Source organism: Xenopus tropicalis, chromosome 1 (assembly GCF_000004195.4).
Source record: "Xenopus tropicalis strain Nigerian chromosome 1, UCB_Xtro_10.0, whole genome shotgun sequence".
Taxonomy (NCBI): domain Eukaryota; kingdom Metazoa; phylum Chordata; class Amphibia; order Anura; family Pipidae; genus Xenopus; species Xenopus tropicalis.
The window spans coordinates 152,552,949-152,621,077 of record NC_030677.2 but is presented as its reverse complement, the minus strand read 5'-3'; the positions used below and the strand labels follow the sequence as shown (position 1 = coordinate 152,621,077).

General features: G+C 41.0%; 4 protein-coding genes across 9 annotated transcripts in view; 1 reads left to right on the top strand and 3 right to left on the bottom strand.

Annotated features, from left to right (window-relative positions):
- Positions 1 to 9,111: 9,111 nt before the first annotated feature.
- Positions 9,112 to 15,190, bottom strand: snrpd3 (small nuclear ribonucleoprotein D3 polypeptide). Of its 4 annotated transcripts, none has more exons than XM_012963290.2 (4): positions 15,052 to 15,190; positions 14,276 to 14,424; positions 11,642 to 11,834; positions 9,112 to 9,284 (listed from the first exon to the last, which is right to left on the bottom strand). In XM_012963290.2, exons 2-4 carry the CDS (start codon positions 14,399 to 14,401, stop codon positions 9,223 to 9,225), a joined length of 381 nt encoding a protein of 126 aa, XP_012818744.1. In that variant the 5' UTR covers positions 14,402 to 14,424; positions 15,052 to 15,190; the 3' UTR covers positions 9,112 to 9,222.
- Positions 15,191 to 17,063: 1,873 nt separating this feature from the next.
- On the top strand, positions 17,064 to 23,034 carry gucd1 (guanylyl cyclase domain containing 1). Of its 2 annotated transcripts, NM_001016459.2 has the most exon segments (6): positions 17,197 to 17,321; positions 18,112 to 18,196; positions 20,067 to 20,232; positions 21,134 to 21,225; positions 21,697 to 21,938; positions 22,168 to 23,034. In NM_001016459.2, coding segments are annotated over 6 exon segments (756 nt in total). In that variant the 5' UTR covers positions 17,197 to 17,242; the 3' UTR covers positions 22,260 to 23,034.
- A 1,283-nt stretch (positions 23,035 to 24,317) lies between these two features.
- On the bottom strand, positions 24,318 to 36,004 carry upb1 (ureidopropionase, beta). Its single transcript, NM_001126792.1, is given in 10 exon segments — positions 24,318 to 24,590; positions 25,420 to 25,574; positions 26,029 to 26,071; positions 26,146 to 26,227; positions 26,328 to 26,497; positions 27,867 to 28,028; positions 28,774 to 28,868; positions 31,395 to 31,482; positions 34,646 to 34,817; positions 35,901 to 36,004. Coding segments are annotated over 10 exon segments (1,152 nt in total). The 5' UTR covers positions 36,002 to 36,004; the 3' UTR covers positions 24,318 to 24,506.
- A 26,721-nt stretch (positions 36,005 to 62,725) lies between these two features.
- Positions 62,726 to 68,129, bottom strand: part of adora2a (adenosine A2a receptor) — an 8,368-nt gene continuing 2,964 nt past the window's right edge. For both annotated transcript variants that reach the window (XM_012969075.3, NM_001112927.1), the window contains exons 2-3: positions 67,762 to 68,129; positions 62,726 to 63,921 (exon numbers count right to left, since the gene is read on the bottom strand). The exon at positions 67,762 to 68,129 is cut by the window's right edge. In XM_012969075.3, the coding sequence (XP_012824529.1) occupies positions 63,093 to 63,921; positions 67,762 to 68,111 (1,179 nt within the window). In that variant the 5' untranslated portion in view covers positions 68,112 to 68,129 and the 3' untranslated portion in view covers positions 62,726 to 63,092. The remainder of the gene's footprint in view (positions 63,922 to 67,761) is intronic.

Below are 68,129 nucleotides of genomic sequence, written 5' to 3'. Positions count from 1 at the left end.
CCATTCATTTCAGGCATTGGCTTTGGGTTTACTATCAGTCCTTTGTAGGCCATGATATGGTAAGGAAAAAGGGTAACCATGCAAATATTACACAAAGAAGTCCTTGAGCAAATGTCTGCTAACCTATGGATTTTGTACATGATTTCTTCTTTATGGCTGCCAGCAGGCTCAGTCACATAAAGTAACATTCCTGGTTATGAAGGGATAATATTGGTGTTACTGTTGCAACCACCAAGGTGCATCAGATCTGCAGAAATGATAATATGCTGTGCAACATTCCTGCAATAGTTTTTCTGCTGGAGAGCAGTAAGTGTGAACTTTTCTTGAGGTGCAATAAGATTCTGTATCAACAGCTGCTTGCTTCATTCAGTTTGTATCCAGAGATGGAAAGGATACAGGTTATTTACCAAAAGCCTGATTGTTAACACCAATATTTAAACATAATATATAAACTTGTTACTCCCCTATATCCTGAAGTATTTGCCTTAATACATGCAAAATAGAAATTGGCAGAATGGTTAGAAATGATAGACCTGCCTCTAAAGTGCCATTTGGGTAAGCAACTGAGTTCAATCTTCTGGGGGCTAATAAATAAACCTACACAGCAGTGCAGAAAGTGACTGTTGGACAACTAAAGTTACTAGAGAAATCAAGTACCTTGGATAGGCTTTACTGTACCAGCTCAGTGGCAGTAATCGTCTCCAGAAAGCAGTCACCTTAATCTTGGCCAGTCAATTACCCATTGGTTGTTGGTGGTGATGGTAGAGAATACCTTAATAAGCAGGAAGGTATTTGTGTCTCACTCATTCTAAGTACTTTAACTTGCTGTTTAACAATCATAAATCTACATTACAAGCTAGAACCAATGGTACCATCACCTGCCTGGTAGTGAAGCAAACCAACAGAATGTTATAGATTTTGTGGTTTTAAGGGAATATGCTTAGCTGTAGGGGAATGGCTGCTCAAGAAAAGATGATGAGCTGTAGGGTCAGATACAGACTTATGGATTGTTAAAAAAGTAGGTATCTTACACACTAAGGGCTGCAACTAGGGGTAGTTCGAAGAGGCACATGTAACTGTGGTAGGGCACTAGACATCTACCTCTTCTGTCTGCCTATCCCTTGTCTGGGTTCTGAGATAGGGTCTTGTTCCTGGAACCTGCTCGTCACTGTGTGGGATGGGAGCAGAATTCCAGCTGGCTTTGCCTAGGGTGCGCTTCCACTGTGGCCTGACATTTTTTATCTGTATCTGATACTTTTGAGACGCCGGTTTTCATTTATGTGTATTTGCACTTTATGATCAAAAGACAATAGAATATAGGGTTGCATTTAGAACTCACAAAAATGCTGAATGCTGCTGCCCCAAGACACGTGAATAACTCCCATGAAGACAGGTTAAAATGAGTGTGATGCAGGTACCTGCTTGTCAGTCAGCATTTTATGTATAGTGGGACTGTTCATCAGCAGGTTTCCAGGTATTGGCTGCTGCTATATTTTCACCATGCCACCCAGGGCATACTTCCGGTTCAGATTAACAGGGTACAAAGGACTAGCCCTGAGTTGCAATATTTTTCTTCTACGCTGGCTGGCAATGAGTTAATATGACCAAGCTCAGTATAAACAGAAAGGAACTCAGTGGAAGCATTCTAGTTTGGCAGGAACTGCCTGAGATTTGGCAAAGCACCATGTTAACCTCTAATCTTATTAGCAGTGAAGCGAACACAGAACTGGCCTTTCTGCAATGAAGAAAATGTATTGTTACTATGGTCACATCTCCCTTACTGCTAATCCCTGTGGGGCATTGCTCAATTCTAACCCCACAGAGACCTATAAAGCAAGCAGCAGTGTGAAACCACAAGGTACAGAGAAACCTTGCCAGGCTTTCACAAGCAATGGCTACCTGACACAATGGGGCACGGTACAGAGACAAAGGCAGCCACTTTAAGCAGATGATTTACTACTAAACCTTTCACATGTCTCATGGTCTCAGAAATACTGTATTTAAGAGCTGACATTCTCCTGCCTAAAGATTTAAAGACACGCCTTTACAGTGCTGGTAACCTGACCAAAGCATCAGAATATTTAACTTCTTAAGGGCTGGGTAACATCTGCACAGTGTAAATAAGGGCTAACTTAAATAACTGTATAGGCAGCCATAGTGACCATGAATTTGAAATAAAGTCTACGTTAGGATAGTAATAACCTCAGGTTTGTCAGCCCTGCATTATAAACAAGGAAAGAGCCACACATGATGTAGTGCAGCAGGCCCTAGCATTAAAGGAGAAGGAAAGGTAAAAACTAAGTAAGCTTTATCAGAAAGGTCTATGTAAATACAGCCATAAGCACTCACAGAAACGCTGCACTGAGTCCTCTATCAAAAGAAACAGGATTTCTTGTCTCCTTTTTTTAAACATGTTGTTTGGGTGTCTGACTTCCTCTCTCAGAAAAATCCTTAATTCCCTGTGCCAGAGTCTGAGCAGTTCTCTCATCTCTCCCCTCTCCCATTAGAATGCTAAGAACTCCCTCCCCCTGGCAGCTGCTGTCTTAGGCAAACAGAGAAAGCTTCTAGAGCTGTTTACTCAGGTATGGTAATGGTTTCTGCAGAATAAATATATTGTTCTAGGTGGCACTAATGTGGTGAATCTATTGGCAGTAAAATGCCAAAATGACTTTCCTTCTCCTTTAATAAGGACTGCCCTGGTTGTTACTATTATTCATGGTTTCCTCTATGGCAGTGCTGTCCAACTTCCTCCTACATGGCGGAGGGCCGATAATGGAAGCCAGTTTTGACCAATCCCCCTTTTTAAACCGCATACACTTCAAACCACACCCATGTTATGGCTTTTAAGACTATATCCACATTAATGGAGGTAGCACAGCAAAAACCCAATGGTTGGTGCTCACTATAGGGATATCACCCTTCATTCATATGTGAAAGAATTATATAATGTCATATTACGACACAGCCTTAACGCCATATGCCTCAGCAACCCCCAGCACACAATTACACACCTTAGGGACTATATAATGAATATTTCATTTATCACCCAAGATGCTGCCAAAATTCTTATTCACTCTCTTATAATATCTCGCCTGGACTACTGTAACTCCCTATTAATTGGCCTTCCCCTCCAAAGACTGTCCCCTCTCCAGTCCATAATGAATACTGCTGCCAGGCTTATACACCTCTCCAACTGCTCCTCCTCTGCCATGCCACTCTGCCAATCCCTGCACTGGCTTCCCCTACCATCCAGGATAAAATTCAAACTAATGACTCTAACATTTAAAGCAGTTCATAACTCTGCCCCACCCTACATCTCTGAACTTATCTCTAGGTACCATCCAACCCGCTTGTTACGCTCCTCTACTGACCTGCTCCTCAACTCCTCTCTCATTCCCTCCTCACACGCTCGCATTCAAGACTTTGCAAGGGCTGCCCCCCTTCTCTGGAATTCGCTCCCACAAACTGTCAGACTTTCTCCCAATCTCTCTGCCTTCAAGAAATCTCTAAAAACACATTTATTCAGAGAAGCTTACCCTAATCTAGTTTAGCAATACCCTGTGCCCCACCTCTTACAACTCTGGTCATGCCCATTCCCATACCTTGTGTCTCAACCCTTTCTCCTTGTAGATTGTAAGCTCTTTTGGGCAGGGCCCTCTTCACCTCTTGTATCTGTTATTGATTGCTTTATATGTTACTCTGTATGTCCAATGTATGTAACCCACTTATTGTACAGCGCTGCGGAATATGTTGGCGCTTTATAAATAAATGTTAATGTAATGTAATGTAATTTCCAAATGCTAACAAACTTCCAGAACAAACCTCTGCCAGGTTCACCTCCCACAGACAGCATATGGCACACACAGGCAGGATAGGGCAGGCAGATTATGGCACACAATGGCAGCATAGGGCAGGCAGAGTATGGCAAACACACAGGAATATTTATCACATCCCCCTCAATGTCAGATCTGCACTTTACATTTAGATGTCCTACCCTGCCTGTGTGTGCCATACTCTGCCTTTCCTACCCTGCCTGTGTGTGCCATACTCTGCCTTTCCTACCCATATAATACACAAGGCTGACACTGCTCCCACAGTCTGTACAATAACTATTAAAAAAAAACTTTAATTGCAGCACCACCTCAGTATATGTTCTTTTTATAGTGTGCAGGGTTTATGTGTGGGTTTCTACTGCTCCTACAGTCTGAGCCTGAGGTGTGAACAATGCAAGGATTAAAAAGTGCGAACAGTACAGGGGATTACATTTTTAAACAGTACAGGTGTTTTCAGCCAGAATCTGAGGTGTGAACCATGCAGGGGGGCAGTAAATCTCAGTACTGATACTATTTAATGCTTACACAAAGGTCACAGCAGGCAGACAGGTGGAGGGCCACAGGCCGGATGCAGCCCGCACTACTCTATAGTATAGCCCTGCATAACATACTACTGTTTTTTCTGGTTTGTCAGTTGAAAGTATAATTAGATCCTCTTTCAGTGTTTATTCAGTGTATTCCCTGTAAACAGTAATACAATAATATAGCAAGAAGCTATTGGTGTACCATAGTGACAGATCCACCTTCATCTCTTATTCAGTAGTAGTTGCCATACTTTTCTCCAGAATGGCACAAGAAGCAATTGACCATGGCTCCCTTACCTTGGGAAAAGCAGGAAACTGCAGCAGTGAGTTGCTGGCAGAGGGCCTTGTAGCCCTATATGACCAAAGTGCTCATCATGCAACTGCACTGGGCCTCTGCTTTTGCAAATATTTCCCCATTGTATTGAGTGGTATGATATCTTGCCTTGGAATGTTGTTTTGGAGGTTGATGTGGCCTCAAATGGAAGGATTTGAGCAGGTTTGTGGTCAGTGCACAGACCTACTGCAAGGTGCCACTATCTAGCTCTCCCTCAGGGGCACACCCCCAGCTATTGGTGTATTAATGCACAAATAACTTCAAGCCTTTTATTGGGTAACCTGTCACTTGTTCTGCCATCCAGCAGCTGAAGGACGATTGCTTTTGCTCAAACTACTTACATTTTACAACGTGCTACCTATAAATTTTTAATAGGGACAAAATTCACCTGCAACTTGCTTGCTTTTAAGGTTTAAACTCCCAAATGTTTGCCCTTTTTACTGCCAATACACATTTACCAGCACACCCTGGCTTTTCCACGTATGTTCCACCTGGCGCACAATATTTAGTGGGGCTTCAGCACCCTCCACTGTGTTCCAAAATGCACCAAAATACTGGCACGACAGCACTTATTTAAGCATGATAAATCCGGCTATTTTATTAGCTGCAAACCGTTTAACATTTTGGGGCACACCTCATTGTCAGATGGCCACCGCTGGCATCACCTCCAGACCCGTGTCTGATTTGGAAAAGCAAAGCTGGCCAGACAAACCAATAAAATAGTACATAATTAGGTGTTGTACAACTTTCTTACATGGATGTTGGGTGGATAATAACCATTGATATCTCCGTTATATTGTTACTATCAGATTTAAAATGCATGTAACAATATAAAAAAATTATATCAAAGCTTAATATGTATTTTAGCTGGCATTATAGTAGCTGTAGAGAGAGAGAAAATGTAGGTGTTTATTCAAATCAACATCTACATTTTCTGTAAGACCTGTGAGTGCGGACTCTCTCTACAGCTACTCCATGTATTATTTTGGGACTGCACCCAGGCTCCCTTGGACCTACTTATACGTGAGTGTCTGTCTTCTTGCAACATATTATTAATATATATATATTATTAATAATTATATATATATATATATATATATATATATATATAGGAAGTAGATAGATAGAAAGCACTCACGGCATATAGAGATAAAAACAAAAGTTTTTGTTTTATTAGCTCATCGCATCAACGCGTTTCGATCCCAATAGGATCGTCATCAGGATGGGGAAGGGAAGTGAGGTGCAGCCATAAATACAGCAAACAGCCAATCAGTGCTCAAAGATAATTTACATAGTTAATTACAATGTGAACAAAGGTCAAATCTATAAATAGATCATATGTGCATAATATAAATAGACTAATATCCACTTAAATAAAATCTCACTATTCATAAAACCCAATTCATAAAAAACATGAATCACACCACTAGTATAAATTAATGTATCATGTCATCATCTCATAGCCCTCGACTATATCTTAATATGCATTAATATACAAAGGCTAGCCAGGGGAAAATATGGCTCTATAGTGAAATGTGATAAGTGTAATATCATGCCTATAACAATGTGATAAATAGTGTAAAATATATCATATAGTGAACCTGGTGTAGTAATAACATATGTCCTCAATAGAGATCATATCGACAAAATAAATAGTGTAAAGTATATGAAGTTAAAAGCATAAAAAAGCTTCCGCTTAATCCAGAGATATCAAACATCACTATAATGTCAAGAGTCTCAAATAAGAAAAAATGCATGTCTCAATATCAGCAAAGAAAATAAACATAGTCAGAATATAACGCATAAATTACCCAATATCTATAATATGCTGAGAAGGTTCATAAAAAACATGAAAGTGAGAACATTTCATTGAGACCACGGGGAGCAATAGTGTCCAATCTTCGGATCCACTGGGCCTCCCTTTGTGATAATAATTTAGAACGATCCCCACCGCGTTGCGGAGGAGGGATGTGGTCAATCAAGATAGCTCTCAATGTAGGCAATGAGTGTTTTTGTTGTGCAAAGTGTCTTGCTATGGGGATATCAGACTTCCCAGAAGCCAGAGCGGCCCGGATCACAGATCTATGGTTGTTCATTCGTATCCGGAATGATGTGACACATTTGCCTATGTAGTATAAACCACACGGGCACATAATACAGTAAATAACATAATCCGAGATACAGGTCAGTCTGTGTTTGATCAAGTACTTTTTCCCAGTGTGGGGATGAGCAAAAGTGTTACCAGTGATTAAACAACCACAGGTTATACATCCACCACACTTAAAGCATCCTGGTTTACCAGGTTTCAGCCATGTTCCACATGATTCGTGTTTTAAGTCGGTCACCATTAGAATATCTCTAAGTGAACGGCCCCGGCGATATGCACACATTGGAGGAGACATCTGAGTAAATGGTAAGCCAGAGTCCAACTGTAAAATGGGCCAATGTTTTTTAAGAAAATCGTTTATATCATGACTCACCGGTGTATAGTCAGTGACAAACACCATCCGATCACCATCCGATTGTGTCTTGTTTGGCAAAGTTATAGATGAACCCTTGTGTATCATCCTAATCGCCTTATCCATTTCACTGTAAAGAAAATCAGCTGTATATCCCCTTGCAATGAAACGATTACACATCTCCAAGGCTTGTTGTGATGCAGTTGCAAAGTCTGTATTAATCCTAAACACTCTTAAAAATTGTGTATAAGGAATTGATTTAATCACTGATGGGGGGTGAAAACTGTGAGCATGAAGCAATGTATTGCGATCAGTTTCTTTACGATACAGAGTGGTGCCTACACCCATGGGAGTACGGAAGATTCTGACATCCAAAAAATCAATAGTGTCTTTAGCATAGTTTAAAGTAAATTTAACAGGAGTAGAAAGGGCATTAAGACTGGCAACAAACGACTCGACTCCAATGTGGTCCCCACGCCACAAAATAAAAATATCGTCAATATAGCGACAATATAACAATAATTGATTCGTGTAAATCGGATAAATAAATTCAAGCTCAAAAGAATTCATGTATAAATTGGCATAGGAAGGGGCCACATTGGAGCCCATCGCCGTGCCAGTCTTTTGTAGGTAAAATGTCCGTTCAAATCTAAAATAGTTGCAAGTGAGCACTAGTCGCAATAAAGAGCACAAGAATTCAATCGGTGGAATCCCTCTATAACCCTCAGTGAGTGCTTCTTTGCAAGCAGTAAGGCCCTCATTTAGGGGTATAATAGTATATAAGTTACAAACGTCAAGTGTAACAAAGAGCGTATTCTCTGGCAAAGGACCAATTTGTCTCAAAATCTCTAGTAAGGATGCGGTGTCAGCCACATATGATCGCATCCGAGTACACAAAGGTTGTAGAAAAGTATCCAAAAATATGGCCACATTGGAAAATAAAGAGCCTCTAGCTGATATAATGGGACGACCAGGAGGGGCCGATGTATTCTTATGGATCTTGGGAAGAGTGTATATGATAGGGCACCTGGGGAATTTAGTAACTAAAAAGTTATAACAATCCTGGCTGATCCAATTAGCTGATAAAGCCAGTTTCAATTCAGTATCCAGTCTTTGTTTAAATTTATGAGTTGGATCCCCAGGTAGTCTGTCATACACATTGATATCAGAGAGTTGTTGTAACAACTCCTGTCTATAATATGTCAAATCTAGTAATACTACTGCGCCCCCTTTGTCAGCAGGGCGCACTATCAGTTGTTTATCATTACGTAATGAGGTGATCGCATCCCTCTCCAGTTTCGTCAAATTGGAAAAAAACTTTTTTGGTGTTTTCAATATATCATTACAGTCTCTCTGTACAATCTGGGAAAAAGTCTTAATAGAGGTTGCAGTATTTGGGGGTTCAAAAGTGCTAACAGGGCGAAATTTTTCACTAGGCCTGTCCTGTGAATCTTTAAAGTGATCTCTTAATTTTAGTTTCCGTTGAAATCTAAACAGATCAACCTCAAAATCAAAAGAGTCTTTCTTATTAACAGGTACAAAGGACAGACCACGTGAAAGAAGGGAAACTTCACCTGTAGTAAGCACATGTTGACTCAAATTAAAAATTACTGTATCGGCTTTTTGGGAGGTCTGCCTCTGCGGTTTACCACCACCCCCCCGGCGGGTGTGTTTTCTTTTCTTGTGTCGATCCCTAAAAAATGATTCTGACTGTGGATAACCGGTACTTCCCCTTCCTGTGTGACACATGATGTAATGGGGTGATTAAATTCAGAGTCTGATGAAGGAGAGTCACCAGAGCTGTCAATAGCTGACACGTTCTTACCGCGTCTATAATGGCGCCGCGTTCTCCTAGGTGCCTCCCCCCGGCCGGTCAACCAACCATATACCATATATATATATATATATATATATATTAATAAATAAATGTATAAAGATCACGATTAATCAGCATCGACTTATTCAGTTCATGAACAGTTTTATTAATCAAAAGGAAAAAAAAAACTAAACAAAAATGGAAACATTCAGGAACATATCAAAACACCACATTAAAAATACAAAACCAATTCTGGTTATCGCCGTTTTTGGAAGATATTCCCACGTCCCATCCCGCGGCCTCTTCCTCTCGCTGCCACTGGAAAAGAAAGTAGTTGTTAGATGGAAAGCAGATCATCACCAAGTGGCATGCACTATAAAGTTACAGCACGGTCAGTAAGAAATGGAAAAGGCTGCACAGGATAGCCTGCGCCTCTGCGTTATAACAGCCTAGCAAAGCATTTCGGATAATGAAGCAGTCCATTGTTTGTAGGACTTAAAGCTTCACGTACTGCCAAGGAATCATCTAAAAGAGAACCTTGAACTCACGTTAGAATTAATATTTAAACCTGTACAAAATGAAAAAGCTGAATAGTACGAACAGAATGAATAGAACATGGTTGCTGGTTAACAGGAAGAAACATTAAGTGCTATGTAGTTAAATGTCTAACTACCTTACTCTTCGATGTATAGTGTAAGTATATCTGTAACTGCTGGTACAAATTCAGTTCACTTTAATGTTAACTATCCTGCTGAGTAGCTAAACTAGTGTGAGATACTGGTTTAAACTAGCTTTGTTCATCCACTGCCAGCATTTAGAAAACTTTACTCTGCTTATCTTTTAATGTGTGGGCTAAATATGCAGCTGTAAGAAATGGTCAAATATCAAAATACAAAACTTGTGTGGGGTATCATTCATCCAGAAATATAATAGCACTGTTCAGTGTAAAAATGAAACTGGGCAAAATTAATATTTGTAATATAGCTAGGCAAAAATGTAATCTATAAAGGCTGGAGTGAGCAGATGTTTAACATAAAAGCCAGAACACTACTTTCTCCTTTACAGCTGTTTGCAGTCAGTAACCAATCAGTGCCTTGAGGGAGGGCCATGTGGGGCATAACTGTTCAGTTAGTTTGCATTTGAATCTGACCCGTCTGCTCACAAACAAACTGAACATTTATGTCCCATATGCCCCCCCTAAAGTCACTGACTAACTAAGAGGTTAGAGAGCTGAAAGCAGGAAGTAGAGTTCTGGCTATTATGTTAAGACATCTGCTCACTCCAGTCTTTATAGATTACATTTTTGTCTAGCTATATTACAAATATTTTTTCATTTTTACAGTCTATTTCACCCAGTTTCATTTTTACACTGAACTGTTCCTTTAAAGCCAAACTATATCAGTCCCCAGTGGTGAGACTGTAAAGGCTGTGGGTAACAGGACTGATGTTAATATAAACTTTGCGAAAGGCATCTGAGGTGCAATCATATTGCTATTTGTCATCTTTAATACCTGTTCAATGTCAGATCATTTTAACAAAACCGGTTTATTAACTCATTATACACTGGTATAACTGGGATATGAATATGTACCCAGGTACTTTGTCTGCCTGCTACCTCTATACATTTGACTGATTACTAAGACTACTATTATATGCCTGCAGTTCCCCATATTTTGCAGGTTTTAATGGAAAATTGTCTTTTTAAATTTTGTATCCAATATTGATGTACTTGGGATTATAAAACGCTGAGACGCGCTCTTTTTATGGGGGTTCACCCTGCTGTGTGTGTGCTGCCACAGCAGTAGTTCTGTCCACATTTTAGATACAGCAATTCTCAAGTGTTGCCAATCTCTTCATATGTAACAATTTCTTATACATTTTGGGCTTTATGTATCCTTGCACTTCCCCCTCCCTCTCTCCTCTGGCCACTTCTAGTACTGTGTCCTTGCTGTTGTTTATTATTTACTTTGATATTGGCTCTGCCACCTGATTACATCACTTCCTGGTCCCAAGAGGAAGCAGCTGTTTCTGTTGTAACAGTCATTTTGCCAGGGCTGGTGAAATCAGTACCCACACTCATCTCTAAGCAAGCCTATCCAAGCATCGTTGGTATGTTTGCATTCTGTTTAATGCCTGCTTATTATAAGCTGTGTATTTTGCTGTTATGTGCATTCTGGTTATAGTTGTGATTCACTATTTCTCCCTTAGCAGCCAACTGTTAGGCCCCACTAGGACTGTATAATGCATATAAGATGTTTATATTTGCTCCTGTTGTATATATCTGTATTTTACATACCCAGAATGTATTCTGATACCATTGTACTGTTTGTACCTACAGTTCTACCTTCTTTTGATCATCATCATTAAACAAGTTCAAAACTTATACAGTGTGGTGATTGAAGGGCGAGTAAACTGCCTGTTGATTCACTTCTCACAGTGATGGGAGCAGGACAGTGTGACTTTTTGGTATAGAGTAAATATATTCTCTCATATTTCTCTATGCCTTTTGTTTTTCCCTTCCTATTCTCCTTGGACAAACAATTCCTTCCAATAACAAAATAAACTAATTTAACAATTAGTAACTTAAACCAAGGGAACGGAGGGCTTTTAATGATGATCATGGAATTTTACAGACATCACCCTGTTAACCCTGCCCCTACACAAATAAAACTTACCTTGGGCCTTGAGAATAGCTGCTTTTCCTCTGCCGGCACCAGAACCCTGGTTTTTATTCTTCATACTCTTTAACATGGGAGCATTTTTCAACATGTCTGGGAGGATGAGAAAACGAATTTTGCTGCCTCTGATGTAGACCTGTTCTAGTTGTGCCACTCTGCCATCCCTGTACGTTACAGTGATGTTTGACATCTGAAAGTCAAAGTACAATTTAAGCATCCATGGAGGGAAGAAAAAAGGACACAGGCTTAACATACAGCACTATGTGAGGAATTCTATTACAATGTTTTATATTTATAAAGCTTTAACGGGATCGTGTTTGACTTCACACTCATGTCTCCCCCTTGTTTAGCTCAAAGAATAGCCAAAACCATGTTCTTTTCCTGGGAGACAGCACCAAGAACATTCATACACAGTAGAAGAATGTTTAGAAGACCAGTCTTTGCAGTTTTAAATTTCCTTTAATGTATATCCAAGTTGCGTAGAATTAAATTTTTTCATTACAAAAACAGTTTTTGGCTGGAGGACCCTTTTAATTAAAATAGCCAAAAACAACCTATTTATTGTACAAGGTAATATACAGCTGCGTTAAAATGCTTTAGAAACACTGCTATAGTCTATACCAGTAATGCCCAACCAGTGGCTCCCAGTGGACTTTAAGCAGGTGCTTATTTTTTGTAATTTCTGGTAAGGAGGCAAGTTTCTGTTGCATAAAAACCAGCTGTATTGCCAGCACAATCCTGTAGGCTTCCAGTCCCCATAAGGGCTACCAAATAGCCAATAACAGCCCTTATTTGGCAACCCAAAAGAATTTTTTATGCTTCATTTGCTCCCAAACTCTTTTTACATTTAAATGTGGCTCACAGGTACAAAAGGTTGGGAAACCCTGGTCTATAGAAATAAAGCTGCATGGGGGCAGCTATTCAAACAAAGAGGGCTGAATGGCACAGGTGACAAAAAGATAAGCTCTGTAAAATACAATACAGCTTATGTAACCAGCACCTTTAGGGCTCTGGCACACGGGGGAGATTAGTCGCCCGCGATTAACTCCCTGTTCGCGGGCGACTAATCTCCCCGAGTTGCCTACCCCTGCCATCCCACCGGCGAACATGTAAGTCGCCGGCGGGATGGCAGACGTGGCGGCGCGATTTCGCGCAAATCGCCGAAAAAGACTCGCAAGTCTTTTTCGGTGATTTCCGGAAATCGCCCCGCCGCGTCTGCCATCCCGCCGGCGACTTACATGTTCGCCGGTGGGATGGCAGGGGTAGGCAACTCGGGGAGATTAGTCGCCCGCGAACAGGGAGTTAATCGCGGGCGACTAATCTCCCCCGTGTGCCAGAGCCCTTACTCAGTTTATCCCAGCTTGGATGGCTGCCCCCACTGATACACAGCAGCTTATTTATATGAACTATAGTAGTATCAGTGGGGGCAGCCATCCAAGCTGCTGTGTGTTACTGAAGCAAACACCAGTTCTACCAGTGCAGGGTAACACTACATCGTATTTTGATTACTTTGAAACACTTACATAGTTTAAAAGAATAGGAACACCAAAATATGTTACCGTTTGGCTTCTGTGGGTAGATAAAGGAGACTTTTCTCCATGTTAAAAGAGAAGTTTATACATGAACAACAGAAGAGTGCTTAGTAAAAAGAGCAAAAGGAAATTGTCACCCTAAATATTTTTTAAATTACACAACAGGAATGCAATACGGGTGTAGCCACACCCCACTAACTAGGCTCCTGTAACTAACAGTTTAAAAGTGCATAGCAACAACAGCATTTACATATTTTACTTCTGCTCCTTATCACTGAGCTTTACTGTGAATATACTGACATCTAGAGACACAGCTAGGAAATTGAAATAGATTAGGATTAAAGGAGACATTGTATAAAAATTAAGAATGTACCAGTAAATTATACTCCTCTAGATATAGAAGGACTGTGGTTTAAAAAAAATTGTTTTTTGGACTGTTTTATTGAGAAATTCCACCAAAACCCTAATAGTCCCGCCCATCTGTTCCACTTCCTGCTGGCTGGATAGGAACCAATCAGCAGCTAGGATGACCTGATAGGGAACTGAAGCCTGTCTCTGCTTGTGTGAGTGCTGGGCTGTGATTGCCTTCCCCCCTCCTACTGTGCTTCTGGCAGGGACCGTTAGGACACGCCCACCCTTCATTTTAAACAGGGACAGAGAACTGATAGGATCTACAGGGAGCTCCAATAAAGAGGCCATATTTACAGATGAGTATTTTTTAGCCCAAATGAAACCCGCAGCATATATTGTTCATAATTGTCTACAAAATTAGGTTTTTTTTTCCCCTATTTTTCCATGTCTCCTTTAAGCTATTTACGCTTCTGACCACAATATAACTGCTTCTTTTGCAATGGATAGGGTAACCGAGGCACTATATAGGGAATAAATAGGTGCCTTTTGGAAAATACTTTGCCCCTAACAATTCACACACACATTTTTAGTTTAACACAGCCTTTACAATTGTTGGTCCATAAGGTCTATCACTAGAGTTTATACTGCAATCACCAACGTACTTACAAACATGGCATAAGGTAAATATTTATAAGTTTAGGTGCACTTGCTATAGATATAATACGAATGACTTGCTTATTTTACTTACTTGGCAGTTCATGTTATCCTCTGCTTCAATCAATTTCCCCCTGTATACCTCTCCGGTGTTAGTTTCACATGTCACAATGTGGCCTTCTGCCTCATGAAGGACTTTAATTGGTACACCGATAGACATATTGAGAGCTAATGGAGATTAACCTGCAATTGGAGAAATAAAAATTAGCAAAAAAACGTGGAGAACATACAAAGCGCAACGCAGGTTACTGCATACAATGCAGCCATGTGCAAACTATAAGGTATATTCAAATAAAAATCCTTATTACATAATGTTTATCCAGCCTAAAGCTTTAATCACTTACAGTCTATAAATTCAGCCATACATATGCACACAAACATGCCCAGCCCTTCAGAAACACATGCACGTTAGGACATCGCAGCAGCACAACCCGCAGAAGCAGAGGAGTAACCCTCAATGAATGAGTTCCCTGGGATACTGGCACTGAGGCCTACACAAACGTTTCAGTGCCCCCGGCCTAAGGCAGGAATATTTATAGAAACGGATAACGGACTGGTAACACAGTGAGATGCGTTGGGCCCGGCACCCTGTATATAACCTCACCATAAGGCAATATTTAGAGGGAAGCCCTGCTCACACTCATACAAAGCTGCCAACCGCACAGACCTAAGGGAAAGCGAACAAGCGCCGAGTAACCGAGACGCACACCCCGCCCAGATATCCGCACGCTGCAACCCCCGGGCCTCTCTGACAATCCTGCAAAGCGCAGACTTTTTACCGAACTTTTGTTTGCTTTGGGTAATACTTACTAGCGTGGCTCTGTTCTGCGTTCTAATGGCGTCCCGCCTGCCCCACAATGCACAGCGAAAGGAAACAGGCTGTCGTATCTCTCTGCCCCCTTTTCCCGGCGACTGCACAAGCAAACAACTTCCGGTGGGAAACAGATATGAGTGACTTAGTTCCGCTCATCAACCCATTTATCTATTCACACCATTTAAGAGCGGCTAGTTGCACTGCAACTTTTCATATTATATATTATGAATTATTATTAAATATCTTGAGCTGAAACCTCCAATTAGACTCAGACGTGCAATCTGTGGATTGTGATAAATGCCAGAAGGGCTGCTGTAAGATGTCACAGACACTATTTATTGGGGTGATAGGGGGCTATTTGGGTATCCGCGTATAATTAAATGCCAAGGCCCCATTTCCAGTCCGCACCTGATCAGACTGTTTCTTTTAGTCTGCGCTTTTAATAGGTGCTGATTCTGACTTTATTAACTGAATTGGCAGACCGCTGGCATATGTATGGGCCCAGAATGATCAGGCTTATTTTGTTTATATATCTGCTGAATGCATTGTTTCTGAACTGCCAGAAAGCACATGCAACATTAAGTAAAATGGACAAAATGGCATCTGTGCACAAAAATGTACCCCTGCTCACTGCTGTAAAATGTAGATTCACCCCCCATTCTACCATGAATGTATGTATGTGCACATACAGGACTGGAATTAACCTGTCACTGCAGCCTGAAACTGCTGTTTGTGCCATTAGCCTAAAATTGCAGGCTGCGCTAGTAAAACCATCACATAATCTTGAGGTAAGGGTAATGGCATACACGGTTTAGTTGCCCATTGGCTTTCCCACAAAAGGACAACAACATTACCCATAGCAGCTATATATAGATAGTGCCATAGGCCACAGTGGAAACACATTGAAGAAAAACAAGATGGCTTATTCTGGTATTGGCACAATAATCCGCATTAGTCCTGTTCTTCTAGCAGCCAGAAATTGGGCATCTGGGTGAGAAGGTCACCAGCGGATCTATAACCAATATGGCCACCTAGTTGTGGCTGACATCAGGCAGATCTGTGAGGGCCAAATGATCATTGTAATAGGCGCCTGTGTAGGCCATCAGGAGAGGACCATATCAAATATCTGATGTAGTCCTCCTCCAGATGAGATTTTTAAACCTGCCCAACATCTGCCTGATATTTCACCAGATTGCTATTGGATAGGCTGTAGGACAAGACCCATAAGGTGGCCATGCATGGTAAGATCGCTCATTTGACCAGATCAAAAAGCGAACAGATATTCTCCCGATATGCCCACCTATGGGCGGGTGATATTAGGAAAATTAGATTGTTTGGCCCTAGAGCCAAAACAATCTAATTTAAAGGCAGGCATAGGCGCCATTGGTTTGAGGACTGCATGAAGGAGCCTATGCCATCCCTGACCCAACGATAAAATCAAACCTGACTAAAGGTCCCCATACACTATACGGGTGGGCGATATCGGGTAGCAATTTGCGTTAAAAAAAAATAATCCGATCATTTGGCCCTGGGGTTCGGGGACCGCATCAACGAGCCGATGCGGTCCCCGATCCGACTGGATTTTCTAACCTGGCCGATCGATATTTGGCCAATTTCAGGCCAGATATTGGTCGGCCAGGCCGCTCGTTTCTGCCCATACACGGGCTGATTAGCTGCCGAATTGGTCCAGGGGACCGATATCGGCAGCTTCTATCGGCCCGTGTATGGGGACCTTAATGGTTGATTTCAGGCCATATGTCGGTCGGGGAGGCCCATCGGAGGTGCCTATACATGGGCAGATAAGCTTCCAAAGGGTCTAAAGGCAGCTGAAATCAGTCTGTATATTGCCACCTATATTCAGGCAGCTAATCTGCAGGCTCAGACTGAACCCGCAGCTAAAGTCTGCCCCTATTTATGTTTCATTTTATAATTGCTTTATCACTGTTCCCATCCTGATTTAAAGGCATTATCATTTTCACTTTCTCACATACTGTACAGCCTTCCCTGCACTAAGCTTAGTCCCACCATAACAAGAGCACTGCAGGTAGAAGAGGCCAAATGCTAATACTGCCCCACCCTGGGAGGCTCCGTGCAGCTTCCGGCTCCACCCCGGACACACAGGGAGCCCCGGCCCGGAGGGGTAGGTATGAGGGAAACTCCAAGTGTTTGGGACACTGTGAGAGCACTATGAAGAATCCAGGACACACCGACCCCGAGGGTAGCAAAGCTGCGACAAGACCGGCCGGTACCTCGGACACAGACAGCAGTGCGTATCTACCCCCGGCCCCTATACAGCGCCCTCTCCTTCCCCTGTCTCCCTGCCGCTGAATGGCAACACCAACCCTAGTTCTGTCTTCTCGGACCCGTATCATCTGTTTCGGGTTCTGCTAATTTGTTCCTTCCCGGCCCTTAATACTTGCCGCAGGCTAACCTCTCCTAGTGTAACCGTGTGCCCTTGTGCCGCAGCCTGCTATGTCTCTGTATGGCAGTAATGTCCGTGTGTCCCTATGTGCTCGGCACGCCTTCCCCCAACTCTGTGTTTCCTGCTGCAGTGCCGCATACATACTTGTATTACTGTGTGTAGCAGGGCACTAGTATTGCCGTGTGTAGCAGGGCACTAGTATTGCCGTGTGTAGCAGGGCACTAGTATTGCCGTGTGTAGCAGGGCACTAGTATTGCCGTGTGTAGCAGGGCACTAGTATTGCCGTGTGTAGCAGGGCACTAGTATTGCCGTGTGTAGCAGGGCACTAGTATTGCCGTGTGTAGCAGGGCACTAGTATTGCCGTGTGTAGCAGGGCACTAGTATTGCTGTGTGTAGCAGGGCACTAGTATTTCTGCCCCTCTCCCTACTCTAAGCACGTTTTATTGTTTCTGTGTATTTCTTGTCCCCTCCCTGTATATTTGGAGCCGAATTCTCTATATTTCCTGGGCCCCACCTGTGATGTCCCCCTATTTGCACCCTGGTTACAATCACTTACCTTACATACGCTGGTGCGCAGGCCCCAGGCTACTCTCTCTCACTATGTACCTATAAGTGCTTCTCACTCCTATTGCAGGTGATCATGTTCAGCTGAAGGTGCCCCTCATCCAGCAGTCCTATCACTGGGATTGTGGCCTGGCGTGTGCCCGCATGGTGCTGCAGTAAGTACTTGTAGGCTCAGGAGAAAGCTTTAAAAGGAAAATGAGTGGCAAATGCCATTTTCCAAACCTCAGATTCCCACGTGTTACTGTATTCCGCCTGCATGTATGTTATAAGCATGCTAGGAGTTGTAGCCCAGCAATGCCTGGATGACCATGTGGGTCGTCATCAAACATTGTATCAGTAAATCTGTATTTTTAATGTATACACTCATTTATTACCCCCTATATAATCGGGGGCATTTCAGGGCTCAGGGATGCCCTGAAGCGGTCAGGTAAATTCTGCCCCCCTCCCCGCAATTAGTTGAGGGGGGGCTGCATCACTAGTGCTGAGATTGCAATACTGCTCTGTGCCATAGAGTTGAATCAGATTTAAAAATCAGGATTTCTTGCTCTTTAACTTATTAGTAGTGGCTATTTGCTGCCCCCGGTATATTGTAGGGCGCTGGCGCTCAAGAAGTGTTTCTTAAAGTAACAGTAACACCAAAAAATGAAAGAGCTTTAAAGTAATAAAAATATAATGTACTGTTGCCCTGCACTGGTAAAACTGGTGTGTTTGCTACAGTAACGCTACTATAATTTATATAATAAGCTGCTGTGTAGCCACGGGGGCAGCCATTCAAGCTGGATAAAAGGAGAAAAGGCACAGGTTACACAGCAGATAACATAAGTTCTGTAGAATACAATAGTGTTTTATCTGCTATGTGCCTGTGCCTTTTCTCCTTTGAATGGCTGCCTCCATGGCTACATAGCAGCTTATTTATATAAATTATAGTAGACTGTCTGAAGTAAACACACAACTTTTACCTGTGCAGGGCAGCAGCACATAATATTTTAGTTACTCTTATACACTTTCATTTTTTGGTGTTACTGTTCCTTTAACTTTTTTTTTTTAACTTGCCTCATGGCAGCAGTAGTTATATGTTAGCGCCTTATAAATACATGTTAATAATATGCAGTGAAGATAGAGATGCCTTCTGTAGTAAGTAACAGGGAACATTAAATCTTTCCAAGATTGAGATTCTTATTCAGACTCATTTGCTGCTTTCATGACACAGTATATTTAGCAAATAGTGTCTTCAGGGTTCACTGTCCCATTAGGATGATGGCACACGGGGCACTCACAATTCATTTTTTTTACTTGTGGCAATTCTTATGATTCCCCATTCCAGTGTGTTTTTGAGATTTCCCATGCCCAGTGTGCCATGACTCTTAAAGGAACTGTAACACAATTTTTTAACATTCAAAATATCCCTTCTATACACTTTGATTATAAAATATATCATACAGAAATTTCAATAGCAGCAGTGGTTTTTAAAAAAAATATTACTTTAGCATTGATTTATAGAGAACAGGCTGCCGTTTACTCCCAAGTCTCGCACCATGCTTCCGTTCAACTTCCCCCTCCACCCCCCCCCCCCTCTCCTAATTCAGGCACACGCAGCGCTACTTCAAACAGCGATGCAGACTTAGCTGGACAGAAGGAACGGTACAGTCTCTGATCCCTCTCCTCTCCCTCTCCATGCCCCAACTGCTAACAGCCCATAAATCACTCACAACAGACTCTGAAGAATGCGGCATTTAACTTCCGGATTAAACCGGAAGTCGCCGTATCGCCTTTCAAGCTCTGCACAGTAAAGCCCTGGTAATGTGATTTATTTTAAAACCCTGTCGAATATTGCATTTTTTTAAACGCTACATATCTTAATAAAATATTTAGAATGGATATGTTGAAAGTTATTTTTTTGTGTTACTGTTCCTTTAAGTTTCTCGGGAAATCACCCACGGCTTTAAATGGAACAAGCATATAAGCAGGTGTTGGCTAAGACACTCATGATGTTTTGGCCCTAAATTCCTTATTACTTCCAATCAGGTATCTGAACCTTCTGCGTGAGAATGAGTTTCAGAATGCTATGCACGAGCTCCAACTCACCAAGAGCATCTGGACAATTGATCTAGCCTATCTTATGCACCATTTTGGGGTCCGGCACCTGTTCTGCACTCAGACTTTAGGGGTCGATAAAGGTTATAAGAACCAGGTTAGTGTGGCTGTTGAGTTACTTACAGGCACAAATAGTTGGGTACTAAGTGGTATAGTAATTTTCAGTGCATGGGTTATTGGCACCTAATATGTAGACTAGAAAGCTGTTGTATTGAATAAGGTAATATTTTCTAACTTAAATATATTGTAGGATAGCTGTTGACAGGAATTATACTGTATATACAGGTACCTGTGTACTATCCAAAATGTATTCATGGAGAAATTATCACTGTAGATGTGGATACAGATCATATTCAGTGCAAACACCTAAAGGCACATATGAGTTTCCCATAGATTTGGGAATAAAATGGCAATTTTGTTTTGCTATATAGATTAGGGTTGTCTTATCCTTTATATCCTATATATATATATATATATATATATATATATATATATATATCTGTAAAATCGTGAGAATTGAGAATTAATCCAGCAATCCTGCCTTGCTTTATGGATTTTAGATATAGATTTAAAATCAGTGCATTTGTCTTAATTTCCCTTTTACCATAAAGGTTAATTATATTTACAACGCAAGTCGACATGTAAAGTGGGCAGTAGAGTGAGGTGTATAGTGCTGGTTTTTCTATACCACGGGATTAGCTGCTGCAACCTCTACATAGAGCCAAAAGTTTCATAGCATTGCTTTCCAATAGTTCTGGTTACAGTGCAATGTGAAAAGTTCTAAAGCAGAAATTATTTCAGACACTTGTATTATAGGTAGTGATATTTCAGATGACTGAGGCCTGAATGTTGACTGTCATAAGCATGTTAGGCCTTATGGAAACATGAAGGAGAATTGTTGCTTCTGTAGAAAGCTTATTCAGAATCCAGAGGGCTTCTCCTAAATTTATGGCATCAGGGATTGACATGCTAGTTCATTGGCTACTCTCTTTTCTTAGTCATTCTACAGAAAACACTTTGATGCAGAGGAAAACAGAGTGAACCAGCTGTTTGCACAAGCCAAATCCTGTGGAGTGAATGTGGAAAAACGGTAAATGTACAGCCTTGATACCCGTTATCTATTTATTCAAAATCTAAAAATTAAAGGTATCAAAAATCTTCGATAAATCATGTGCAGTGACTATAAAATAGAATGAAGTGCAATACTGCAGATAGTCTGCATCGTTACTTAAACACAACTAGTTACCGTAGGGCTGTATCTATGGAGTTCGTTATGATACTGGTTATTTTTAGCAAGTAACATGAGCTAAGACATCAGTTCCTTTCTAGAACTGTATCTAGTTTGCATTGTTTTTTTACTTGTAAAACTGGGCAAATTGTTTGGGTCTCACCCCTGTATCTTGTATCAGTGGATGGTACCCAGTGTCAGGCTTCAGCTATTAATGTTGGTGATATCTGTAAATGGTTCGCATTCATTGCCCCTGTTTTCCTTGCACAAATGCAAACTATATCATTCAGTTTTCTAGCTTGCCTGTATAATATTGGCCCTTCCACTTTGCAGCACAGTGACCATTCAGGAGTTACAGGAGCATCTTTCCCAGGGACATGTGGCCATCGTACTAGTGAATGCAGTGCTATTACTGTGTGACCTGTGCCCCAGACGTGTCAAATACTGCTGTTTTCTTCCAATTGGGCAAAAGTGTTTCTGCAGGAGCAGTGACTACCAGGGCCATTTTATTGTGCTTTGTGGTTACAACAAGAGTTCTGGCAGTTTATTTTACAACAACCCAGGATATGCCGACAGTAAGTCTTACCCATGTGTTCCTAACAATTGCATCCTTCCTGTGTGATTTTTTTTTTTTTTTGCTTTCTAAACTTACAGTAAGCTCTTGTGAGCTGGACCTCCGATTCTGTTTCCTATTCTGTAACCCTTGTTTGTTAAATTATTGCACATTGGTTTGTTTTAAATAATTATTAAATACTGTGTAACTTACAGGCACTCTATAAATAAATGATGATTGTTTGCCCTTAGGGTTGTGTCGGACCAGCATCACTAACTTTGAGGAGTCGCGCAGCAGCTATGGCACAGATGAAGATATTCTGTTTGTTTATGTGAACAGCTGACCCCTGAACTCTGCATCAACTTTTTCTCAGGATCGAGTACAGCACTCAGCAGGAACCTCATTACCCACAGTCAACGCGATATAAAGATATTTATATATATATTCTGCTTAGAAGTTAAAATTAAAGCTCACTCTTGTGGTGGTGGAGTAGTAGTAGTCCGTGGAAAATTGGACCATCATTAATTTATCCCTTGCCACTTGGGAATTAATTTAAACCAAAAATATGGCTAGGATGGCCACTCATAATGGTCTGTTGGGTTCAGTTCAACTATTAGGATGGTAAGCAGGTAGCAGTTTCAGGAGGGAAAAATGTAGAAAGGGAACAGAATTGATCATGCAGCATTTACACTGTAGCCAACTTTGCTTGGGCAACTCTGAAAGCCTCTGTAGATATTCAGTGCTATCCATAGAACTGAACGGGGTTCAGTAGAAAGGATGAATGAATTGCCCATTCTTGCACTGATTGACCACATTTGCTCTGTGTCTAGCTGCACGATAGCCTTGTACGAACAGTGCTGCTATAGGGTCACTTCCACACTCAACCAGTGACCCTGGTTAGGAAATGTGTATGTGGGTACGGTTTTAATTTTTATACTTAGATGCCAGGGAAAGGTGTTGTCCGTATGGGTACTAATAACACTATCAATCTTAATTTATAGGGCTGATCCATTAATGTCTGATGTACTCAATACTATAGGGTGTGAAAACACTTTTCTGATGCAAGAGACCACAAAATGTTAATGTACAGTTTATAATAAAGATGGTTTTATACATACTGCAATGCTTCACTTTAGTTTGTCTACTTTAGTGGTCAGAATCATTTTTTTTTAACCCAAGAATAATTTTGAGATTATCAAGACACAAACACATTTTATAAGGTTTGTTAAGTTACACTGTGTAATATTAGTGTTATTCTGGGTCAATTCTTCAATTGCTGCTATTAATATGTAAGGGCTCTTACGTGTTTGTTTTTTTTAAATTCCTTAAGAAAAATTTGCTAAGAGCACAAAACTGCTTATATTGGATTTAAACACTTTAAAAAAAAAAAAAGTTTAATCGGTGTATTCAATAAGCAAACCACCCTGAATACTGATATACATTGAAGCCCAGTGATATCATATATAAGATTAAAGGGGTGGTTCACCTTCAGGTTAATTTTTTTAGTATGTTATAAAATGGCCTATCAATCTTGGCAATTTTTAACTGGTCTAAGTTTTTTAAATTATTTCCCTTCCTCTTCTGACTATTTTCAACTTTTGAATAGGGGTCACCTAAAAAAAAAACTTGCTCTCTGAGTCAATAAGGTTATTGTTGATTTTTATTACTTTTTCTATTTAGGCCCCTTCTCTATTCATATTCCTGTTTGGTTCCTAGCTTAAACTGGACCCTGGCAACTACTGATGTGCGGGTCAGGCTGATACCTGCGGGTTAACACCTCAGCTCGGGTGACCTAACACTGCCGGATTCCTCTTCCGGCTGTCTAATTTTTATGTAAAAAATGTATGCTGCCCTGCTCCAATAACTACCCTATTCTGCACAAGGTTTATTTTCCAATGCTTTAATTACAATGCCATCCTAAAACTCTGCCTCCTGTCTTTTCAAATAAGGCAATGAGGTGATCTTCGCTCTGCACAATCCAACATGAAATGCTCCACATCTCCTAGCCTTCTGATTTCTGCCAAAACCAGTCAATTGTTGCCTACCTTTTAACAGTTCTCTGTTTTCCTCTAAATTCCTTCAGCTTAGGGTGTGGGACAGCAATACTTCAGTGTTAATTCTTTGGTAATTTACGCATGCAGCTCCTGCAGAAAATAATTACTTTCCAAAGTTGCCTGCAGGAGGAAACTTTGCGTGACTTCGAAACACCAAAGAGATGCAAAGGGATTTCCACTGGTGACTCCTACTGTTGCCTGTGGAAAGGCATTTTGCGATAGCAGAGATCTATCGCAGCCGACTAAACCACTCTGGGACATCAGCTTTATATCATCATTGAACATGCAAATTACACTGGTTTATATGTGGGGGATATCGAAATCAGTTCTCCACCGATGGTTAGGCATTAGGATTAGTAAATATACATTTGTTTATTGCATAATGAAGTCAAATGCTGTAACTGAAATTGCAGTAATAAGTTGTTCAAACTTTCTTAACAGCTTCTTTTCCTTCCATTTATTCACATAAACAGAACAGGCAGCAGGCAACTTCAGATAACACCAAAGTAAGATTCTCCCTTATAGGATATGGTGTGTTACTCTCGTATAATATTAGGCTTGAAGTCTGGCTGTGTGGCTTTAGTCAGCTCTTCAGCATACATCTCATAGCGTCCAGTCATCTGCATACAGATAAATATGTAGGTCACTGCATACTCATTTTTTCAGAGAAATGGGGCAGCGGCATATGACAATAGGTGTTCCATATCTTAGTAGCACACCCTTTAGCTGCAGGTGGGCAGTAGTAGCTGCCCATTTTGGAGATGGGAAAAGGAAATTTTACTTTATCCTGCTGAAAATGGCCCATCATGTGACATTACTTCTGGGTAAGAAAGTTAAGCACCGGCAGTTGAATCAAGCAGGGCGAGCCCTTGGAAATTTATTTGCGAACGTTCAACGCTTCACAGGCAAAAAAGTTAGACACCGGAACTCAAGTTGAATCAAGCAGGGTGAGCCCTTGCAAACTGACATCACTTCTGGGTTACATGACGTGTAAGTCGGAGGTGGGTGTACCAGAATGGGTAAAAGAATAAGGGTACGTGGGTACAGTTGGGTGCGAGTTCTCTACTAGACTTTTCACAATCTGATCAGATGATTTTTAAGAATTGGACTAAACGCAGTAAATGTTATTTCTTGGCTCTTGTGCTTCAGGAAGCTTCCTATTTTTGAGTGGACACAAACACCATACTGTGTATATATAATATATATTAAAGTATTAATGTGTGAAAAATTGTCCACCGCTCTTCATTAAAGAGTAACTCCGAGCCCTCAATTAACTTGTGAAGGATTTTTAGGGGCTTGTCTATATTTTTTTTATATATGTTACATGGCCCTTTTTATTTTCTGAACAAGCAGGTGTGTGCCAACATTATCAGAGTTTGAACAAAGGTTAAACGATTATATAACATAAAGATGCAAACACAACACATAGGCATAAATATCTGAACATACCTTGAAGTTCCATTTATCACTAGTCTGTCGGCACAGATTTAAATCCATCTCAGCCACCAGCAGCCCATCTCTTACTCGGCTGAGCCCAGGAGACCGACTCCCATCTGGGGCAGATACATAGCTAGAGCCATAGAAATGGCCAAAATCATGATGTGCTGTGTAAAAAGAGTGCTATGTTAAATGGTATATTGGTTGCAAAAGTTCGGCAAATGCCAGGGATCATAAGTGCTATATAAACACCTGCAGGTACCCCTGCTGTATCAAATGCCAGCTAAGGTCTTCACTGCTAAAACAACATATCACTGGGACTGCTCACTTCAATGTAAAGTCATCCAGTGGTGTCTAAAGAATAACAATGGCAGAAAAGATAAAGACCATAATGAGTATAGTAAGCTCACCTGAGTAGAACAGTCTACTCACGTAGATCTATGACCTTTGGTAAAAATGAAAAAGTGGTCCCTGAGAACTACAGAAGCTGGGACCAGTGATTGAAATGGAAGTATATTTAGAATTAGAATGGAAGAAAGAATTTTATTGCTTAAATATTGGTGGCAAACCCGACATTGCTTTACAGAATGACTGAATAGTTTGTGTTTTCCCCATAGTTACCTTTCTTGCCATCTCCAGATGTGAACTCATTTTCAAAATGCTCCTGAAAAAGAAAGCCCAGTGAAATAAGTGCATATAGAATGATCAACTGGGCTGTTGACTATGGTTGACACTTACTGTTCCAACACGGTTGATGGAACAAGTAAAACAGTGATTGGCGATTGCAGCATTTCTAGCTTCTATAGGCCACAGGGACTCACTGTAAGGAACCAGACACAAGGAAAAAAATAAGCACATCTGTAATACTTAGGGGGAGCACAGAATATCAGGAGTGCAACCTTTCATGATTCGCCCCTTACCTAAGCTCTCCAATGGTGGCTGAAGGATTGAAAATAATCTCTGCTCCATTCATGCTGTACATGAACCAATTGAGAGGATGGTGCCTGCCATAGCAGATATTCACTGCAATCTTGCCAAATGCTGTCTGAAATACGCGGTGTCCTGTGTTTCCCTCCATGTAGTAAGTGGACTAGGGCACAGGCAGAAATAAGTTAAACAATGTTCAAAAATAACAGAGTTCCAGACTGGCTCATCCATTTAATTTAGATATAAAAGTGCTAGTGCAGGTCTTCAACTTGCTGACTTGTGGGATCAGTTAACAAAGGTTTAATGGCCTACAGTTACAGGTTGTAAAATGCCATCCAACAAAGCTCAAAAGTTGGCCTACTCATCCATACTGGTTTAAAAAATTTAAACAAAAAAGGGGAAAAGTATGTGACAAGTCTATGAATGCTTCTGACTACATTATGCCAAAGTCAAAGGGGTAGTTTCAGATATAGGAAAACATTGGTAAATCAGTAATTTCCCCACAGTTACAAGAATAACCAGGGAAGTTAATAAGCATTCTCCCCAAATGTCATCCTAACAATCCTTAACGTCTGGCCCTCCTCACTGCTCAAAGCCCCTCGTACGGCTCAGCCACATTGTCTGGAAATCACTGAAGTAGATATTGCTATGCTACTAATAAAGACAATTTGCATTTGGCCTTTATTATGTTTATTTGTTGTGTTTTAAGAATACTGGAAAACAAGGATATATATTTCCCGTGTTAAATCTACACTACCATGGACAAGAGAACTGCTGATAATTCCTTCCCCTTGCCTAAGCTTTGGATCACTGCAAGTAAAACACATTACTTGTGGTGATCCAGTTAAACATGGAAAATGTCTTCCTTTGTGCTTTCCTGCAAGTAAAGGAGAAGGAAAGGCATTTTGTTGCCAATTGATTTGCCACAATAGTGCAAGCTACAACACTATATTTATTCTGTAGAAAGCTTTACCATACCTAAGTTAACAGCGCTAGAAGCTCCCTCTGTCATTTTAGCTTAATTTCAGTAACTTTTGTGCTGCAGATCTGTCTGCTGCAAGCTTAGATTACAGCAGAGAGGGAAAGAGATTGGAAGGAGGAGAGAGCTGCTCAGACTCGTGCTGTGCCATAAAGTATTATCCGAGAGGGGAAGTCTGATACCGAAGAACATGTGTAGAAGGAAATCCTATGTTACTTTTGATAGAGAAGTCAGTGCAGCTTTTCTGTGAGTGCTTATGGCTGCATTTACATAGACCTTTCTAATAAAGCTTACTTGGGTTAAACCTTTCCTTCTCCTTTAAGCAGGATCACTGTATGTAAGGGTAAAGATGCACGGAGTTACTTTCTCACAGCTACTAAATGCCAGAAAATACCCTGCCATAGACAATACAGAGATTTTTCTCTGCTAAAACAAATGTAGAGGCAATTATCAGTAAATGATCAGCATTGTCTATTTTTGTAGCTGTGACAAGTAGCTGCTACTAGTAGCTCTATGTGTCTTCACCCTAATTTGTTTTACTGATTTATCTCACCTCATTAAAATCTCCCACCCTTGGAATGTGATTCTTTCGGCTCTTCCCCATAACAGCTCCTGTATTTGATATGATCACAGCTGTGTTCCAAAGTGTGTCTCCGTGCACTGAGTCCCTTTCCAGAATTGGAGACACAATGACCATATTGTGCTTCTTGGCGAGCTGCAAAGTATATATGGGTTAGAAGACTCTACATACTCTGACAAAATTGCACCCTGACATGCTACAGTAATAGATATATTGTGCAGGAAGTTCCCCCTAGTCTAGTAGGTAGGATGGCAGCATGTGTTATCTGGAGGATGACACTGCTGGTAACAATCAGCATGCTCAGGGAGCTCAGGGCAGAGTGCAGTGTTCTACAGAAAGGATCAGTTTTGACTCTTGTGCTTATAAAAGTTCATTCTGATCTTCAAGGATTTGTGGTTTTGGTGTTAATGTTATTCTATAGTTGAGGACTAGGCATTGGCGATGTAAATCATGGAAGGCATGCATGAAAAAAAATCCTGCTCTAAAAGAATTTCTTGACTAGATGTATACAATTCAAATAGTGTATGAGTATATAATTATTGGTTCAACAAAGGGATGATGTTAATGGTGGGTAATTCTCATTTGTTTAAAAAAAAAATCAATACATGCAGTTAAGGAGTGCTGGCTTTTAGTTCTGCAAACTATTTCAGTATGTGGCTAAGGAGAGATAAACCAGAACAAGTTTCTCTTAGAGGTGACACTAAACTGATATCCTGTAGGATATTGTTGCACAGACACCAATGCTGTGCAAAGAAAGATCTCTCAGGTTCTGCATCCTACAAAGTTACAAGTTCAGCTCCTGTACAATCCCTGGAAATGCCTATACAGATAATATGAATAAGCCATATTTACTTCATGTAGGACCAGTAACAGCACTTACCTCCTGGCAAAATTTGGTGGTCATTCCATCCTCAGCAGATTCAGCAAACTCTGTCCAAGGAAGCTTCTCTCTTGTACAGAAAGCAAAGGGCATGGCTGGAAAAATACAGTAGGTATCAATGAAGTGGGGTGGTTGAGTGGTGAAGGAGCAAAAGAAATATAGTGATCACCAAAGTGCATTGTGAGCAGGAGAAGCACACAGTACAGGGATAGGGTCACATATAAGATGAGGGAAGTGCGAGAGCAAGGTCAAAGAAGAAAATGAGAACAAACAAGACCAATGACAATATTCAGTGATTGCAAGTAACCCATTCAATACAAACTTGGAATTTTATACATTAACATCAACACAATCAAGGAGGGAAGGGGGGAAATGTTCCCACTGTGTTTTAGTGGGGTAAAAAGCCTCAAATTACCCTTCATAACCATTAGTGAGAATCACCTAAAAATCTGCTGGGCCACAGCAGTCTGCAGTCAATATTGCCTTGATCGTCCTTAACAGTTTTTTAAAGAAGTTCACTTCAAATGTAACTTTTAGCATGTCTGAGGATTTTCCAGAATCCTTTATTATTCTCTCAATCCCTGGATAAACCAAGTTCTACTCAGTGGTGCTATACATATTCTTATATTACTACATGTGCCATTGGCCTATGTGACAATGTAAACACACTGTGCAATTAACATATTTAGACAAATAAATATAAAAATTGGTCTAATTAACATGTATTGTTAATTTAAACTAAAAAGAAAGAGTGATATATGCCCTTCAGGTAACACATATTATTACATATTTACTAGCTACGAGAGGCCAGTCCCTGAGTTAACTTCTTTCACCTGCTACAGTATAACTGTACGTTACACATTTACCTGCCTACCAAGCATATTATCTGACAGAGCGCTGAACGTCTGGATTCCTGTAGAATATTCACCTATAGGTTTCTTTGCCGCTGAGTATGTTGTGTGCTATGTGTGACTGCAAAAGACTACTGCGTCAAGATATTAAAGGGACAATTCAACTACAGATATTATAATAATTAAGTACTATACTGCAAATAATGACTTTTTACAATTTAGTTCTATTTTTTTTTTTTACCATTTTTCTAAAATCTTGGTTTTACAAATGAATTTGTTTTTCTGCCCTCTTGTAGAAATTCTATAAGCCATGTTGCGACTTTCCAAACTTTTGCTAAATAAAACATTGGTTGATACATTTCTCAGCAGCATCAGAACAATGCCAGCAATAAATGTATTCATTTTAGTTGTAACAATTTATTCAGCAATCTGGTTTATTAAAGGAAGGAGAAGGAAAGGCTTAATCACTAGGGGGTGCCAAATGTTAGGCACCCCCCAGTGACTGTAATTGCTTACCTGAAATCCCCGGCTGGTGCTCCCGTTAAGAGAAAACAGCACCGGGCATGGGTAGATGCAGGCAAGTAATCCTCTTCCTTCTCCTTTAGCAGCGATCCCAGGGCCCGCACATTTGCAGATGAGCGAAAAAGCCAGCCTTTTTGTTAGAGTTCAGCTTCTCACTCTAGCGCGCAAGTGCAAAGACCGAAGGAGGAAGAGTAATGCCTGCTCGCTTACACCCTGGCCGGTGCAGTTTTCTCACAGCAGGAGCACCATCTGTTATGCGATTACAATTATTGGGGGGTACCTAGCATTTTGGATCCCCCCAGTGATTTTAACTTTCCTTCCCCTTTAAGCTAGAACTGGGAAACATCTGAGGGGAGAAGCAACAATAATTCTTTTTTTTTTTTTTTTTAAATAAAATATATATATATATATAATTATAAAAAGTCATTATTTGGGTGTAGTATTCGTAAACTATAAGTCCTATGAACTGCACCTTTAATTACACTGCGCACTGAACAGTATAGAAACAAGTGGCATAACCAGTGACACAAATTTGCACACCGATAACAATAATTGTTCCAAAACTCTTTGGAAAAAATGCAGACCTCAGTACACACAATGCCTTTTTTAAGAAGACAGTGGGAACTTCAGTCATACATTAAAAAATGATTGCAGAGATGACCACAGTAATTTTTTAAGGACACATAAACCACCCCCCACCCCACAAAAACAGTACGTGAACAGCCTCTTTGTTTAAGGAAACAATGGTATGCATTCCTATCCCCCATTTCTCTGACTGGCAATGGGGTAAGTGGTATGCATTCCTATCCCCTATTTCTCTGACTGGCAATGGGGTAAGTGGTATGCATTCCTATCTCCTATTTCTCTGATTGGCAATGGGGTAAGTGGTATGCATTCCTATCCCCCATTTCTCTAACTGGCAATGGGGTAAGTGGTATGCATTCCTATCCCCCATTTCTCTAACTGGCAATGGGGTAAGTGGTATGCATTCCTATCCCCCATTTCTCTAACTGGCAATGGGGCAAGTAGTATGTATTCCTATTCCCCATTTCTCTGACTGGCAATGGGATTTTCTACCAGGGATGCACCAAACCCAGGATTCATTTCGGGGTTGGGCCAAGATTTGGCCTTTTTCAGAAGGATTCATATTCATCTGAATCTATCATACATTTTATAACTTTCAGTAGATCCAAATGTATTGCTGATATCTTTGTATATCAGCCTTTCCAATATTTTTGTGATACTTACACCAAGCTTCTTGGAAACAGACTATATTCACACCACACGTGGCTGCAACCTCAACTATTTCAGCAATGCGTCTGTGGAGAGCAGAGATCTGGAGGTACAAAACAGACGTGATCTTATTCTCTCCTAGGGCAACAACACATACAGTTGCACATATGCAGCCTAACATGGTACCAAATTAGGAACATTGATTAAACAATTCCTTGTGACAAATGAAATGGCAATATGCAGTAGCACATGAAGCACTGACAGGATTTCCGACATATCTCTATGCTCCATGCTGCTGCCATAAATACAGTGAGCAGAGTAATTCTCTCAGTACTAACAACTAATATACAAGTGCCCACTTCATGAGTCTGCTATAGGACTCTATGCTAATTATTTATCAGAACAGGCTGGAGTTTTGTTTCTGCACAGGTGAATATACAACCCTCCCCCACAGTTACTGCCTGCATGGTTTGTTCTCTGAGAGACACTATTCTGGGTATATATATATATATATATATAGTTCCCCACCACCATTCCTAGCAAGCTGGCTACTCCCCCTCACATTCCAATGTTCTGTACTTTAGTCAAGAGGAAATCAGCATTGGAATTTCTCTATGGAAAAATAACCTTAATTTATCAGAGAGCACATGACTAAAGGACAATTCAGAAGTGCAGGGCACATGTTAGACAATCCAGGCTATGATACAAAAAATTACTCTCCAGTGTTTAAAACGGGAGAGGTGTCTTTAATCTCTCTAGGATTCATTCACTAAAGTATTTTGTCTTTGCCCAGTAAAAAGTTACCAGACTTCCCTGGCTGCCAGTGCTTAGAATCAATGTGCTGAATGGATTTCTATAATTAAAAAATAATAGTATTGTTTTCCTATATTATTATAACACCAACATATTCCAAGCTGCTTAGCAAGGTTTATAAATAATGCAGATCAGCCACTTCCACACAAGAGGTTATAGCCTAAGCTCAATATTATATTTACACACACTAATACACTTTTGAGCAGAAGCCTGTTTTTAGGGTTTGGGAGGAAACCCAAACAAGGGTGAACATACAAGCTACTTGCAGATAGTGGCCTGGCTAGAATCAAACCAGAGACACAAGTGATGTACAGCAGCAATACTGTGCCACCACGTTAACATGCAGATTTAAAGAACGGTCTTGTATTGGTGTGGTCTGCTTGTTGGCCCTGTCACATTTTAGAGTAAGTTGTGCTAATCAGCTATTTTCATGGTGGGGGCAAAAAGCCTCTGGTATTCCGACTGCTGCACAACTAGATACTGGCAGATCCATTCACTGATATAAGTGATGAGGGAATCTTTCCTGTTTTGCTTAAAAATTAGCAAAACGTTGGTGCCATTCATCTTTTTAGACATGCTTGACTTTTTTTGACGCGACACCACTGCAGATTTTCATGGCAAAATTTTGCAGAAGTTACGCAAAATAATTTGCCAATGTCGAAATGTGGAAATTTTCATGCGAATCCATGCCTGGTGAAAAAAAAATCTTTCATCACTAACCAATATCCATAAATCAATAGATATATGGTTATTTGTTCTATATCCTTATACAAATATGGGTTCTCCTAACAGTAGTCCTGTCTTGCTTCTGGCTTCTAGGTGTACACTCTGGGGTAGGGCAGACGGCATAGCGCAGGATCTGTTAGACTTGAAAGATTTACTTATATACACTGCATTGCTGCTGGGAAAGCCTAAATCTTGCCATGTTAATATTTTTAAAAGATTTGTTCGTTATTGTAGGACCAAGCATATCCTGAGACAATTGTTTAAAAGTATGATTTATCCATCAGCAAAAAATGAACATTTCAAGTGATATCATCTAATTGAAGCTAGAGAAACTACCTGCTTAGCCCTGCAAACAGTTGGACAATTGGCAAATTTCATTGTTATAATGACAAAAATTTTCAAACCTGCCCTATTAATTTTCTGACCTAGATCAGATGAAAGATCACTAGATGTACGATTGTTCGATGCACAGTAACCTTATGACAATGATGGATTTGTCGGATTGTGCTGAAATTGGTCATTAAGTAGAGAAAAATCATTCCATGTATGGCCAGCTTTAGTCTAATTATTCTATAAAATAATAAGTCTGACTGAGATAGAAAAAAACAGTCCAATGAACTTATACATAAACCATATACATCCCTGAACCCCCTAATGAGACAGAAATGAAACAAAGCACTAATAATGCTTGTTTAGACAGGATTCCAAAATGGAGGTAACTATGTGACAATTGTATCCCTTTGGCCTAAAGTCACACATGAAGGGTCGTTTACAAAGTGCAGGCCAGGATACAAAGTGGGCAAACTGCAATGTTTCCCACTTTGAGATCTGCCATGCACTTTTTTTAATTGCCACAGATCTTTGTGCTGTGAAATGGAGAGCAGAGACTTCTATTGTTGCCAGTGGAAAGCCTTTTCAGAGCGGTTAGTCGCCCACAATAACAGAGATCTATCACGGGCAACTAACTCACTCTGTGAGTTCTTACCCTAAGCCAGGGGTCCCCAACCTTTCTTACTTGTGAACCACAGTCAAATGTAAAAAGACTTGGAGAGCAACACCAAGCACCATAAAAGTTCATGGAGGTGCCAAATAAGGGCTAAGATTGGCTATTAGGTAGCCTCTATGCACACTATCATCTTACAGGAGGCTTTATTTGGTAAGTAAAATGTTTTTATTCAACCAAAACTTGCCAGTCAGGAATCAAAATTAAACACCTGGTTTGGGGGCACTGAGCGGTATGTAGCTGACAGTATTTTACTCCCCTCTAGGGTGAAACCACAGATGGACTGAAGGACAAATGTTCAGATCACCAACCAATTTAGATGGGCAAATCAGGTTAAGATTTACTAGTCTGTTTACAAACAGATATGTCTGTTGTTCACAACTGCAATATGCATGTGTGAAGAGATGTCTGTCCTCCCACGGGGTGTATGCAGGATATTGATCTTATCACAATGCTGTATCACTCCAGTATTGCACCACTAAGCCCTGGTGTGGGTTAAGCATTGGATGTGGATAACCCTTGTTAATACTAAATGTAATGTGCTCAAGCAGCTCTCATTTAGAGCCTGGCCCTGGTGGCTGGAGTCATGGAGAGCAGCTCATTACTGCAACTAGTGCTCCTTCCATTCTAACCCTCAACCATGAGCAAGCACATGAACACATCTGAGCAAATCTAAAGGTTTCATTAGCTTTTAATGTAACACACAACAATGTGGTCAGCTCACCTGTTCTGTAACAGGTTCTGTAGTTGGGAGTTGAATTTTATTCTGGATTAATCCCACTCGTACTGTCCGAGGTCGTCTTGTCTGCTCTTGGGCTGCTTCAAACAAATATCCCTGCAGGTCAAACCCTTCTTTAGAGGCAGCCTGAGAGGCACTGTTGGGGAGGTTCAGGGGCCTAGGGAATAAATACACACATCATATGACTTGCAGTACCCTCTACTCCAAAAGTCTCTAGACTTTTAAGGCTCAGGCCCCCTTTCGCATTCAACCATCTGCCCCCAATTATCTCATAAAATAGCAGATTTCATTCTCATTGGCTTCATTCTGCATCCCCCTCCTTTGTTTGGGGCCCCCTAGGGGGCAGCCCCATATTTTGGAAACCAATGTTCCAGTCTGATGTATATGCCCACTGTGCCCTAGAACATGAGTACACATAGGGGCATATTTATTAGAGCAGGGGTCCCCAACCTTTTTTACCCATGAGCAACATTCAGTTGTAAAAAGAATTAGGGAACAACACAAGGATGAAAAAAAGTTCCTGGGGGTAACAAACAAGAGCTACAATTAGATATTTGGTAGCCCCTATGTGGGTTGGCAGTCTATAGGAGGTTCTGTTTGGCACTGCATCTGGTTTTATGGAACTAAAACTTGCCACCACACCAAGAATTATAAAATAATCACTTGCTTTGAGGCCATGGGGAGCAACATCCAAGGGGTTGGGGAGCAACATGTTGCTCCCGAACCACTGGTTGGGGATCACTGTATTAGAGTGTGTAAGCCATCATCACCTGTGATGCCAATAGCAACCAATCAGATCTTTGCTTTTGTTCTCTAACTTGTAGGTGACTGTTCAGCTCTAACTGCCAATTGGTTACTATGGATAAAATCACAAGTGATGCCCCATACTGTGGGTAACATACCCACTCTGCCCTAGAACATGAGTACACATACTGTGGCTAACAGGCACCACAAACCCAGACCTAAGTGGCAATGTGAATTCTGTCAAATGCCAGAGGGGCTGCTGTTAAATGCCATAGACAGTCACTACTATTGGGCTGGTGTGGGCTGTTTGGGCTGAATTTAAATCCCAGTTTGGGCCTGCCTTAACCACACTTGGGTGGGTGGCAGGGATAAAGTAACAGGCCTATCCATATACTCTAGTTCCAGCTGATATTACATACTCCCCACTAGTTTTGCGCTTATAATACAGTTATCTGTCTCATTACTAGTCACACTGGCACACTGCCAATCTCCTCACCGTATCTGCTTCCCATACAGCAGCCTCCACACCTCTTTCAGGTCATCGGATGGGATGTGCTTTTCCAGCAGTTTCTCTAAAGATTCCAACTCCCCCGCCATGGTGAATCTCCTGGGCTAAACTGCCAAAAGTCACAGGGACCAAGAACACTCGAAGGGGCGGAATTAGTGAGACACGCCCCCTCTCTGCTCATTCCAACAGCGTGTGGAACTCCCACATGTGGTACCGGCCGCACACAGACAAGCATTGCGGCTGCACAAGGGGGCGGCTGCCCTAATGCTGGGACTGGGTTGGATGGGGTTGGAGGGGGGGTTAGAGGAGAGGGGGGGCTGCATATAATGACTGACCCAGGCTCGATCTGCTGTGAGGCGACTGAAGGGATTCCACTCACTTTATGAACACAGAAAAGTTCTGTTGCGTGCACCTTACATTGTATCCATGTAATCATCTTTGTATTGCATTTGTGCTTTGCTGGATTATTGTTATTAAGCAGCAATATACGGAAAAGCCAGTTTGTTCCCCAGAGAGTTTTTTGTTTCGTTTATATCCATGTGAAACGGCACCCAATGTAAGCAGAGTGGTGAGAGGCTGGCAGTATGGCAGGTACATGTCAGGACTGTGCGCCAAGGGAGTATGGCAGGAGATGGAAGAGGGAGACTATAAAGATGCAATTCCAACAATACCACCTTATATATTTCACCAATGTGCCACAGAGCAGTGTTGCTGAATATAAATTGAAAAATCAGCTTTTAGGACCCAAATTGTTATTAAACCGTATATGTGTCTTGTTTTGGGTCCAATGTTCTGCAGCAGAACTAAATGTAACATTGTTTAAATTTGAGCCATTCTTCCTGGGTTTCTCGCCCAGGGTAACAGCAGGGGGTCTTCAGTGCACACGTTTATGATATTGGCAGTGTGAAAAGTTTTAATGTAAGTGTAAATTATAAAATTGTGAAAGTTCTCAGAAAAATACTTTGAGCAATATTACATCGTTCTATATGTTTCATTTAATCCATGGCTTTTGATAGTTATATAGCAGCGCCCCCTTGTGTTTGAATGTAAACATGTTCTGCCCACTTTCTCCATGGTGTCAGAAAGCCAATCTGACCATAGCAGAATAGCACTTAAGGTGGCCATACAAGCTAAGATCCGCTCGCTTGGTCTTCGCCCGATACCCCACCTATGGGTCGGCGATATGGGACTAACCCAGAGCCAAACAATCGAATAAGAACGATGGGCACAGTCGGGGGCCACATCAACGAGCCAATTTCAGGCCAGATGTTGGTCGGGCAGTCCCGTCGTTAGTGCCCCTACACAGGCCGATAAGCTGCCAAATCGGTACCAAATAGGAACTGTGCACACCAGGACTGGGATACAAAAAAGCAACTGGCATTTCCGTACACAGAGGCCCAAACAGCCCTCACCAGCCCAATAAATAGTGACTGTCTATGGCATCTTACAGGAGCCCCTCTGGCATTTGCCACAATCCACAGATTGCCTGACTGTGCCACAGAAAGTATATTTGCCATTGAAAGTAACAGGTATGCTGTATTTTGTACCTCTCACTATTTTTGCCTTGTTATAGTTAAAGAGGTTGTTCACCTTTGAGTTAACTTTTAGTATGATGTAGAGAGTAATATTCTGAGACAATCTGCAATTGGTCTTCATTTAATATTATTTGCAGTTTGTGTAATGATTTCAATTTTAGTTTTGCAGCTCATGTCAGCAGCTGTCTAGTTATTAGGATTCAAATTACCTTAGCAACCAGGCAGTGGTTTGACTGAGAGACAGGAATATGAATAGAAGAGGGCCTGAATAGAAAGATAAGTAATAAAAAGTAACAATAAAACTGCAGCCTCAGAGAACAATAATTCTTTAGCTGCTGGGGTCAGTGACCCCTGTTTGAAAGCTGTCTTAGAAGAAGAAGTCAAATAATTAAAATCTAGAAAAAAATAAATAATGAAGACCAATTGCAAAGTTTCTTAGAATTGACCATTCTACAACATACCAAAAGGTAACTTAAAGGTGAACCATCCCTTAAAGCTCTCCAGTGACCCAGTAATCCTCTCCTCTTTATCTGTGTTTCTCTAGCATGGGCCAAGTGTGGCTGAAATGCTGCTCTCCCTGCAGCACGCACAAACACACAGACACACAAACACAGACACATACATTCAGACACAGAAACCTAACTTTATATTTGATGAAATAAGAACAATGTAAAAATAAAAAAGGCTATTTCTAATCAGACACAGACACACACAGAGACACAAACACACAGACACACACACACACAGACACGAACACACAGAGACACAAACACACACACAGACAGACACACACACACACACAGACCTTTTGCTATTATTTTTACTGGCTGGCCTGAGCGAAGTGACAAAAGGGGGTGGGCTATGACAAAATGGGGGTGTGGCAAGAGTGCGGTTGTTGTGTACCACTAGAGGGAGCTGCATGCCTAAAGCTGGCCATACACGTGGTGATCTCACGATGTTTCGTACGACCGTCGGTCGCACGAAACATCGTCAGATCCGCCACACACCATTCAGGGCTGAATCGGCAGGTAAGGAGGTAGAAACAATAGGATTTCTACCTCCTTCTGCCGATTCAGCTCTGAAGGGAGAATTTTGGTCAGGCGCCTTCTATGGCGCCCGATCAAAATTTTCTAACCTGGCCGATCGGCGAGTCGACCGATATCAGCAGCTTCCTGCGATATCGGTCGGCTCGCTGACATGCCATACATGCACCGATTATCGTACGAAACGAGGTTTCGTACGATAATATCGGTGCGTGTATGGCCACCTTAAATGTTAGCTCAGCTACAATGTGTTATCTAGCTTGGTTTTCTGCTTCTTCTCTATGGTTAGATATACTTCCTACTTGCAGTGTCTGTATATAGTTTGCCATGTTGGAGCTCTAATAAACAAGTTGTTTAAGCATTACCATTGAGTCCTGCACAACTCCACTGTGAACCCAACACTTTTTGTGGCTGCATGGGGTAGCCACTTCATCTGGAAGAGAGTCACTAGGAACCACCTTGGGACAACCCATGCTCTCCATTAAGGTACTGTTACTTGGCTGAACATGCCTCCGCAACTGATCAACATGACGGTGCCACTCTTGTCCATCATCACAATGTACCTTGTATGACACAGGTCCAGTAACTTCAGTTATTACTGCAGGGACCCACTTTGGACCAGCCCCATAATTCCTGGCATACACTGGATCATTAGAAGCAAATGTGCACAGAGTCTTAGAGGATAGGGCTGAATCCAGGCTTTGTTGCTGTTTCCTTTCTACATCATCAGTTAGATCTGGATTAAGACGATCAAGACATGTTTTAAGGCGCCGCCCCATCAGAAGCTCAGCAGGGCTGACACCTGTGGTAGGACATGGGGTAACATGCTGAGCTATAAGGAATCGTGCAAGTCTTGTTGACCAGTCCCCATTAGTAATCCTTCTGAGTGCATCCTTCGCAGTTTGAACCATTCTTTCAGCTTGTCCATTTCCTTGAGGTCGACGTGGAGCAATGGTTACTGCCCTTATTAAGTTGTTATTGGTAAAGGTCTTAAGCTCCTCAGAAGTAAAAGCAGTCCCATTGTCTGATACAATAACATCTGGTATTCCGTGTGTTGCAAACAGATGACGTAGGGCTGAAATTGTCACAGCTGATGTCTGAGATGACACTAGGATGACCTCTAACCATTTTGAGAAAGAGTCTACCACTACAAGAAAGTTCTTCCCCTGGAATGGTACAGCGAAATCAATATGAAGTCTAGACCAAGGTTTTTTTGTAATCTCCCAAGGAAACACTGGAGCTGCAGGGGGGCTGTGACGAGAGTTCTGGCAAGTGACACACAGATGTACGGCCTCCTCTATGTCTGTGTCAATTCTGGGCCACCAAACATAACTCCTTGCGAGAGCTTTCATGCGCACGATTCCTGGGTGGGCCGCATGTAGCATATCTAGGACAAATTTGCGTCCTCTTTGAGGAATGACTACTCGGCTTCCCCATAATAAACACCCTTTATGTGCAGATAGTTCATGTTGACGGTTTGTATATGGTCTGAACTCTTCAGACAACTTTTCATTTGGCCATCCCCTCCACACCCAGTTGAGAACACGAGAAAGGATTGGATCCTTTGCAGTCATATGAGCAATCTCAGTAGCTTCCACTGGAGAATCAGGGAGGGATTCCAGCATAAGTACTTCAAGTAAAGGGGGTAGTGAGCAGTCTGGGATCTGTAAAGGCAAGTGACTCAAAGCATCAGCATTTAAGATTGATTTTCCAGGTTTATAAAGAAGAGTGTAATCATAAGCACTTAGCATGATACTCCATCTGAGCATTCGAGGTGACATAACATTAGGAGTAGGACTGTCTTTTGAGAGCAAACCAAGTAATGGTTTATGATCAGTGTGGATTTCAAATGTTTGTCCATAGAGGTAATTATGAAACTTCTTAACACCAGCTATGATAGCTAATGCTTCTTTATCAATTTGTGCATAGTTCCTCTCTGCTGATGTCATTGTCCTAGAGTAATAAGCAACTGGTGCCTCTTTACCATTTGGGAGAATGTGGCTAAGAACAGCGCCAACACCATAAGGAGATGCATCTGTAGTAAGTATTAATGGCCGATCTTCATTATAATGGACAAGAAGAGAATCAGATGTCAGCAACTGTTTAACTTTGCAGAAGGCCTCTGAATGTTTAGGAGTCCAATTCCATGGGACCCCTTTGTCAAGCAAGCGATGAAGAGGCTCTGCCACTGTTGCCTTGTGAGCAAGGAAGCTGTGATAGAAATTGAGCAACCCAAGGAATGCTTGAAGTTCTTGTTTAGATTTTGGTTCAGGTGCATCATGGATAGCTTTCACTTTACTTTCTGTAGGACGAATGCCTGAAGCATCTATACGGTACCCCAAGAAGTTTACGCTGGTAGCTCCAATCTCACACTTTTCTTTTTTTAAACGAATGCCTGATGAATCAAAACGAGATAGTACTTCTCTAAGGCGGTCAGCCAGTATACTTTCAGATGGCCCCATTAGTAGAACATCATCAAAATATGGTACAACACCAGGAATGCTGGATAGCAAGGTTTCCATAAAGTGCTGGAATATTCCTGGTGCAGTTGAAATTCCAAACTGGAGGCGCTTTACCCTGAATGCACCCCGATGGGTAATAATAGTCTGGGCATCTGCAGAAGCTTCATCCACCAACAACTGTTGGTATGCCTGGGCAAGATCAAGTTTTGCAAAAACCTTGCCACCAGCTAGTGTGGATAACAGTTGATTCACAGCAGGCACAGGATATGGATGCTGATTAAGAGCTTTATTTACTGTGCATTTATAGTCTCCACAGAGTCTCACATCACCATTAGGCTTAAGAACTGGCACAATTGGGGTTGCCCATTGTCACTGGCTCAAAGACCCCTTGTGCTGTGAGACGTTCAAGTTCAGCTTCAATTTTTGGACGTAAAGCATATGGCACAGATCTGGCTTTCATGTGTATGGGTGAGATTGCAGGGTCTAATCTAAGTGACACAGGTGGACCCTTGTAAGTGCCTAGTTCATTTGCAAAAACTTGTTGAAATTCCTCAATTACCTTCTTTACTGATCCCCCAGTGACAACATGGATGCCTTGGATGCTGATTTTTAATGGAGAGAACCAGTTCCTTCCCAAAAGGCTTTTTTGAGTACCTTTGGCAACAATCAGGGGTAACATTCCGCTGAATGTGTTGTACTGAACACTCACATCACAACTTCCAAGAAGCTCAACAGACTGTCCATTATAGTCACGGAGTGTGCATCCTGGCTTTGATAATGTGGGAGGATTGTGAGGGAACAGTTTATCAAATAATTCAGAGCTTATTATGGTAAATGCGGCTCCTGAGTCAATCTCCATTTCACACCGATGGCCATGTATAAAAACATTTGCAGTAATTTCAGAGTTTACGGGGCCCTTACTGTTGACATGTTGGATATGATACAGCTGGTTGACCTCTGTTCCAGTGGCTGCCCCTTTATTTGTTGGTAAATTTTTATGTGAAAACTTTGCATTATCGCTTTATTTTTCCTGATTAACCCTTGCTTTGCAAACACGTATTACATGGCCTTTCTTTTTGCAGTAATGACAGGCAGCATTCTTAAAAGGGCATGCAGAGCGTCTATGCTGACCACCACATCCAATACATGGTGTAAATGGTGATGCATTTGTTGCAAGATAGTCTTTTGGTTTGTTGTTTTGAAATTGAATGTCATCTCCCTGTTTGGAGGATATGGTGTGCACACTGGTTGCTGTATGATGAATTGCCTTAGTGTGTAAAAGTGCAGTTTCTGCAGCCAAGGCCTTCTCCTGCGCAGCTGCCAGTGTCAGGTTAGGCTCAGCGAGAAGCCGGCGCTGCAAGGCCTCATTCTGAATCCCACAGACTAACTGATCTCTCAGCATATCATTTAGGAACTCTCCAAACTGGCAATGCTCTGCTATGTGCCGTAATTCTGCAATATAGGTAGAAATTGTTTCATCTGCTCTTTGGTTTCTTTTGTGGAAGTGAAATCTCTGTATAATGACAGATGGTGTTGGAGAAAAATGTGCCTTTAACATTGCTAGTCACTCCTCATAAGACTTTGTTTTTGGAGAGGCAGGGGCAGTGAGTGAGCGAATGACTGCAAATGTTTTAGGCCCACAGACAGTCAGTAGCACTGCCCTCTTTTGCTCAGGGTTATCTATTGTGTTTGCTTCTAGGAAGTAAGAAAGTCTCTCTGCATATGAGTCCCAAGAAGAAGGGTCACTTACATCAAATTCCTCCATGTGTCCCAGGACAGCCATGTCTGCAGTGGATCTGAAGTTTGTCCTGTGAGTTCTCTTTTCCTATTCTGCTGCTCTGTCCAGACAGCAGAGTTCTAATCCTCGTCGCCACAAAAAGTGTTGGGTTCACAGTGGAGTTGTGCAGGACTCAATGGTAATGCTTAAACAACTTGTTTATTAGAGCTCCAACATGGCAAACTATATACAGACATTGCAAGTAGGAAGTATATCTAACCATAGAGAACAAGCAGAAAACCAAGCTAGATAACACATTGTAGCTGAGCTAACATTTAGGCCAGTGTTTTTCAACCTTTTTTGGGCAAAGGCACACTTGTTTCATGAAAAAAATCACGAGGCACACCACCATTAGAAAATGTTAAAAAATGTAACTCTGTGCCCATATTGACTATATATAAAGTAATTCTCTTGAATAGGAATCAAATAAACACAAAGAAAGTATTTTATAATTACTTTATTATGAAATATTAAGTAAACAAAATAGTGAAAAATTTTCTCCACCCCACTGATTTTTTTTTTTTTTTTATACACACAAAAATTTTATATTATATATATATTATTATTAATTGTTTTCTTACATGTCAGGCTGTCTTGGGGTGCGGCATCCAGGGGTGTCCCGGGATTGTCCTCCGGTGGGGAGTAGGGCGGCTGTGCATGGGCCTGGCCCCTGGTGGATCTGGTCTGTCGGGGCAGGGCCTGGGCAGTTGCTCCCCCCGGTCGGGTTGTGCCAGGGCAGGATAGTGCTGCCTCTCCTCTCTGGTTGCTCCGCCCTCCTGGATCCGATGCCGGATGACGTCACAGGCAGTGACGATTTCCGGGCATCAGGGAGCCAGGAAGTGGAAGGTGTCCCAGAGGGGACCGCACCTACGGCACACCAGGCAACATCTCGCGGCACACTAGTGTGCCGCGGAACAGCGGTTGAAAAACGCTGATTTAGGCATGCAGCTCCCTCTCATACCTACACCTGTCTTTTGAATCTTAATGTGACCTAAAACCAGATCTTATGGTTTCTCATAACACAGTGGAAATAGACATGTCCCAATTCCAACTGCTGTCACAAGACTTCGGGCCACTGATTCCAACCGATATATTTGCAGGGAAGCCCAACATTGTATGCACCCCATTTCAGCCTTGCCCAAAAGGACAGGAAAAGTAGCATCAAAGCTAGCATCTTTGCAAGTTTGCCATTTTGAATAAGTAATGGCTGCAGAATTGCAAAGACATCCACATTAATGCCACAGTGTGATGTAGCTAACTTCAGCTAGGTATTAGACCAAATCAAGCCCCCATTTACTTAAGTGATTATATCCTAAATGCACAGGCATGCTTACTTGAGTAAATTTAATGCTTGGAATTAGTCTGTGTGATTTGACCTTTAAGTTTTCTTATCTCAAATTTACTTAATCTCGTTAATGTCTCAAATCCTGCAGTAGTTTAATTTTGAAGATAAATTATGAGATAAACTGCTGATACAGTATATGACTTGATTTGGTTAGTCAGTCAGTCAGTCTGGCCTATTTTTACCATAACGTCTGATTGGACATGACCTGTGGGCCAACATATAGAAAAAAAACACAAACCTTTTTTCAGTCAAATCTTTTAAATTCTGTTATTACAGCACCCTCTACTGCTATTCACAGAGAAGAACATGCTCAAAATATTCAGAAGTAGTTAGGCAGGTTATATATAGGCATTATGGTTGAACTTGATGGACATATGTCTTTTTTCAACCCAACTTACTATGTTACTAAGTTGAATCAACGCTGCCAGTGGTGCATTTATATAAAGACAATCTGGGCCCTTAATTCTAAGGTAGTCCAGCACTTAGGAAAGGGTGGAATTCAGGGTTGGACTAATTCGCTGCACGTCCAGAAATTGTCGCCGGCGTCAAAAAAGAATAGCCGCGCAACGAAATAATAGCTGCGGGCAACGAAATAATAGCCGCGGGCAACGAAATAATAGCCGTGCGACAAAATAATAGCCGCGGGTGACAATTTTTTTTGCCGCACGACATTTTCGCAGTTTGCGAAATGGGACAGATTCGCTCATCACTAGTAGGAACTTCTTGGCCTAGACTGGAAATCAGTAGGTTCAGTGTGTTTTTATGTGAAGTAGGGTGTAAGCATGAAAAGCATGTGCTCTTTTCTACTGTAAATAATTGAGGTAGAGAAGTCACCCATAATGCAACTCTGTGAGCATCTGCTTTTTCTAACTGGATTAGATTCAAGTGGTGAGGAGAAACCGGGGGTGTGGATGCTCTGGTAACTATATTTATTAGTGGCAGATAGAAGTTGTTATTTTAATAGAGGAAGTTACACCCATTCTGGCACATAAGAATTACGGATGACGCAAAGGTTGCTTTAATAAAAGTGTCCACCAGGGCTGCCGTCAGTGGGGAAGGGGGTACTTTTGTGCCCGGCATGGTGAAATCTTTTGAAGGCCTGGCTACATAGCGAAAATTAGGTTATGAATAATGTTATGTCAAAACTTATGCAATTTATGTAACTTCAACAAAAACTGCCTAGAAACTTATATAACTTATCTAGAAACGTAAGTAACTAGCATATCAAGCAAAAGACAATGCAGAGAAGCTTTGCAGGGACAAACTCCACTGACCAATGAATTAAAAAACTTAAGTTGACATTCCTTTGCCCCCAATGAGCTGACTTATTAGTACATTAATTATTTTAACTATTTATATGAACTGCTTATTATAGGGTAACATCAGCTGTTTATATTGGCACCTATTTACTGAATTATATGAGCGTCTCCTACATGGACATTTCAGCAGTGGAATGACTGGTTATTGGCCCCACAGCAACATCATTGAGCCCCTACACAAATGCAATTAACGTAACCTGTACAAAAACTAACAATACTTTCAAAAACACTTATGTAACTTCTGTATAGACTTCAATAATCCCCAGTTAAAAGACTGACTTATTAGTACAATAATTATTTTTACTATTTTTTTATGAACTACTACTGACTAGTAAATGGGCCCCACAGCAAGATCATTGGGTCCCGAAACGTATGCAGTTAACATAACATATGCAAGAACTCACGTAACTTCCATATCAAGCAATGACAGCCAGAGCAGGGTTAGGAAAGAGTGTAGGGTCTGAATAAGGGTAAACTCCACTGAGCCACAATGAACTGAATGTTAGCATTTTAATCAATGGAACGCTCTATATCAACTGCTTATTATAGAGTTATATTGCACACACAAGGGGTGTGGCCAAAATGTTGGTACTGCACACCTTTGTTTATGGGGGCAGATATAAATAACTTGTATGGGGCCCCAAAGTTTCTGATGGCAGCCCTGGTGTCCACAAAATGGCGCCTGTCTGCTTGCTGTGAATTCCAAGACTTTAGGAAACAAGATTTATATAATGTATGTAGTGTAAGTATCTTTTTAAGAATTTGGAATTATTTTTTAGAGTGATAGGTTTCCTTTAAAGATAGGAATGTATATTAACTTTTCCCACAAAGGGAACTTCATGGAAACTAACACAGAAACCACAAGATATTTCTGGATATTAATATTCCCCGGAAGAGAGCAAGTCTTTCCTTTCAACTGCAGGATAACCTTAGGGTGAAAAGTGAATTATGCTATGAAGTTGAGTTTCTAGAACAGACTGAATCAATTAAACATGGGATTAAAACATGGAACCTGTTAAAGAAAACAATAACAGCAAAATTCCTTCCCACATCTCAGCACAATATCTAGTTGCTTGTCATTACCAAGCCTTCCAGCATCTTTACATTGCTTTAAAATTGCTATCTCATTCTCACTCACAGGCTGTATTTCTATGAAAAGACAGATATAATCAAAGATATTATTAGTCAAGGCTGACTTTATTTTATCTAACACAACCATCTGTTTCTGCTGTCATCCCTGCCAAGCTTCTTCTCTCTCAAATCTATTTAACTGAAATGTTAGCCTTTAGCTATATTCCATATTTTCTATGATCTTACATGTTTATCAGCATCTTACTAACTACTAACTAGCATCTTAATAACTGTACTCTATGGGATTATACATCCCCCTAAAATTCTAATTAGTATGCTATTACTTTATAACTAACAAGGAAAGTTATGTTCCACTCAACAACTAATTTCTTGTAGGTCTTGTGCACGCAAAATTATTATTTCTTTTTAAATCCTGTGTGCAGCAGAGCTGTTGGTGGGTCAAAGCAGAATCTGTTTTACAATCTACATTTTTTACTTAATGCTATTTAGATATATGATTTATTTTGGTATTCCTCCACCCACCATAATTCACCTGTTCTTATAGCCTGATTCCAGCACAAGTTAGCTATTTACAACGAGCTACAGACAGGCTGAGTAGACCAAGTTCTGACTCGTCACCTTAAAAGAATGCTGTGATGGGAAAACATGTTTTTTTCAAAATGCATCAGTTAATAAAGCATCTCCAGCAGAATCCTGCATGGAAATCAGTATTTCACAAACACAAACAGATTTTTTTATATTTAGTTTTGAAATTTTACATGGGGTTAGCCATGTTTTTCATTTCTCAGGGTGCCACAGCCATGTGACTTGTGATCTGATAAATGTCAGTGACACTTTACTGCTGAGCTGCAAGTTAGAGTGATATCACCCCCCTCCCTTTCCCCCCCAGTAGCCAATCAGCAGAACAATGGGAAGGTAGTAAGATAGCAGCTCCATGACATGTATTGCTAAGGGCCGTGGCAGACGGGGAGTTCCCTCTCGAGGCAACTTCCGCAATTTTGGGAAATCGCGGCACTGCATATGCCATCCCACCAGCCATTTACATTCAAGCCGGTGGGATGGCATATCGGTGTGATTAGTCGCCCGCGACAAGGGAGATTTGTTGCGGGTGACTACTCTACCCGTCTGCCACGGCCTTTAAAGTGGTAGATATTAGAATAGCAGTCAATAGTAAAATTCCAAGTCTGGCTTGGGACTCCTACTGTTACATGGGAGTAGGAGAAACAATAGGTTACCTGAAAGCAGGTCTAATGTGTAGCACTGGCTCTTTCTAAAAGCTCAGGATCAGGCACAATGCACTGAGATACGCCTATACACCAATATTACAGCTAAAAAACAGATACATTTCTTGGTTCAAAAATAACATTTAAAAAGGCGGAGTGAACTATTTGCTATGTAAACAGTGTTATTTAGAAATATATATACCATAAAGTATAGTAGTATACCATAAAAATCCCTTTAATATTAATGTTTTGTCAAAGAGGTCTTTCCCCAATACAGGGGAGGATCATCCTGTAACACTAATGCTATAGCTTTTATGCATTGATCTTTTGTATTATTGTAGTAAAACAGTTGCACTTCCATTGTACTTTACTTCATATTACTTAGCCTTGAAGTGCTTCCACTCCCACAACCCACTTTGTATATTTGCAGAGTGACTACATATGATCAAGGATCAGCCTGTGAGAGCAATGCTTTGGTTGGAAAACAATAATCCCAAAAAACACAACCAAGCAGAAAGGTGTCACTCTATGAAAAATATGAGAAGAGGTACAGTTAATTATGTAAAAGTTCTGTAGTTATTATGGACCTTAAACCCTCACCCATTTGCATGCTAAAGAGGTGTTTATCATTCCCTCCTCCCATTTCCTAAACCAAGTAGACAGTGGCAGAACAAGAGAATTGCTCATAAAAAATAATTTAGAAGTTAAATGACAGTCAACAGTTTAAGGGGCTCTTTATTTCAATCCCCATTATACCGGCCATATGAATAGCAGATAAAATTAATAGCATTATTTTATAAAAAAATATATATAGTATGGTATATATTGTTTTGTTTCGTATGAACCATGTTCAGACTAATAATTCCTTTTCCCATGTTTGCTGCACTATAATTAAGGTTGCACCTTTTCTGGAAAAACAAATACTGGCCTTCCTATACTTTTAGATTTCTTTCCTATTAATAACATAAGAATCAAGTATCATTTTTCCACACTAGGCCAATAAAATACCAGCTACCAGGTAAAGAAATCTGAGAAGCTGAATGATAATGTATATTTCTACATTGTATCTCTGTATGTATTATCTCTCCTGCCTGCACTCCAGTCTATGGCTGGTTAAAGCCGGTCATACACGTAATGATTTTTCCTTCTTTAAAGGGATTCTGTCATGATTTTTATGGTGTGCTTTTTATTTCTAAATTACTCTATTTATGTATCAAATAATTCACTCTACCCTTTGAAATTGTATTCTTGAGCCAACAAATGTATTTTTTTTAGCTGTACTATTGGTGTGTAGTCGCCATCTCAGTGCATTGTGCCTGAGTCTGAGCTTTCAGCAGGAGCCAGCGATACATTAGAATTGTTTTCAGGAAGCCTAACCTTCTATGGGGCAAAATATACATTCAAAATATTATCCTGAGCAGGAAAAAAAACTGAGCTCCTCTTGTGTGGTCAGAGGTTGCTTTGCCAGCTATTGGGCAACACTAAAATAATTATAGCTTGGAAAGAGAGATCTGTTTTCTCTGCCAGTAGAATAGTCTTAAAAAAACTTCAGGCAGCAAATGGACTGTAATGATCCTCCTGGGATAGTGGGTTAGTATGTGCCATAACTTTTCTGTCTGCACAAATAAACTAAAGTACTGTAGCAATACAGGAATCGGCAGAATGGCCTTTTTGATAACACTCCTTATGTACTGTAAGCTATCAAGATTAGATGCTTTTATCTGTGACTTTAGATCCCAGGTCCATATTTGCAGTCTACATATTCTAGCAAATGCCTGTGGGCCTGTGGAGGGCGGGCTGGGCCTTACTGTACTTGAGATGCCAGGGTTGATTTTAAATCTCTGTCCACATGTCATAAAGACTGTTGTTCTGTTATTCACCCAAGGAAATAGTGTGAATCCTGATGATGTTCTTTTCCACTTGTACAATGTGTGGTATGATTGATATTCTGGTTTTTACTCTAATACTTTTTTGTTGAATCAAAATGCCTTTATTGCATAAATCTGGCACTAATTCCAGACCTTTTGCAGTCATTGTGGACCTGAAACATTTCTGTCTGGAGTTTGTGCCAAACTAATACAGGAAAGGCATTCTAATTCAACAAGGAATATTGGAGTTCTAACCAGAATATTAATACTGTAGCTGTCTGTGGAAGGTGAAGACGGGAGGAAGTGCACCCATTTGTGTGAAAAATCCAGTGAGTGCTGACTATAAGTTGAATTTAATGTATCCTGTGAAGCTAAATTGTGCATTTTATCTGATTTTCTTTTATATAGTTGGGTAAAGAAATCTGAGAAGTTAAATGATAATATGTATTGGTACATTGTATCTCTGTATGTATTATCTCTGCTGCCTGCACTCCAGTCTATGGCTGGCTAAAGACGGTCATACCGTAAAGATTTTTCCTTCCTTAAAGGGATTCTGTCATGATTTTTATGGTGCATTTGCATTTACATAGCAAATAAATCCCTCTGCCAAGTAACATTTTATTCTTGAACCAACAAATGTTATTTTTAGCTGTAATATAGGTGTATAGGCAGCCATCTCAGTGCATTGTGCCTGAGTCTGAGCTTTCAGAAGGAGCCAGCGCTACACATTAGAACTGCTTTCAGGTAACCTATTGTTTCTACTACTCCCATGTAACTGAAGGAGTCCCAAGCTGGACTTGGATTTCTTACTATTGAGTGCTATTCTGATATCTACTGGGAGCTGCTATCTTGCTACCTTCCCATTGTGTTTTTGAAAAATGTATTTCAATGCAGGATTCTGCTGGAGAAGCTCTATTAACTGATTAAACTGATGTGTGTTTTCCCATGACAGTATTCCTTTAACGACCAATTTCAGTGTGATCCATCAAAAATGTCAAATTAATGTAAAGCTAGTGTACACCAAACGATCTAGTGATCTTTCATCCATCAGTCAGAAAATCGATTAGGCAGGTTTGAAAATTTTTATCGTTAACAATGAAATTTGCCCATTGTCCAATTGTTTGCAGGGCCAAGCAGGTAGTGTCCCTAGCTTCAGCTAGACAATATCGCTTGAAATAGTTGTTTTCGTTGATGGACAAATCAAACTTTTAAACGATCATTTCAGGATAAGCTTGGTCCTACGATAATGAAAAGATCTTTTAAAAATGTTAATGTGTATGGCTAGCTTAAGACTGATGTGAGAGACACAAGCAACACTAGCTTTAAAATATGAGTTTATGTAGTTTTATGTAGTTTTAACATTGAGGGTGACTCCCATTGCGAGCTACTCTCAGGTGATAGTTGCCTGGAAACTGCCCAGTTTGTTTCATTAAGAAACTATCACATGAAATATGTCACCTCATGAGCTTGCAGGTGATTGTTGTGCAAGTCAATAGGGCTATTTGGCACCACATCTCTGGGCAACTTAAAAACACTGTGCCTAAACCCTCCAAAACCACTCCATGAGCCATTACACTTAGAGCTTCAATGAAGTGGACCAATTAACATGAGCCACATGCAGCTGAAATGATGATATAATTTAAATAAAGCCTTCTGTGTTGTTGGGTTGGGTGGGGCCTTATACTCTTTAAAGAATACATCTGTTGCTGGGCCTTCTACCTGGATATCCCAGCTGTAAGTCATAAGTCCTCTGCATATGTTATTTTATTCTGATTATACATTGTAACTGAGAGTTCAAAATGACAGTGAGCCTCATTTACTAATGGTATGGAAAGTGCAAAACTCTGGTGCAGTCTGCCATGGTGTCCTAGAATTTCAGTGTAATACAAAAGAATGAGCAGGGTGTTGCAGGTGCAATAGATAAGTGAATGGTATGCTTTTGGGTACAGTTTGTGGCTGCAACAAAAAGGGCATAGCATGCAGACAGGACAGGGGCGTGCAGAGACATGAGCTTCACTTGCTGACACCAGGCCCAATAAATATGGCACCTTACAGGAGCCCCTTAGGCATTTGCCAGTACCACAAATTGCCAGTCCAGGCTGCCACCAACCTGGATATTTTATAATTAGGGTGTGTCTTGGCCACACCCACTAAGCCCCGGGAAATCCTCTCCCATATCATTCCCTACTCTCTGCCTGAAGCTGGCCGTTTAAGAATCCTACAACTGAAACAGATAATGAAGCACCATATATAGATGAACCTATATTTAACCACAAGAATCACACTACTGGCTATCCATTTTGTCCAGATAACATAAGCTGCCAAATCCTTGTAAAGGACCCAAATTGGCAGCTTAAATATGCCCATTTATGGCCACCTTAAGTTGAACTTTGATTTCAAATGTATTCCTCTTTCCTTGGCCTTGCTTGGTGCACAAAATCACAATTTCTTGCCTTGGTCTGTGGTACATGGGGCACCATTCACCTGTTTCATACAACCCAGCATAGCCACTCCATGTAAGAGAAGCACAGGTGCTGGCCCCTCCCAGGTATGATGGGAAATTTCATTGCTCTCCAGAATTTTCAAAGCAATTTGATTGGTTTAGAAAATGATGCTTTCATGATAATTTCACATTTCTTTTGTCTACCAGCTTATCTCCAGGCCTGGACTGGCAAATGCTAGAGGGGCTGCTATAAGATGCCATTGATGGTCACTATTTAGTGGGCCTGTGGGGGCTGTTTGGGCCTCTGTGCCAGGTTTTATATGGAATCCCAGACCTGTTTATCTCTATGTGTGATTTTGTCTTACAGTTTGTCCTCCAGAGGGCAGAATATTCCAGTGAATCCAGAGCTCAGGAATATGCCAATGGGAGGTGAGGATACAGTAACTTAACTCTATTTCTGACAGAAAATCAAGATAACCATACATATGATGTATAATGCATATTCCAAACAAATAATTTACTATGCTAAATACTATGTGATCATTCCTTATGTTACAGATTAATGTGATGCTAAACATTTGAATCATGAGTAAATTAGTTTCACTGACCTGGTGTAGAAGGGCACGAAGAATCCACTTTGGTTAAACCTGGGCCCATTTGCCCTAATCCCAGCAAAAATTCCCCCTAGGTAAGTGTTTGTGCATAATGTGTAACAGCTCATTCAGATGCAATAAGGGCTGGCTGCATTCCCTGTCTACAGATGTTACTGGTAAAAATTACAGTAATGTCTAAGAATGAAAATCTTGTATATCCTTTTATAGATGATATCCTACTGCCCTGCAGCTACACATAAAAGATTTCTTGGCAGCAATAGTCTTATTCTGTTTAACTACATGAGAGCAGAGAACCATGAATGACTTTTGACCCCTGTTTATCTCCATTTAAATACTAAAACCATTGCATTCTACAGAGCTTATCTTGTATCTGCTATGCAAAAGTCCTACAGTCCTACTGCCCTGCATGCAGCCCTTGGCTGTATGTGTGTATGTATATTTCTATTTATAAAGCAATACTTATGTACACAGCACTGTACAGCAAATCAATAATAGAATAGAATAAACATAGATCAATACAATAATAAATACAAATAAATACAAAGTACAGTTACATTAAAGATTAAGCATACCTCCCAACATTTATATCATTGAAAGAGGGAGAAAAAGAAATGCAGTTTTTTGACCATGCCCATTTTTGTGACCACGCCCCCCTAAATACTACTCCCATTTTACTAAATTTGGCAGGTTATTTAAAGTTTGATCACATTTCTGAGGGTTTTGGGGTTGTTTTATATGTTATTACAGTTTTGCTAATGCAGGTGAAATTGCCCTTTATAGCAAGCAGTTTTGACTGCTGTTAATGTTTTATTTAATAAAAGTAACCTGGCAAAAAGGTTAATACATAAAAACTCACCCACATTCTATTCACTCCAAACGGGACTGTTTGGGCCTCTGTGTACCCGAAAAGCCATTTATGCATTAGATAAAGTGGGGATCGTGTCTTGATTTCCAATGTTCTCCCTAAGGCTAAGGACCCACAGAGCAGTTCAGTCGCCCGTGGTAGATCTCTGCTATTGTGTCCAACTAACCGCTCCAAAATGGCTTTCCACTGGCAACAATAGGAGTCGCCAGTGGAAAGCCCTTCGCTTTGCTTCAGTTTTCTGAATTTGCGCAAAGTTGCCTGCAAGAGAAATGCGACTTTGGAATACCAAAGCCGCTATCGCCCGTGGGTCCTTAGCCTTAAGGTCCCCATACACGGGCCGATTATAGCTGCCAATATCGGTCCCTTAGACCAGGGGTCGGGAACCTTTTTGGCTGAGAAAGCCATAAACACCACATATTTTAAAATGTAATTCTGTGAGAGCCATACATGTTTAGCCGCGGATGCTGCGGGGCAAGGTAGGGTGGGTCCCAAGGATGCCGGATGCGATGCAGAGGAGGGCATGGCCTGCACTCGGCGGATAGAAGAAGTGTTCTAAGGCTTAGAACACGTGTTCTATCTGCCGAGTGCAGGGGCAAGGTAGGGTGGGTGCCAAGGATGCCAGATGCGATGCGGAGGAAGGCGTGGCCTGCGTTCGGCGGATAGGGTGGATGCCGGATGTGATGCGGAGGGAGGTGTGGCCTGTGCTCAGCGGATAGAAGACGGTTCTAAGGCTTAGAACAAGTCTTCTATCTGCTGAGTGGAGGCCACGCCCCCCGTTATTTTTTTTATTAAAGATTTGGCAGAGAGCCAGATGCAGCCATCAAAAGAGCCACATCTGGCTCCCGAGCCATAGGTTCCCTACCCCTGCCTTAGACCGATTCCGTAGGTGGGGATATCAGGAGAAGATCCGCTCGCTTGGCAACATCGGCAAGCGAGTGGATCTGCCCGTGTATGGGGACCTTTAGATGCCCAGATTGTCCCTACCAGCTGTAACTCCAGGTTACAACTATTCTGCGGTGCTGTGCATTTGATTAATTTATACATCAAAGTAATTACACACAAACACTGACTGAGACAGGAGGGTACCACTATGGTACAATTTAGCTCCAATTTGCCTCGTGTGTTTGAAGTCCACCGCCGGCCATCAGCAAATTATAACTGATACAAGCTACTCCTATAATTTATTTCAACTCCTATAAAATATCCCTCTCTGGCAATAGCACAAACTGTGTTTCCTTATGTGTGTGCATGTGTTTGTATGTGTGAGGCAGACAGTAGCAGGGCTGGATTTGATAGACTGAAACAGGACACGGCTGAACTTTGCGGATTCTCACTAAACTGTGTGTGAGAAGAGGCATGCACGTTTGTTGCCTGTATACAATAGGGGCCCTCCTTCCCCCAACAGCTGCTTCCTAAACTTCCTTCCCACAGCATTGCTCTGATAAGGAATAAAGGGGGAGGAGGGGGCTGATCATTCTTTCCCTATTCAATCAGGGATACAGAATGTACAGGAGGGGCTGCTACACATTTCACACACGTACACCAAAATTCATTCTTACCAACACTTGCTGGACCTGAAAGAAAGCACCATTAAAGAGAAAGTAGTACAAATGTATCTTCCAATCACTTGCCTAGTTCAGGGTTTGGCATCCCACTACCTTCCAGATGTTGTTAAACTACCAGTACCCCTGGAAGCATTTGGCTGCCATTTTATAGTTGCACAATAAGTTAGCACCATTAAAACCATACTAAAATACATGCAACCTGTACATTTTTAGGTAGCCAAATCATCTCAGAACTTACATATGCATATTTGTATTTACATATTTATTTACATATGCATCAACTGTAATTTTCAGGGCCACAGGGGGTTCATCACTGACTACATTTACTGTAAATAGCAGGTATTACAAGTGTCCAGTTTTTTAGAGGTGAGGTATTGGCCTTAATGTGGCCATAACTGCACTGATATCACACAAAACAAGTTTTTGTACAATATTCGGTGCGTGTATGGTGGATCGACGAGGCGACCAATATTGCAAAAGCCTTGGATATCGGTCATCTCGTCGATCGGGCGGGACAGAAAATTTCTTCAATAGCACCTGAGCAAAGGCAGGCATTTAGGGCTGAATCATCAGATAGGGGTAGAGTTCCTATTGTTTCTACCTCCATATCTCACGATTCAGCTCTGAACGTTAGTGGAGCGTACGAACAATCTTTTCTGTGACCAGTGGTTGCAGGAAAGATTGTAATTGTAACATGTATGGCCACCTTTAGCCAAAGGGTGACCTTCCCTGCCCTCACTGGGGGTTATTATTATTTACCTCATATATAGCCAATTAACATTACATAGGTTACATGGTTATCAAGTTTAACCCTTCCAAGTGAACCCCAGCGCACAAAACCTATCCTCACCTATCTATATACTCACATACTGTGTATAACCCATATATACCAACATCAATACTAACAGTAGACTTTAGTATCACAATAGCCTTGGATACTATTTTTGTTCAAGAACTCATCCAGGCCCTTCTTAAAGGCATTAACAGAATCTGCCATCACCACATCACTTGGAAGGGCATTCCACAACCTCACTGCCTTAACCATGAAAAAACCCCTATGCTGCTTCAAATGGAAGCTCCGTTCCTAAAGCGGTTCTAAAGCGGTGGGCTCTGGGTTGACCTATTGATCTTTCTGTCTTTAGCTAGATATCATATTTTCCCACTCCTTGGTTCCCCCTTATGCTGATGCATGGTGATAAATTACACCATAGCAATGAGCAATTAGTTTTAATCAACCGGTTGCCATTGGCTATAATTATGCCCCTATGTAATTGAAGAAATTCAACTATTAATTAGACGGTAACAGTCAAACTCGTTTGCAAATTTTCAAAGATGTTTAAATTAAAAGCAATTACAATAATAGTTTAAAGCAATAGAGGCAGTGGCGCTGAGAGCTCAGAGACAACCATAGCAGTTTTGCATGTGTTAACTGTTCAGACGATTCTTCCTGTGTTCTTCAGCTGGCTTTTACAAGCTAAGGTTAATGGGTTGGTAGTGCACCATCAAAGTGGCTCTGTGCATCAATTATACGCACACAAATGCCACTTGCACTTTCAGAGATGTATTTCTGGGAGAGGCAGCTGCTCCATCTCATCCTGATCATAAACCACTATAATCTAATTACACAAAACCTGCTTCCTGCACAAGCACCGCAAGTTCCGTCGCCAGGGAGACATGGCACCCTTTGTCAACCCCCATTTCCTTCCTTGGCCCTCCTCTGCTGTGATCAGTGTGCCAACGTGCACCTTCCAACTGAACTACAATTCCTAGTACCCTCAACAACCTATAGATCAACAGGGAGTCAAGCACTAGAAGACCCTTATTTACCAGAAATTCATCTCTTAAAGCATTTTTGCCCCTCTGGTAACCTACTGTCACCTCACCTGGCCTCAGAAGCGACCCTTTACATTGCTATGATTTTAAATCTTTCTGGCTGAGTACCCCTAAAAAATGGAGTCAGTCAAGAAAAGCAAGTTAATATGTGTTGGGTCTAAAGAGGCGGACTGCATAGGATGATAGGGCAAAACAGGCCTTGAACATCACATATATTACTAACTTCCCTATTATATTAGTATAAATGCTCAGCCCAGACAACCTGATTCCCTTAACCAAGTGTTGGACAAGCAGATGCTGTGCAGTATATGGCAAAGTGTGAATGTCAAGGATAGTATCCTATGCTGATTGGAAATGCCTCATCAGAGTAAACAAAGGTGTTAATTGACATGAAGATTTCGCTGCCCACCTTCCTGCATGCAGGACCAAAAGAATTGACTTCCTGATCAGGTTGTAATCATATTGATTGGGTGGAAAATACTGTAATCCACAGTCTATATTGAGCAATGGCGCATGTGGCCTCATGTCAACTAATAGTAGCATAAAGGGCTAAGTGATTTTTTTTTTTTTGCTTTTAAAACTTTTATTAAAGATTTCACTATATACAGAGATACAGTACATTGAAAAGGTTATGTTACAGCAAGGTTATGTAAAATAAACTGATAGTTGGTAACCAAGTTATTGTGTCATGCTTCTCTTTGTTGGTCTAGTATTTAGGGGTAGGCTGGGTCCTTTCCCATTTGGACTCCAGACCTATCCTGTTTCTTGTTACTTTATAGATGGCAAAGTAGAAAATATTATGTTTGGTAATTTTCATAACCATTAATTGTTCAATTATAGGTTTATAACAATAGAAATCTTCCCGGATGGTAACACAAATTTCTTCTATAGGTGTACTAAATATAAAACAACTCGTGCCTAAAGCTGGCCATACACGCACCGATAATATCGTACGAAACTTTGTTTCGTACGATATTCGGTGCGTGTATTGCAAGTCGGTGAGTCGACCGATATCACAGGAGGCTGCTGATATCAGTTGACTCACCGATCGGGCCGGTTAAAAGATTTTGATCGGGTGCCATAGAAGGCGCCTGAGCAAAATCTGCCGTCAGGGCTGAATCGGCAGAAGGAGGTAGAAATCCTATTGTTTCTACCACCTCATCTGCTGTTTCAGTCCTGAACGTTAGTGGCAGATTGTACGATCTAAAATCGCCATGTGTGTGGCCACCTTTATATAATATACAATCTTACAACCTTGATTAGTTAGTGCCTCCTTTTCACTCTCCTCCTTATTTTTACTGATAGTGAGACTAATTCCCGTCAAAGCTATTTGTTTTTGCATATAGACATAATCGTGAGAGTTATCCATACAGTTTCGAGAAAATAGAGTTTGTTAGTTATGTCCTCATTTGCGTTAGCCAATTGGAGAGGAGGGCATGGTTCCTATTGAGTGGTGAAATGTATTGTAAGGGCTAAGTGATTTTATCATTGCGCAGTGAAGCTGATCTAACCATATATCACCTACTTTGGTGACTGCATGGTGATTGCCAACACAATTTTTCTAGAGTTTGTTCCAAATGATCAAAGTGGTCTGATTTGGCCCCCTTACCTGGGTGGGCGAATTAGAAAATATTACACTTGTTTGCAGACCTCATGAGGTAAGGTGATCTTTCTGCGACAGTTTTTGTCTAATGGCACACAGGTATATATGCCAGCAGAGAAAAGCCAATGTGCTGCCTTGCACAACTTGTATGTGTGTGGAATGAAAGATATGGAACCAGCATGTCAGCGCGCACACAGAGGGGCTTTAAGCATGGAAACACTAAAGTATGCATTTTTGCACCGAAATCTCCACTGACACGCTGATTCCATGCCTCTTAGTGCATACACGTACATAGTGCAGAAGTCAGCAGATCAGCTTTTCGCTGCTGGTGTATATACTGTACGCCAGCAGAGAAAACAACACCCGTGTGCTATTAGCCTTCGTTCTAAATTTAATTCTGATTTATCTTTTGTCTAAAAAAAAATCCTTGTCACAACTTGCTCATTATTCTGGACATCCCAGAGTCCTGCAATAAACATCTAAACCAGCTGTCTCTTATCCAAAGCAACTCCCAGAGGGACAGTTATTCTAAATTCTCCCACCCCTTTATGTTACTAGTCATGGAATTGTTATAATGTTCTCACAATAGTCTAGGGGATGCACAATCTCTCTCACAGATGGATTCCATCAAAAATATAAGTGACGTCAAATTATCTCTGCCGTAATGGGGACACGGCGAACAAGAACATGGGTACGGACAGAAAGTATTCTGCAACTGTCACGTTCCTGTCAATGACGTACTTCCTGAAAGAGACTACCTGGGCTAACAACAAAAGCTTTGGGGTATTGTAACTGGATTTATAAACGTTTAAATAATCTAAGTAGCAGTTTCTTGCTAAATTTGAATAAAACAAAGAGACTATTAAATCTAAACTCACTGACCTCCACTGGTTGCACTGTTATATTGTAGTACAATGATGGGACCTGTTATCTAGTGCTTAGTACTTCGGGTTTTCCAGATAAGGAATCTTTACATAATTTTCATCACCATATCTATGTCTGCTGAAAAACATATAAAAATCAAATAAACCCAATAGGATTGTTTTGCCACCTGTATGGATTAATGCAACTTACCATTAAGTACAAGCTACTGTTTTATTTGTACAGAGAAAAAGGAAATCACTTTATTATTCATTTTATTAAAATGCAGTCTATGGGAAGTGGGCTTACTGTAGTTCTGAGCTTTCTGGATAACAGGTTTCCGCATAATGGATCCCATAACTGTACAGTCACGATATGTCACGCAGAATAACAGTAGGCAGACAAGTGAGATGACCCATATCTAAATGACTTACTGAGTAATTAAAGGACATTTTTATTTCTGCAAAGCTGCAAGAGATAAAGCAGTAAGTGTGCAATTGGGTGGGAATTAGTAAAGGATTTGCAATGAAAAATCTAATTATTGCACATATTTTTGGTCTGTTACTGATACACTGCTTAAGACTAACACAGTATGTTTTCAGGGGACCAAACAAAAATGGTGTAAAACCCAGTAAAATGCTTTATATATTGGTAAAATGAGGGAAAACTTCAAATTAGGGGATGTATAAATGAGGTTTTACTGTAGCCCCACTTGAGTTGAACTATTCACTTTCCTACACACCTCATGTTAACTGTGTTTATAGTTTCTATTAAATTACAAGAGATATTTTCCATTACATTTTATGTTTTAAAAATACTTTTTTTTTCTTAGTTAAAGCAACAGTGTCTTCAAAATAAATACATTTTCCCTTATATGTAATAAAAGGCACTAAGTTTGCCCAGTAGCAGTAACCCATAGCAACCAATAAGATGCTTGCTTTTAAACTGATTACCAGTAATTGCTACCTGCTCCTTGGTTGCTATGGGTTACTGCTCTGGGCAAACATTTATTACATAACCCCCTTTATCTTTTACAAAAAATATGCATGTGATTGGATGTGCATACACAAAGGATTATTTCCTTGTAATGATGACTATCTATTTCCTGCCAGTCATGCGATTCAGGCTATATTTAAAACAAAGAATGATTCAGAAGGGTCAAGCTGGCGACATACAGATATGATACGCCATTTTGGCGCCTCGATGCTGCTCTTATTCACCCAAGTGCATATATGCAAAATTTCAGCCATATACTGTATGTAGCCAATAGGCCTACAGAACTGAAAGTTAAGCCTCTGAGTCTTCCCATGTGTGCTCTATTTAGAATATTATTGTTTTACAGTAGTGCAGTATATGAAATAAAATCACATCATCACATAATCTGTAATACTGTACAGACCCTTACACAAAAGGGTATGCTGTTTCAGGCATATTGCGGTTTCTTTCGATTGTAAGCCACAATTTGTCCATTTTTATTATCCTTTATTTATACAGCGCCAGCAGATTAATGCACAGTTTCACAGAGATCGCTCATCAACAGCATCAATGTCTGGCTAAGCAGAGCTTACTAAATTCACATGCATTAGGGTCAGTTTAATGAGAAGCCAATTAACCTGCATGTAAGCTTTTGGAGTGACTGCGAAAACTAGAATACATAGAGGAAACCCACATACATGGAGAGAATGTACAAACTCTTTTTAGGAAGTGTTGCAGCTATGGGGTAAAATTAGTATGTGAATTTGGTTTCTCTGATATTAATTAGCCTTTCATTTCTCCACCCTTGTTGCATAATCAAATCCCCAGGCTGCAGAACAGAGGAATGAGCAATGTTTTTATAGGGCAGGGCAAGATGGGCTTTATGATGCTAGTTAGAAATGGTTTTCTGGGTAAGGCCATATTGGCTTTAGAATGAATATTATTCAATGCCTGGCAATCATACCGAATCTATAGAAAAACAAGCTACAAAAGCTTAGCATCTAGTACCCCAAATCTTGACTTGTTCTTTGCCAATAGGAGAGGGCCAGATTGCCAAGACTGTAAAGAACATCGGTGTATAGGTATGGGCCCTGTTATTTTGAATGCTCTGGACCTTGGGTCTTCCATATACGGGTTTTTCTGTAATTTGGATTTCCATACTTTAACCCCTATATGTAATAAAAGGCATTAAATTTGCCCAGGAGCAGTAAACCATAGCAACCAATACCGGTGACCAGTAAATGCTGATTGGTTGCTATCGGTTACTGCTCCTGGGCAAACTTAATGCCTTTTATTACATATAAGTGTTAAAGTGTGGAGATCCAAATTACAGAAAAGCCCTTATATGGAAGACCCAAGGTTCTAAAAATTAATTTAAACATGAAAGAAACCCAATAGGATTGTTATATCTTAATTGGGATAAAGTACAAGCTACTGTTGTTATTATTCCATTGAAAAAGGAAATATGTTTCAAAAATTTGAATGATTTAAAACAGAGTCAATTGGAGATGGTCTTCCAGTAATTCTGAGCTTTCTGTATAATGGGATTCCAGATTCTCCTAATTTAAGCAGAAAATGTCATTCCAGCTTTTAGAGATGTTGTTCACTGAGGATTGCACACTATTTTACAAAAAATATCTGTTGATGCTGCAATAATGTTCCCTTTTTTGTCTTGCTACAGTGGTGTAAATGTAAATCTTTAGAACGTGCTACATTTCAAGCATTAGACTATGTGCTTTTGAAGAAGGCATTGGATTGTAAGGCACTGTAAGCAACTCTTTCTCTTATCTCTCTCCGCACAAGGAAATTGCATGTGCATAAGAAGGTATAATAAGGAAGGGTACAGGGCTGTGTGTCTGGAGTGCAAAATAATGCCTACACAACAGCTGATTTATATCAACTATATTGGAGCCTCTGAATAAAACACAGTTTTGACCAGAGATGGGTAACTGTACATTATATGTAAATGTTTAGAACCCCCTTTTATTTTTTGGTATTACTTGTAGACTAATTTAAACATTATATAGGGACTCCACCCTCAGTAAATTCAAGCCTCAGTGTTATTGTTGTTTTTTCCCCGTGTAGCCCAGCAATGCAATGAGTGTCATTGAGATTGTTTTTTTTCCCTTGTTGGCAGCCTGTACAAATAGACAAATATGTGAGCTTGCTCTGAGAGAAGGGGTCTCCCTTGGGGTCTTTGGGAAAAAGTCTATTTTGGGAAACATGATCCTTTGGTTCACCAGCTGGTGCTCATGTGTCTGCTCTTTGGCTGGGAGCAATGGTGATTTAATTAACCAGGGACAGTTTCAAGCCTTGGTCTTTTAACTTACAATATGGCAACATACAACACAGCCACCATGCTTAATGAGCAACCATGAGGAACAGGGAAGTGATAGAGGTAGCTCTCTGGAGCACATATTTAATACACAATATTAAAAAAAACAATTATACAGCGTGGAGAAAAGGTACAATAAAACATATTAGCAAGTTCAGCACCAGTTCCAATATGTGATACAAGAATTCTGTTAGGGCTCATACCTGCCTCGATTGGAACACAGTGACAGGTCTTCTGGATAATACCATAATGACTTCTAAAATTTGTCTTTATAAATAAATTGAGTTAAAAAAACTCACACTACATTTACAAACAACATTTGGCTACTTGAACCAAGTGTACAGTGAGAGCTACACACCCTCAAATCTCAGGCCAGAGGCAAAGTCAAAGGGTCAGTTGGAGGTTTCCAAGAGTTACCCCAGTCAGGATATCTCCATCATCTCCTTTTTGTGACCAGAATACCTATAGCTACCTGTCCTTTTCTCCGAGTGTTGAGATGGGCACCCATTTTGACGGCTCTCCTCCTTTAATTTACAAACGCTTCCATTCGTGTGAGTTCCCAGATTGCAGCTACTGGAACGAATTTGGGTGATCCCCGTCTCCTCATCAACTCCATTGTATGTCAGTGAGTTTGCACTAGCTGTCCTAGTCTTTAAATGTGGCCCCTGACCAAACAAATGCTGATGAAGGATCTTTCTAAAAGTGTGACGGAACTCACGGATGCGATATGCATAGATGAGTGGATTCACCACAGAGTTGGCGTGGGAAAGTAGGATAGCAGTGTACATTATCCAGAGCGGTGGACGATTGCAGGCTTGGCAAAATAAGGTGAAACAGTTGATGATGTGTAATGGCAGCCAACACAAAGCAAATAGGCCCACAATGATAGCCAGAGACTTGGCGGCGTGGACTTCCCGCTGCAGCGTGGAACGGGAGCGTTCTCCACATGTCACTTTCATCTTCATCTGCTTCAGTTGATGTCGGGCTGCCATAAAAATTCGCAGGTAGATGCCAAGCATCAGCAATAAGGGTATCAATACACAGGCAAAGAAATTATAATATACCATATAATCCATGGTAACCACATTCTCAAAAAGGCACTCTATCATTGGAGAGCGGCAAGTTGTATTCCCAGATGGAGGAACCTCTTTGTGCCAACCCAGCATGGGAGTAAGTCCAATAACAAAGGACAGAAGCCAACAAACTGCAATAATAGCATTTGCTCTCCTACTGGTCACCAAGCTGTTATATCTGCAAAGAAAGCACAGAAGGTTGAGGGAAATACACACAGGACATATAAAAAAGCATTTATTCATTGTTTTAGTTCTTTGTAAACAAATTAGTTAAATGTGTATGTGAAAAGGGGGAACAAAGGGGGAGAAATGGCATTTTTTTGAAGATACTTTCTGGTTCTTTTCCCTAAACCCCTTGGTTTGATAACAGCTGACAGCTGGAAGGCTTCTGTGTTCCAAGCAAATCTGACATCAACTATTTCCCAAGATGCACCCAAGAACCCAAGACCATAGTGTCCAGTATTTGGCCCCCAGGGACCAGCGGCAGAACAAATCTCCACTTCTCATAACACACATTTACAACCTGTATCCTCTCCTTATTATATCCCATACATAGCAGGCTCCTCGCATTAATCCCTTAAGCAGATGTGACCCATTTGGCTAAAAAAGAATATGTTTTTTGTGTTTCAATATTATTATTTTACTATTAATGTAATATTTTTCTTTTCCCTTTAACATTTTATACCTACTTCATCTCTCTTCCATTTGTCCACTGGCCAGTCATTTCTACTTTATGTGTATTGTCTTCCATCTAGTTCCACTTCTGCCTCATACAATTAGCTTTAAGTTTACTGATGAGAGAGCCACCACTACAGTGATGAGCTCAGTAGGGGTTATTTACAATCAGCAGAGAAGGTTGCAAAATGCAAAAAATGGATGCCATGTTTTTTGCACCCTGCCCTGTGGCAAATGCCTGTAGGCATACACCCATTCAGGAGCACAAGGGTCTGGGTCTTCCACAAGAATACAGCAAAGCCTGCATTTGGCATCCCTATATTTATAAGAGGCAGACAGGTGGAGGCACGTAGGCATCCCCTATTCACTCCCTACCCACCCCCAAACATGCATCATTTAGAGGCCCAAGTTAGGAGCACAGCAATTTTTTTACCCTTAGTGCTCTAGCACTTGCTGCAGGGGATTTTGTACATGAGACATTGTGTCTGTAGCTGGAATCCAATCAGCATGTGCCCTAGTTGTAAAATGCAGCTGGTGAGCAACAGTAATCACTGGAGTAATCCATGACTTCCTCCTTTCCATCAGTAGTTTCCTTTCCCTTATTGAAATATTATATATGTTTGTCAAAGACATTCCACTGTTTTTCTATAATCCCTGTAATATCATGCCTAGGGCCTCATTTTCTGGGGATGATACTATTTTCTTTTTTAATACACCTTGGGGTAATTTACCATACTCCAGGGCTCAAGTGCTAGAGCTTAGTGCTCACTTAGAAGCACTTGCATCCCAGAGTTGTGCTCTGCCCAACATACCAGGTTGAAAGTCCACTGTGAGAATCAGAAGGCAGCGTCAGAAGTTACGGCTAGCCTAGGCAAGTGGTAAGGACAGGGCCCTGAGATGTGGGCTGTGCCTCCTGGCGCCCCCTTACATGTGCATATGAATGAATGGCAAGCAGGGGCAAGAGGCCTTCAGCAGGTCACTGCACTCCAAAAAGAAGAACACAGCCATTCTGCCCCTTTTTTTGTACTTTGCACACTGCATGGTGGATTTTAATTGACCCCTCTAAGGGTGATAGAACACCTGGAAAATATGCGTCGCTTCAGCTTTGTGAACTAGCTTTGGGCTACTTTGCAAAACCTAAGTGATGTTTTTGTATGTGTATTTTGTTCACCAGCAATTTACATTATCATTGCTGGGAAAATATTTTTAGGAGATTGGTCACCTGTGGTAGATGAGATTTATCTCAGGAAACTAATCTCCACGTCTGCCATTGCCACTACAGCTGCCTGAAATTCCCAAGGAAGTCAGGCTGCTGAGTGCTTTCGCAGGGTAAAGCAGCCAGCAAATGCACTTCCTGTGCTCCTTAGTAACCTGAGCCTAGATGCTCAGTCCATTGTACCACTGAAAATAGACAACTTGGAGACCTTCCTCGCACACCCTGGCACTCCAAGGTGGGGAGCTCCGTGCACAATTCTGGAGGGATCGGCACCCTCCCAGACAGTTCCAAAAAATAAAAAGCAATGGCACTCAGAGCAATTACAAGCAGGGCGAGTCCTTGCAGATTTGATTGTGGAGGTGCAATGTTTCGGGGCAAAACAACCTATTTATCAAGCTTGTTTTGCCCAGAAACGTTGCACCTCCGCAATAAAATTTGCAAGGGCTCACCTTGCTTGTAATTGCTCTGACCGCCATTGCTTTCTAAATTTTGGAACCTTTGAAAATAGGACATGTAGAGCTAAATGGTGTCAACACTAGGAAGGGTCATGTCCTGGGCTGACATACCAGCATGAAGTTTTTAAAAAAGCATCTGTATCCCTTTAAACAGTGGTTTTTAGTATCACTGCCATAAAGGAACAGGACTATAAGTAATCTGCCTTGATTCAAGATGTTTTGCATTGATACTAGGATTTGTATGCAATTCAGATTTTAAAGGGAGTCAAGGGTAAATCAGAAAACTACATGAATAGCAGTCTAATTTATTTGTGCTGGAGCAGACATATAATAAATGATATCTGAACATTTCTTCCCCTGCTGTGCGAGTAGCAGATAGAAACAGATTAATCACAAGCCATAAGGTTTTCTGATCCAACAAACTGTAACCAGCCAAGTGTAAATGAGGTCTCAAGGACAGTAGCAATGAGAGAAATACAAGCTGTTATACTACATGGCAATTATGTACACCTCTGGAAAGATCTACTGATCATTATATGGCACTTATACTTGCACTTGGCGATATACACCTTTTAACAAACAAATAGGGATTTACATGATTCTGTTAAGTTTTATTATCTACAGTATAACCATAAGGATTCTTGAGCTGCTTTATCCTATAACTTTCTGGGTCATACTCCCTGGTGGTGACCTTCCCCATTGTGCCCCACCTTCACCCCCCACACTTACCTGGTCTGTGCTCCAATGGGGGTGAGTTGGGACATTAGAGCCATGAACAACTGCACTCTTTTCACTAGAAGAGTCAAATTTACAGCTAAATTTAATTTTGTCTCTTTAAACGAGAAGGAAAGTCACAATCACAGGGGGTTCCAAATGTTAGGCCCCCAATTGACTTTATTCACTTACCTGATACCCCAGGCCATTTCTCCTGTTAGCAGAAAACTGCATTGGCCCAGGGTTCTTCATAGCGAGCACCACAGAACGATCCTGCTTCTTCTTTGTTCAAAATCCTGGGGCTGAAAGCTTGCTCCATGGTGCTCACTGGAAGAACCTAGGGCCTAACTTTTGCCAGTGATTGTTGATTTTCCTTCACCTTTAAGTGCAAATAGGGCAAATGCTCTTTCAACTTGCATTTACACAACATCGCTGCTTCAAAGAGCGTATTTTATATAAACGTATTTGTGAAACTGGTAATTTAAACCATGTCTATGTCTTTAATCCACTTGTGTTTTGGCTCAGGCTAATACAGGTTAAAAGCACGAGCATAAGTAGAAGTTACTTGGTGCCACAGCAAAATCATTTTAGGGTCTCTTAAACTTTGGGAATAATATATTTTGGTTAAGGATACACTGAAAATGCTTATTAGTTAGTGTCCCACTGGGCACCCTATAACTCTTGTCCTTCCTCCCTGGTAGTAGTAAGTTCTGCTTTCTCTATAGTTAGGTGTGGCAGAAGTAGCTATAAAGCAAAAAAATGTTGTCACAACTCTGCTTGTTTGTCTCTAGGAGCAACCCTCTGCCTTCAGGGCAAAGAAAAACTATATTTATATTACCATGGAGGTCTAGTCTTTACCTAAAACAGAAACAATTTGCTGTGATGCTACAAGGAAAAATAAAGTGTAGTTATGGCAAAGGTTATCAAGAGTAACAGGAGAGAGCGATATATGACTTACCTAAGTGGGATTCGGATGGCAATGTAGCGATCAGCAGCAATAGCAAGAAGGCTGAAGATGGAACTCTGCGTCAGCACCAAAACAAAACAGGCAATGAACAGGCAAGCGTGAAAGGTTGCACAAAATCCAGTACTAATTGCAATGGCAAAAGGGATGGCAAGAACTCCCACAGCAATGTCTGCAGCTGCCAGAGACACTACAAAATAATTGGTGGCGTTTTGAAGGTTGCTGTTGATGCATACAGCCCAGCACACCAGCACGTTGCCAAGAATGGACAGAACAGCAATAGCCACCTCAAGAACTATATATACCAGGTCCTCTGGGTTCTTAAGATTTGACACCGTTACCATGGTAATATTGGTATGGGG

Bases quoted from the DNA above. Each gene is read 5' to 3' on its own strand.
- snrpd3 (XM_012963290.2), bottom strand. From the start codon at position 14,401: ATGTCTATCGGTGTACCAATTAAAGTCCTTCATGAGGCAGAAGGCCAC. The intron at 11,835-14,275 runs GTAAGTAAAATA...TTTGACTTTCAG, and splicing joins AGGATAACATGAACTGCCAA to ATGTCAAACATCACTGTAAC. The intron at 9,285-11,641 runs GTAAGTTTTATT...TTTCTTTTCCAG, and splicing joins AGCTATTCTCAAGGCCCAAG to TGGCAGCGAGAGGAAGAGGC.
- gucd1 (XM_012962360.3), top strand. From the start codon at position 17,114: ATGCTAATACTGCCCCACCCTGGGAGGCTCCGTGCAGCTTCCGGCTCC. The intron at 17,322-18,111 runs GTGCGTATCTAC...CTCCTATTGCAG, and splicing joins TACCTCGGACACAGACAGCA to GTGATCATGTTCAGCTGAAG. The intron at 21,226-22,167 runs GTAAATGTACAG...GTTTGCCCTTAG, and splicing joins GGAGTGAATGTGGAAAAACG to GGTTGTGTCGGACCAGCATC.